The following is a 72089-nucleotide window of genomic DNA, read 5'->3' as shown; positions in this document are numbered from 1 at the left end:
CACACACACACACACACACACACACACACACACACACACACACACACACACACAGAAATCAAAGCACACACACTTGCACACGCACCCACACACACACAATCATGCAGACATGCATAGGTATTCTTTCATGCATATAAGTGTTCATGTACACACACACACACACACACACACACACACACACACACACACACACACACACGCACGCACACACACTTGTAAAAAATTGTAATTGTAATGAAATTGTACTGTCACACTTTCCTTCTCATCAGAAAGGAATCGTTAGTCAGATAGGCTATAAAGCTACAGACCTTGTCATTTAATCTACACACAATTCAGAGCTTTTATTTTGCTGTCACACAGTCCCTGTCTGCTCTTTTGACACCGCATACACCACAATATTTTCTTCTCGACTGTCAGTGCCCTTTTCTTTTTTCTCACCCCGGGACCTGTCTTCGCCTGTTTCTGTCTCATTCATTTTCTCTCACACTTTCTGAATCATCCCTCCCTATTCACCAGAAGGCAGCAGCCAGTGTGTGTGTGTGTGTGTGTGTGTGTGTGTGTGTGTGTGTTCTTTTTAGCACGTTTTGGTGTGATTTAAAGACCCAGACGACATAAAACACAGACGCAGATAAACGCACACACACAGGCCTATAATAATATATTTAATAGTAATTAATGTTATAATATATAATAGGTCTACAATAATATATTACACAGTGTATGTATGTATATATACGTATATCGTAATATTGCCAGTTACCGTTCCTCGTTTTTTTCAATGATATGTGTTCATTATTTTTGACTGACACATCTCCTCCTGATAAATCTGAACAAATGAGTGATAACATATTGAACTGTGCATGACATGACCTTCAGGGGGCCAGGGGAAATGGAAAAGGCATGCATGCACCCCCACATATAATTAGAATTTTTCCCATTTGATGAAAGATGTTTATAATTGCGTTCAACTATAATTGATAATAATAATAATAATAATAATAATAATAATAATAATATGCTAAGTAGCTACAATGCATTAATTCAGCCAGAAAATAACATCAGAAAATGAGAATTTTGTTGATGTTTATTTTGTTAGCTCACTATCGACTGATTAAATGATATTACAATATGATAAATGATTGATCAATTGATTATTATATACAGTATACAGTATAATTCATTTTCATTTCATTTTCATTTCATTTGTCCACCAGAGGAGAGTCTTCATTAAATTATCAGTAGATCATTACTTATATCATTACTTTCCATTCTTTTTTGTTTGTATCGTCTCCCCGGACGTGCAGAGTTCAAAGCAAAGCTGCTGACATCAAACAGGTGCACTAATTGCATCTAGTAGACATGGCACGTCCACCAACACAGTCCAGTCTGGGGAAAAAAAATATTAATGCCAACCAATAGGATAATATAACAGTGTACAATTGCAATCCCCTCCACCCCCACAGTACATGTGGACAATTCTTATTTCACTACATGTTTTACTTTCTAATATGCATCTGACAAAGAAAAGTCCATGTATCATGTCCATGTGTCCTTGTACTAGTAGAAATTAGCATTCCATTTCCGCCCTGAATAAAGCACAAATATGCCACTGCTTGTCTATATTATGTGCAAATACCAATAAAATCAGTTCAATTTAGCATGTTGTTATGCTACATGGATAAACAACAAAGATAATGAGACACGGGATTGCATGGTATCTATGCTAGGGAGTCATCTGGACAATTGCCGGTTTGGCTGTCTTGGGGATCCCACAGGGTAGCATGCATCCTTTTGTCCTTGTGCTTCGTGTTTAAAAATTGTGCAAATGATTTTTGTCAACAGGGGTGGTGTACCTGGCAGCACCACAACCAACCAGATTGTTCTGTAAGGAACCTTGCGTCCATGCAGGAAAGAACATGATCCAGTACAAGCACATACCCTCCCTCTCACCGCTAACCCTTCATGGACAATCAGTTTTGCCCCTGAAGGGGTTACAGCTGCTCAAAGTACTAAGCTCCATTTTGCAGAGGGATCAATTGGACTTAGCGTGGGACTGGAGACCAGCAGGATATTAGCAGATGATGGCAGGTGTTTCCTCCTGCCATTGCCAACACACTACACCTGATACGGGCCTGTCACAGTCAGGCACACAAACTAGGCAATTGCTTTGGGCACCCAGCTGAAAGAGGGCCCCTGGTAATAGCTGGTATTTATATTCAAACAACAATGACAGTGACCTCCGTAAATTCAATGGCTGAAAAGTGCAAGGATATTGCAACCAAAATCTCTGTTGAGGGGGCGCCCTCCCCGATAGAATGAAGAGAAGAAAAGGGCCCCAAGTCCCTCTTTTGCCTGGGGCCCCCAAATACCTGGAGACGGCCCTGACCTGACATGGTGCATGGTCCACTTTTTGGGCCTACATCATTGAGCTCACTGTACCCTGAGAGGACTCCATGGATGAGACAAATGAGAGAAAACACCTGTGCTATGATAAGTTACTGTGGCCAGAGACGGTTTGGGCAGTGGTGTAAGCGTCCATAGAAATTAACAGTGAAGATTCGTGGCGCAAATATGGCGTCTACCCGCACATCTCCTGCCTTTCTGGCAACAAGAGCCAATTGACTACTGACCTGCGCTGTCATTGATCCAATCATCTGGCTGCATCGGCACACACGGATTATTGTGGCTTAAAAAGCTTTATTTTGACTCACATGTCACAACTAAGCATTCTAGATTGATCAACTTTTCACGGTTTCAACCATATGGTTTTCACAACCGTTAGGAGCCCTCAGTTTCCCCATTCATTTTTCCCATTGACTCTCAGATCTGGTCTTACTAATTGCGAGATAGCACTCCGAAGGCGTAGCCAATATGGCGGCCGTGTGTCCTAACTTAATAGAATAGAATAACTTTGCTATGGCACTATTCATGATGTGTCCTAAATTCAACTCCACTCACCAAATCTTCTCTCATCAAATGTTGCTGATTGGATGAGGAAAAATGCCCCTGGCAACCAACACCCAACAACCAGGACCTAGAACCTAAATTCAATTTACCACCCTTTATTCACCACGTTTATTGTGTGTTTATGTATTCAGGAAATGGAAACCCTGATGTATAGTAAATGATCTTAGGGTATGTGTATGCTTTTCGTAGCCTCTTAAGTTACTGCAGCAGGGGTCACCGGCGACCCTATTCACTTGCTGAAAATGCTTAACTATATCAGAACAACATTGCTATGACATTACAGAGCCATAGTGCTGCGCTAAGGGGTTAAAAGGATATGAAATTAGAGGAGAGAACCACAAAGCCCCATGATAATACTAGCCTATTTTACACACACGCAAGGTGATGAGGTTTTCTTGACACAAACCTGTCTCTTTTTTAGGATATTGTTAAGTGTTTTGTAGGATTATGACATGAACCACAATCACTTCAATATATTACAAATTATACTACATTACTTTGTTACCACTGAACCTGACTCATGCAATACCTTTCCAGTTCATCCTTTACTGAATACAGATACCTGATGGTGTTGTGGGATAAGGCCATTCTTAAAGGGACACTGTGTGAGATTTTTAGTTGTTTATTTCCAGAATTAATTCTGCCCATTCACTAATGTTACCTTTTTCATGAATACTTACCACCACCATCAAATTCTAAGTATTCATTATGACTGGAAAAAGTGCACTTTTCATACATGAAAAGGGGGATCTTCTCCATTGTCCGCCATTTTGAATTTCCCAAAATAGCCATTTGACCATTTCCTGCACAGTGTCCCTTTAAGACTGACAGGTCTTTCACATAGTGAGTGGCATATAACGCACACAGTGAGTGACAATGAGTTAATAATAACAAAAAAAGTTTCCTCAGGTCTTGAGTTCTTGAATACTTTGATTATGTTCAGCAGCCAAGCCTGACTTGTCAGAGTTAATCCTTTTGCCAGGCAGTTTTGAAAGTAGCTGTGACATTGGTTTTTGAAGTATGACGCTTGGCAGGATGGATTGGTCCTAAGCCCACTGCATTTGGACATGTGTCTGTCTAATTTAGACTTTGAAGGGAAGCCTGTGGGAGTGAGTGGACTGAGCTTTCTTATGAGCTGTGAGCCGTGGAAGAACTCATTTGCTCGCTCAGTGACCAGTTAAATCTACTCCCAATATTCCTTACCCAGACCCCATGCTTGTGCAGCCTGACCAATCCACTGTAGTAGGCCTACTACCTGTATACATTTTAAACATTATATGGACTAGATGGCATTGGCTATTTCAAAGGCAGATTCATTTATTGTCCTTTTTCCAAATTCACAACACAGTTTCGTCAATCTTGCTGAGATTGTGACACAAGAGGGACACATATTTGGGAGAATTGTCACCAACCTGGCTGCAAACATGATTCCAACTTATCCCATAAAGTACTGGATTTTGTATGCCCGCAATTGCTTCTGACAACTGCAAAGAGTGTGCGCTGTGTGGTTGATGTAGGTCCTAAGTCTGCAGCATTTGAACATGTTTATCATCAGAATTGGAATTAAATGGATTGAGCTGTCTGAAGGCTGTGAGCGGTGACAATTTATTTGCTTTCCTAGAGCAGTAGTTTTCAAAATGGGGGCCGGGGACCACTTGGGGCTCGCGGCAGGTTGGCAGGAAAAGCATAGCAAAAAAATTTTTTTTTGAATGAATTAAATAAATAATGTGCACCAAAATAAACAGACAGTCAGCTTAACAATTCCCATCACATTCCCCTGCATTATAATAAAGTAATATATTGTATCTAAACATTACTACTACAGTATTATGATTATTTTATGGACTATGGTTGTGAAAGGGGATACACCAAAAAGTAGTGTGGCGCGATCAATGTTAGGGGTGCCTTGGCTGGAATTTATGGGTGTATGGGGGCGCCTTGCCATCGTGAAGTTTGTCCTAGAGCAACCAGCCAAATAACTCTACCCTAATATACCGGACCCCATGGCTGTGTAGCGTAACCGTCAGTTTGTTTTGATAAACGAGGACTGCACTTGGTGTTCTCATGGCAAAGCTGTAGGGGTGTTGAAGAGGCTTTGAGGAGTCATATGAAACAATAGCATACACAGTCCTATGAAATAATCTGCTGACTTAAAAATGTCTGAGATTTTAAAATAGCACTGAATTCAACATAATATTCAAATAGTCCCATTCTGCTATAGCCCTTGCAGCTATTATCTGTCTATATGGCACAACCTGACATTTTATCTTGAGCGGCACACCACCCTGAAGAAGCAGATTGTATTGTCTTCTTGACATCTTCTTGAGCTGAAGGAGTTAACACAAAGGTCTAACTTTGACGCTCTGGGTAATGATAGGCCTACAGTTCTGGTGGTGGAATAGCGGTAATTCAGACTTGCCTTTTTATTGTTTTCTTGTAGTCCTTTTCCCTAAAGGTGCACTGTGTACTATTTCTAGTAGTTTATTTTCAGAATGAATGCTGCCCATTCACAAATGTGACCTTTTCCATGAGTACTTACCACCACCTTCAAATTCTAAGTATTCATTATGTCGGGGAATATTGTACTTTTCATACATTGAAAGGGGGGGGACCTTCTACATTTGTCCGCCATTTTGAATTTCACATGTGCAGCCAGGCCCGTCACTAGGTTTGAGAGACAGGGGGGGCTTAGCCCCAGAGGAAGAAAATGCGCGCGCACAGCGCGCGCCGAAAAAATTTCAGCTCACCTGCTAAGGTTTTGTCTATGAATTCATTATTTTAAGAGCAAAGATATCCCGCACACTGTCCATTCCACCAACAAAATTCAATACATTGTTTCGGTCATCCGACCTTCTTCATGTTGTATTAAAGTTTGTTGGTGGAATGGACAGTATGCAGGATTTCTTTACACTTGAATGACAACCCCACTGGGATAATATCCTACGCACCTGCCCACCTACAGAGGTGTGCAAAAGCGTATTCTTCAACAATTATTTTAAGAGCACCATACCGATTTTTAAACACTAGTTACAGTGATTTTTTTTTAATTCACATTTTAATGAACATTCCTTATATGTAAGCTAAACAAAACATTTCAAAATGTTTCAACTGATGAATATTATGTACGGAAGTTGAAATGATTAGATAAAAATGCAGAGAGCATAATTTACACAAGGACTAGGAACTTTAAGGAGTTACTAACTGCGTATCTCCAGGAGAAGCAGTGGTCAGGAAGCGATTCATTCAAACAGGTTCCTGACTTGGAAAACTATGCATCCCCGGCAGATATTTGGTCATTTTTACTCCATTAGTAGCTATTTTAATCAGTTCATGTGTGTTTTCAAACTGCTAAGACAAATAGTAGCCCCTTAATGCGCGCCGTACCTCCAGTGGCACGCTGTAATAGACATTGAAATGTAACTACCATAGCACTACAATACTATGACACAACACAGGCCCTTTAGCAATGCACCACGACTTGGTCATTACCATACTGGTAACAACAAATGTATAAAGCCGCGTCTTAAGGGGTTAAAGCTCAACTGTAATTTCAAGACAATGTCAAATGGATTTATTACAAGGGAATTGTGAGTAAAAATTGGTACTTTGGGTCTGAACATTTCATCCGTGTAAGTAATTACACTTTTCCTGAGGTGTTTTTAGTCATAAAGCACAATCCTTTACCTGTTTCCCCCCCGCATAACACATTGCTGTGCACCCTGCTTTTATTGCTGTGCAGTAGGATATAAGTGGCATTAAACAGTAAGCAACCATGAACTTGTATTCAGATTAACTTGCCTTCTTTATGGTTCGTATTCAGTGCTTTACTTCATTTGTTTTTTGGAAAAATGTAAAAAAAAAAATATATATATATATATATATATTTTTTTTTTGCAAAATCGTTTCAGAGGGGGCTCATACAAATGTAGGGGGGGCTAAAGCCCCCCTAAAATAGGCCTAACGACGGCCTTGTGCAGCACCAGTATCCAAATGGCATAGATTTTCAATGGGGTGGGCTACTTTATTAGGTGATGACTGCCATTCTCTGAGGTCTATCTGATCAAAACATAAAGGGATGTGTATCACATCCCAACTAGAATTTGCTCCACCAGATGGTACGGATACCTAGTCTAGCCCGTGGACTATTGGGGACAACTGGAAAAGATGGCATGGATCACAGTGATCGGAGAGCGCTTGTTTGTGGCCTATGTCCAAAGTAGGCCCCTAGCGTAAGTAAAGTAATGGAATTCAACTTCTGAATCAAGGTTGCCCATTACTGATAAATAATTGAACGTTGGCATGAATGTCTGCATTACCATGACACACCATTGAAAGCAGCATGGGTGGACTTGCATAACTTGTATGTGTTCCTGTCTGAAGCTTGACGCATAAGTTGGGCAAAGATAATTATTTTCCAAGCAGAGAATGCTACACGCAGTACACACAAAACGTGGCAGCCCATTGAATTTTTCCATATGGTGAATTACTGAATAATTCAACCTATTTGCTGTTGCACTTTACTGTAGGTCTATTACAAAGACCATTGACAGTACTCCTCTAATTAAGTGTTATACCACCAACCAGCAATCATCACTGGCCTTGACTAAAAAGCATACTTGTTTTCTTTGTCACATGTCAAGTTTGCATTCAACAGGAGGGGCTCTGTACAGTATGAGCTGCCATACATTGTCAACCTAATAGGCTACCCTGGGATTGTATGTGTGAGAATGCTTTTAAAATAAAGGGGATAAAATACCAGCCTGTGTTCCAGTGACGTCCATGAATTTCCTAAGCAGTGTGGCATGGGTTCCCAAAGACATTTTTGGTAAGAGAAACATATGATCAGAAGTGTTAAACTGGTCAAAGTCAATACATAATAATAATAATAATAATAATAATAATAATAATAATAATACTAATAAAAAACAAGGAAAAAACATGGTGTCAGAATTTCTGTGTAAGCTGTGGATCCAGATAGAGTAAGCCTATTTATAATGTGGAGAATAAAATGACTCTACAGTTAAGGCAAAAGTTAGTGTAAAATTGTACAAGTGGCCAGAGTAATTTCTACTCTTCAGCTTAATGTTTACACAATATTGAGTAAAATTCACTCTGAAAATGTTACACTGACCAAAGAGTAGCTGTTAACACTATTCTTTGAGTGGGACCAAATGTTATCTGTACAGTGTTGATTTCAACTCTGTAAGAGTAACATGTTTTTTTAATTATTTTTTTTATAAATTTTTTTACTGTGTGGGCCTATACAACAATGAAAAGGAAGAAATATTTGTCAATCGAGCAGATACTCTACTGTTGTTGAAGGTCCATTGAAAAACAAGTTTAACACATTGTGACAAAATAAATTGCCAATTCCTGTCGTGAAACCTGAGAAGAAAAACAAGTAGCCCTGTGGTGGGGACAACAAGAGGAGCGGTGGTGAGTGTTGCCAGATTGGGCACTTTCCCGCCCAATTAGGCTGCCTAGGATGGCCGTTTGGGGATAGAATTTGGTAAAATGGGCATTTGGGCTGGTATTCCTGCAACTTTGTAGCCATAGAAATCAGTTGAATTCAGTTTGAATTGGGTGGGATTTAGTGGTTCCAGGTGGGTTTTGAGCATTCTTTGGGCTGGAAATCATCCTCATCTGGCAACCTTGGCGGTGGTGATTTCGTTTCATGGGCACAGCTGCCGGTAATGAAGTGTTTACAGGAAAGCCACGGCCCATTGCGGAGTGACAAGACGCAGAAGAAATGCCTCATAACCCATAATGCATAACACAAACAGACACAAATACAGACACAGACACACCACTACCAGACTACCAGACTCCTCACGTCCCTGCCTGTGCGCCTGAAGTCATTATTATGCAGTATTTATTCGAATCAAATGAATATAGTTGTTTGTCGAGATATCCTTTTTTTTCCTCTGCACCCTTCAAATCTGTCTGTTATCTTCTCCAATAATATCCATGGAGAAGTAATTTAATACAAGATTTCACATGGTGAGTGGGAGAATAGAGCTGGGGGCAGGGCCGGATTAATGCACAGGCTAGATATGGCTGCAGCCTAGGGGCCCCCACCTGCAATGGGGCCCCGGATTTGTCAAAAGTGAAAATTTTCAGAATGATGACAAGATGCAATATTGGAAAATGTATCTGTCATGTTGAGTACAGTTGGTAGACGTGTTGTACTTAATTCCTGGCATGTAATTATGACACTGTCCATATAAATTTGTCACAAAATGTGCTTTCCGAGGGGCCCGACATCAACTTGTAGCCTATGGCCCATGGCCATCTTAATCTGTCCCCGGAGGGAGTGTAGTAATAAGGCGTACAGATTGAGTAAAACAAAAAAGGATCAGAGTCTTTCGTATGATGAAAGGAAAGAAAAGCGGACACATACAGCAGTAACAGCAACAACCACAACAAGACTTCCCAGTGAGCTGTGTCTAACAAGCATGTACACAGTCATGAGATGCTTGATCAATACAGCTTTGAGTCAACAGGTCTGGAATAGCAATAAAGGCCTTGGCAGACGAAGAGTTTCCACCTCTATCGCACACCGTGTTTATTTTGCAATGCTGTCTAAGAGTATTGACCAGTAAATGGTGTCAACCTAAGCCTGCCAGAATGATAAACATAGGCAAGTAATTGGAGCGTACCGTGCCATATTCTTTCCACATGAGACACATCCCCAAATGCTTTGGTGAGCAAATAACGTAACCCTTACTATGTGTCACTGCAAAACAGTAACAAGAAACATTGGTGCAGTAACACTTTCTTTGAGGGAGTCTCATGTAACAGTCAAAGGAACGTTAATAGCAAATTATTGATGCCTAAATGTTAATTTGACATTCCAAAAAATGAATATCGCATAATGCCAAAAGCAGGGCTGGACTGGGGGAGAAATAGGGCCCGGGCACTTTTGGCTTAAAGGAGCCCCTCATAATTAGCGCCGCAGAACTGACTCACCGGTGGGCCCCGGACCCTCATGTTTTTTGTTGTTGTTTTTTTTACATTTCTGAAAATAGTGGCCCACGAGGGTGCGGGGAAAAGGTAAAAAAAATATATATATATACTGTATATAATTAAAAAAAAACATTTCTGAGAATAGGGGCCCACGAGGGTGCAGGGCCCACCGAGAAATATGCCAGATGGCCAGTCCAGCCCTCGCCAATAGTCATAAACAACATTAAATAGCATTTTCTTACATGTGTCATTGCTGTGCTAGTGACTTGACATCTTTAGAGAGCTTGACACCTCAGAGAGGCCTTCAAATAAAATGTAACTGAAACCTTGAATATCTGTGTCAAATGAGTTCAGCTGAAAACATTTAACTTAATTTAAAAAAGAGCCTTTACCTAAATGAGTGTGGCATGTCTGTACCTTCATGAGTTAATTTTCCAAATTTGGATATCAATATATGGAATCTTTTGGCACAGGCAATATCCTGACTGATGTGAGGTCCATTGTGTCACTATGTCATTATATGCTATTAGTGTCAATGTTAAGAGGTACAGGTTCTTTGAAGCACTCTGAATTCAACTTCTGTTGCCTTTAAAAGGTGTTATATAAATACATCTCTGTATGTGCTTGGTGGCTTGACTTGAGTGGTGCAACAAAGCTACAGTGATATAATCGCCCACCTTTCATGAAGAGGACAGACAGTTTATACGAAGATGGAAAAATGACCTCTTTACGGCCACACTTGTAGATGAGGGACCGCACTCCAATGCCAACAGAAAACAACCTCTTGCGCTGATTGTCATGGAGACTGCATCAATCCGAACTTGCCTGTTCAGATAAGCACACTCTTGGCTAAAGTCAACAGACTGCAATGCATGAAAAATATGGTTTGTTTGAATTGAGCGGCTTTATAGTGGCATGAGTTTGGGCACTGTAGACTATCTGATTTTCAAAGGTGCAATGAGCATGACAAGAAGCACCAATTTTGTGCTGCTTGACCCTTGACAGAGACAATGTATTAGGGGATTGTATTCGGCGTGGTGTCATTCTTGTCATCAGAGAAGAGTGATTACAAAGTGTATAGTCTGTGTGGATCCAGGAAATGTCACTTTTATATCTCTAAGGGCAATCAGTAGATGGCATTGCCTGAAAAATATGAGAAATGATGAGCTAACCTCTCTAAGCATCATTGGTATAGTTCTCTTAGTAACTATGTTTTTTTAGCCTTATAGCTGTCATAATCCATTACAAAACCTCACAAATTGCCACCATTGTATGTCGGTGAAGAGCTGGAATGTCTATTATATTAAATTACATTATATGAATTAATATTAGCAGAATAGAACAAGCACCCAGAACAAGTTCAGAACAATTACCCGCATGGCGTGAGTGAGCATAATGATTATTACAAAATGCTAGAAACGGTATAGATTAGCTCATTGTATTTGACAAGTACAGCTTGAGAACAAAATTTCTCCACAAATACAAAATCATATTTTATTCACAAGTTTCAAAACAGATTGACAAAGGGAATGAAATATGCCATTTACAGTAACAAGCAATAAACACAATTCATCAGTACACCTGAAAAAGTAAACCTTACACAAGAAAGGGCCTCATATACCCAATTTCATTTCTGAAAGGGATTGGGATAGATATAAGGGAAGATTGGGGACCAGCATGTAATCCACCACAGGTCTCTTAACACGATTTAAAAGAAGAAAGAAAAATCTGCACACTGTTCCTGCTCACCGATTTATTGAACACAACGCTTCGACCTCAGACGGTCTTCGTCAGGTGCATAGGTAAGACCGCCTGAGGTCCAAACGTTGTGTCCAATAAATCGGTGAGCAGCAACAGTGTGCAGATTTTTCTTTCTTCTTTTACGCACGTTTGTTTGATCCAGCACCTGTTTTACACTACGTTTGCTCTCTACATCATTTCCCATCCAGTTGTAAACCATGTTTGCAGTTTTCACTTGCTTGGGGTAAAACAAACACTTCACAGTACAAAGATACATACTGACATGTTTTGATCAAAATGAAATGCACTACAAATATTCAGAGATATAATATTAAACATATAGCTGTAATTAAATACATTGCACATAAACATAACCACATAGCCTGCCATCAAAGTTTTGTGCTATCAAAGAAATCTGAAACCCTTGCATTTGTAAAATAAAGTAGTAGTGACTGAAGAATCATATGGATCACCGTCCATCACGTCATTACTCTGGTGAGACTACAGTACAGAACAATCTCTCTTTTTCCCTCCCTCTATGTTTTTAAATTGTAACGTGTTTACAATGTATCTTTAGTAGATATCCTTAACAACCTACAATGATCATAGGCTCAAGCCACTGAAATACATCAACACAAATCACAAGCAAATTCCACAGCCCTACACAATATTTTGTCTCAGTGTTGCAACAAAACCCCCCCAAAATCACATTGTCATGTATAGACTGCAAGTCTGAACAGTAAACATTAGCTTAGTTTTGGTTGGGGCAATTTACAAACCATTGATCATTAATTACACATAACGAAGGCATTAAAACTGTAGTCCAGAATGCTAATATCCTATTTCTTTTGTTTCATGTTACAATATGGGTCCACATATCTGTTTACCACTCTTACAACAAATTAAACAACAAACAAGCGGAACCAAGCAATAACATGTACAGGCTATACTTAACTGACATGTAGCTCACCTCACATTTTATTCATCCAAAACTTCATTTTGGACTAGACGTTTAAAGTCACGCTTGGCGTTCATTAGCTGTATTGACATCATATTGACATCACTGTTTTTTTTTTGTTTTTACTGCAAGTACTACTGAAGGTACAAACACTATATCCAACAGGAACAAATAGTCATTAAATAATGAACATAATGATGTATCCACCGTATGGGTCATTAGCCACACATTAAAAGATGAACAGATGGCAATGCACCAATGGCAACTGTTTAAACACCACTCTTTCACTTTGACACAAGCCTTGAAATAAGCAAGAGGAATAACACTGTAAGTGAAAACACTGGACAACACTGGAGCAATGCGATGAGGTGAAACATTATTGGTTCCCATTGTCTAGTTTCCAAAGTCACTTGATGCTGTTCTGATTTAAAAGTAATATTAAGAAAAGTACACAAAAGCTGTATGTTAATATTTGTCTGGCAATTTCTGGCAATGTCGCTCAAAAATGCCCTGCAGCATTGTCTTAAAGGTAGTAAAGGGTATGGAATTGTAGTCATAGATTTTCTAAATGTATGCTTCCCATGCACAATTTTGATGTTTCAATGATATTTACTAAGTAGTTATCTTACTATTTACCATACCGGTCTGACCAAAGTACAGCAAGTTTCATAGCCAAAGATGTCTATGATTGGTACTTACGTATGACAATAGAGGAGGTCCATCTATTCATGGAAAGGGAACATTTCCAAGTCATAATGAATAATTAGAAATTTATGGTGGTGGTAATTACATGACAAATATAATGTCTGTGAATGGGTGGCATACATTCTGGAAATAAACTAGACCTACTAAAAAATGACATTCTCTACACAGTAAAAAGTGCAGTGTTAATTCAACAGAGTAGTCTCAGTCTCAGAGTACACTCTAAGTGTTGAATTAACACATTACGTTTTTTACAGTGTACACTTAAAACAATGCATAATTAAAGCGAAAAGGTCACTATTGCATTGCACAATGTACATTACATACATACGTAAGTACTCTCATTTTCTGTTAATTTTGAAATCACAATTTGCATTGTCCTTGTTTACAACTCCTATGACTGAGCACTTTTGCTATGAATGACAAAACATTCATTCATGAGCTTTAGGGAATTGCAAAGGCAGACTGGTGTCATGATCCAGATTGTCTTAGTAATTGGGGATACACTGTGCATGCTGGATAATCACAGGGCTGTGTAATACATCTCTGAAATGCAGATATGATATTACATTAAGATTATTCAATCTCATTTTCTGTCTCTCTCTTACACACACACACACACGCACACACACACACACACACACACACACACACACACACACACACACACACACACACACACACACACACACACACACACACACACACACACACACACACACACACACACACACACACACACACACACACACACACGCATGGACGCACGCACACAGTTTATTTTTCTTTGTCTGTCTCTATCTTTTCCTCCCGCTCTCACAGACACGACACACAGACACACGCGCGCGTGCACGCATAAACACACACACTCGCACGCACACATACACACACACACACACACACACACACACACACACACACACACACACACACACACACACACACACACACACACACACACACACACACACTTTCATAAAAGAGAGGGCATCAAACAGACACTTCCTCTCACACCCCTATCAGACACCTGTAGCGGGGAGGTGACAAGACAGCTGAGAGGGGGGAGGGTGCTGAGTTGCAATTAGTCTATCTTATGAGGAGGAGGAGGCGTTTGTTTAAAAAAAAAAAGGCTGAGAACCACTGACCAGCAGCAATCTTCAGGTGCAACCTTCGTGCGGAGCATGGTTGCCATTGACGATGCTGAAGCTAGCCCGCGAGTGGTTGGTGCTCTTGAGTGACGTCATGCGCGTGTTGTTACGGCCCGCACTCTGCAAGCGAGGGAGCAGCAGCCCTCTGGGGAGGAAGAGTGAGAGAGCAGACAAGATTAGAGTACAGTGGAGCAGGCCTGTACTGGCATATTCAAGACTCAAGATTTGTATCTGTCACGTTATTTCTTTTATTTTTCTCCAAGATTTTTTTTGGTCTTTTTCGACTTTATTTGATACGCAAGTTTTTGACCCGTTTCCGGTTTACTTAGTCTGAGAGGTGGACAGGAAGCGAATTGGGATAGAGACGGGGAGGGGTTGGTAAAGGACTCGGGCCGGGAATTGAACCCGGGTCAGCTGCATGGGCATGGCAGGCAAGTGTCCTATAGGTTGGCCATGGCAGGGCCTGTCACGTGATCTCTTGTGCCGACACAATTGGCAGTGAAATGAAGGTTGCAACTGCTCTTTGTAGTGTAGTTCAAGAGAAAAATAATGATCATAATAGAAAAGGAAGGGGGGAGAAATAATACTAATGAAAAGAAAAAGAGATGACCTATACATTTAAAAAGCAGATGGCTTGAGGGAAGAAAGTCTTGCACAACATCTCAGTCCTGCATTGTATAGACCTTAGCTGTTCCCCTGAAGGCAGCCTTTGAAACATGGAATGGCTAGGATGAAAGGTGTTTTCATCATCCTTTTACCCCGTGTCTACATCTCTTGTAGCCTAGGAAGGATGATGCCTGGGATTTTTTTTCTGCAAAGTGCACTACTCTTCGCATGGCTACCTTATCCTGAGCAGTCAGTGCAGTTGCCATACCGGGTCGATATGTTTCCAGGGATCACTGATTCGATTGTGGCAGTGTAGAAGGACCTCTGCATCTCCAAAGGATTCTTTCTTAGCCTCCTGAGGTGGTGCAGACGCTGTCTAGACTTTTTCACTATGGATGAGGTGTGAGGTGACCAAGATAGAATGCTCAGGGGAAAAAAATAAAAAAGAATGCTCAGGGAAAAAGGAAAAAAGAAAAAACAGAAGCACTGTGAGGATCCAAACTTTTCAACACAGGTGCTCTAACAGTCTTGGCTAGTAATATATAGTAATAAACTAATAATAATAGTAATAATGACTAAGCACATCCCTTGCAGCCTTCAAGAAACAACTAAAGACATTCCTCTTTCGAGAGAATCTACTAGACTAATGCTTGAACTGGCCTTGCCCCAGGGCAGACTCCTGACATGATGTTTAGTTTAGTTTAGTTTGTGACTGTGTGTTTGTGTGTGTGTGTGTACTTGTTATTTCCTCTTGATTAAAAAAAAAAAACTAACCCCTCTTTGCAATTACACTTGTTGTTCTGTATATCTCCTGTGCACTTTGTATCTGCTTGTGATGTTGGCTGATTATGTCCTCTTTTGAAAGTCGATGTGGTTATGAAGCGTCTGCCAAATGCAATATAATGTAATGCAATGCAATGTAATGTAATGTAATAGACATCATAATAAAGAGGAGGAAACTGCGGCTCTCCGTTTTCATTATTTTTTTCTTTTTACTTTTCTTCAAGGCAACAATGACGAGGCGTTTCGACCTACACCGTCTTTGTCAGGGTGCAGTCAATCAGTCACAATATATCACAGCTGTCAATTAGTCATTGGTGGTGGGCGTAGTCCATCCACTTAACCAAAATGAAAAGGTAAGTATGAAACCTGGATGCACAAAGCATGAACAAAATTCAAGTTGCACAAAGTGACCAAGATTCAGTAGATCGTCAGAGATATTTGGTACGTTTACATGAGGCATTTAAATCCGATTTAACTCACTTTAAATCTCATTAAAACTTAATTCCACTTTAAAAACATCATGTAAACACTTACCGAACAGGATTTAAGTTTATTCCGATTTAAACTTAAGTCCGATTAAAGTGGGTGGTTTATTCCTCTTTTAAATCCGATTAAACACGTTCCTCTGTCATGTAACCTTTTAATCAGAATTACAATAAATCCGGTCGTTCCACGCATGCTCGTTGACCACACGATGGCGCCAAGAGCCCGTGCTCTTTGTCAGTGAGAAAAAAGATGGCGGCACTTCCTGTTGATTTTCACATGAAAGTTTTGCTTAATTTAAAGTCCCTAAGCGACTATAAATGTTGTGGCTTCCATATATTGATGTAAAAGTGCCCCACGAAGTAATTAAGCACAACAAAGTTACTCCACATCACCCTTTCACCAGTTCGTTTTTCTAAGCTAGGAGGGTGCTAACTAGCATTTGAAAGAACCAGACCCAAAGGGGATTTTACCAGCCTTGAGTCCACTGAGGGAATTCATTTTCTAGTCGAGTGCAGTTATGGAAAAACACCACCCAACCCTAAAAAAATTCTAACAAAAGGTTTCTGAGCTGTTTTGTGTAGTATTAGGTGTCCTTAATAACATACTAAAAGTCTACTCAAGTCTGACTTCAGGAAAGGCCTCATTTTCAAGATGGCCGCCACCGGGCCCTTCAAATTACTGTAAGATGACTGTGTGACATAAGATTACTCTGAAATTATCAGGAAAAGTGTTTTTATACATGTTTTGACCATGTAATATTCTAATTACAATATTATCTTGATAGATAAGTGGTTCTACGTACAATTGGATGGTTTTTGTAGGATTTGTTACAGAAACATTACAACTGCAGGCTCTTAAAATAAGAGTGTGTATGGCAAAACACCCTACTCCGAAACAGTATTTGAAACAAAAGCTTTCTATTAGCTGTTTTGTGTACTATAGGGTGCCCTTCAGTGTTAATTTTGTCAGCTTTTTTTATTTAGTCGTAGTCTTAGTCACAATGACGAAAATCAATTTTAGTCTTAGTCATATTTTAGTCATTGCCTTCCCAATTTAGTCTTAGTCTCAGTCTAACTGATGAAAATCAATTTTAGTCTTAGTCAAATTTTAGTCAACACTGTACATAATAGAACTTCTCCACAAACTGCTTCTATTTTTAACATAGGCTATAATATATCACTGACTGTACAGAATAAACCTCCGCACACTGCTTCTTTTTTTTAACATATATCACACTGTACAGAATGTGACTTCTTCACACACTGGTTCTCTTTTTCTCTATTTTATTTAACACCAGCTTTTTAAAATTTAGTCTTAGTCTTAGTCACAATGACGAAAATCAATTTTAATCTTAGTCATATTTTAGTCATTGCCTTCCCAATTTAGTCTTAGTCTTAGTCTAAATGACGAAAATCAAAAAAGGGCTTTGACAAAATATTTTAGTCATAGTCATGGTTGATGAAATTAACACTGGTGCCCTTAATAGCATAGTAAAAGTCTACCAAAATCTGAATATTACAAAGGTGTAAATTTCAAGATGGTGTTTAAAATGGGCATGAAGCTCTGAAATTAGTTAATTGACTTGGCCACAGATTCTATGTGTTTCCTGTAGACCCTTAACGCACACTGTTCCACCAGTGCAACGCTGAAATAGTTACTGAAAACTTCACATCCATAGTACTGCTCCACTATGACAGTGCAAATGGCCTTTAGTAATACATTATGACTTGGGTCATTGCCATTCTGGTAACAGGTAATTCAACATCACACATTTTTGGTGTTATCAAACAGACAGCTTTTCACAAACTTGTCGATGGGGACTCTACCCTCAAGTCATGTGCCAATTTGTTTTTGATGACAAATCAAGACAGCACCACAATACAGGACCATGGGTCCAAGGCAATGGTAGTGCTGTTGGGTGGTAAGAGTATGGATTCACTTGCTTCTCTGCGTTACCATATCTTCAGCAGGAAGCTTGTTACCACTAAATCTGTTCTTACCCCAGAACGACTGCCCCTGACTGAATGTTCCACCAAATTCCACTCTCTCAGAACTTACTTTCAGGTCATGACTTGACTTGGAAAGGAAGGTGAGCTGAATCCAGTGAACTGGGGATGGAAATTTGTGGACAACCATTTCCTGCCAGCTATGACCAGCAAGCCTGCTGCCCCTAATAGTCTCATGAAGATAACCCACTGTAACTGCACAAACCCAACGTTGCAGTTGTAAGGAATATGGACTACTGCTTGTGGACCATGTCAAGTTGGCAATTGCAATAAGCCTCAGTGGGAGGAAGAATGTGATGACTAGCGCATCTTTTCAAGGTCATTGAAACAAAAAAAGAAATAATAGGAAATAGTTGCAGAATATATATGAAAATATTTATGTTCAACATTCAGGTCAAAATGTAAATGTTTTTTAAAAAACACAAAAAAACAAATGTCCAAAAAAAGAAAAATAAGAAAAAGCATTAAACAACAAAAATAAAAAAAAATGGAACAAACAACAACAGAAGAACACACAGACAAGGGTGTGAGCGTACACATGGTGGCCCTGTTTTGACCAATTGTACAGTACCACATAGTCCTAATTAATTTGTTTTATATTAAATTGTACTCCTAATCACATACTTATCAAGCAAATGTACTAATTACAATATTACATGGTCAAAACATGTTTGAAACACCACTATTCTTTGTCATTTCAAGTTAATTCTCATACCGCAGTCCTTTTAAGGGCCTGGCGGCAGCCATCTTGAAAATGAGGCCTTTCCTGAAGTTTGATTTTGGTAGACTTTGAGTATGTTTTTAAGTACATCTGATACAACTGGAAACCACTGAGAAACCTTTTGTTAGAATTTTTTTGGGGTCAACTCATATCTGCACTTGACTATTCGGGCTGAAGATAAGCTTGTGTCCCAGTAGTTCCCCGGAGGTTTGGCGACCACGCCCCCACGCCTTATTTGGCTCACTCAGCACGTGCGTCCTCAGTCCAATCGCAATGCTTTATTTTCCCCAGACGTTTAATCGCATTTAAGTGAAATTGCCATGTATACACGTCGCAAAATAACTCTTAATCCGATCTACTTAAATCCGATCTATTAGATCCGATTCAAAAACATCATGTACACGTAGCAATTGACTTATAGATATTTGAAGCAACTCTCTCTTTCCACAGGGGCACCATAGAATCCCATTTGGTAGTAATTTGGCTGTTCCCCTCTTCTGTAGTCTACTACTAATTCTTTGGTTTTGGTGGCATTGACCTCTAAGCTTGTTCTTCACGCACTATAGGATGACAACATCTCAATCTCATTTAGGTAGGCTGATTCATCATTTGTAATCTGGCACACAGTCCTCAGGAGCCAATGCCTTTTTTGTTTCATTTTTCCCTTCGAGACTGGCCCACAGTTTAGATGGGGCGGCCCATTGGTGGTGCATCCTCGATACAGTATATACCACGGACTGCGCTCATCATGATTTAAAGGAACAGTCCAGCTAATGCTAACGAATTTGGGCCATGATGCGCGTTGCTGACTGGGGATGCGTCCAAAGACAAGACAGGTCAGGAGGAGCTGATCTTAGGTCAGAAAAGAACACATTTTACTATTGAAACACGGTGGACTGTTCCTTTAAGTATAGCAGGGGACGGGCTGGTCTGTGTCCCAAATGCCGGAGCCATTTTTTGTCCCAGTCCAGCAGTGCAGAGGGGTGCTGTAGCACACTACACTGATGCACCCGTCCATGAATGGGGACGCAGGTGCCAGTCTGGCCTGTGTAATTTCCCAACCCTCTCTCAAATGCCTCTCTCTCTCTCTCTCGCTCTCTCGCTCTCTCTCTCTCTCTCTCTCTCTCTCTCTCTCTCTCTCTTCCATTTGTTGCTCGTCACTTCTTTGTCTAATAAAAACATGAAAAGCCCATACACCTGTAAAAAGATGAAAGTTCCCGAAAGGACCCTCAGTTTGCCACTGTGGAAGAAGCCCTAAGAGTTCTCTGATGAACCTAAAAATTCTCACTTTTTTGAGGAACCTTCTCTTGTCACTAAGGAAGAACCCCTAAATGTTCTCTACAGAATGTGTGGTTCTTCCCAGAACATATATATTTTTTCTAGAGATGCACCGGATCCTGATTTTTAAGATCCTGCCAGATACCGGATCCACTGCCTAAGATCCTGCCGGATCCGGAACCGGATACCGGATCCTACGAAAGGGTTGAAACACATAGCCTACTCACACACGTGGGCCCTTTTTATCACGTTGGCTCAAACTATTTTGACTGAAAAGCCTCTGCTACCGGATCCTGGATCCTGGAACCGGATCCGGATCCGGTGAAAAACCCTAATATCCTGCCGGAGCCAGAGCCGGATCTTGGATCCGGTACATCTCTAATTTTTTCAGATTTTTTTGTGTGTTCCTCAGAGAACCTCTAGGTTCCCCAACCATAATAATAGTTCCTGTCCAGGTACTGCAGATGAAAATTAGCCTTGTGGCTATAATCTGACCCAATTGTATGTTGTGCACTGTCCCGGTCAGATAAACATTAAGCTAAACTAAAATGTACTGTGCAGATTGAAGACCCAAGATCCTGAGGTCGTTTTACAGAGGCACCATTGAGAGCATTCTGACGGGGACCATTATTGCATGGTATGGGAACTGCTCTCAAGCCAACAGGAGAGCTCTTCAGAGGGTTGTGCGTACAGCTCAGTACATATGCGGCTGTGACTTACCCTCCATACTGGAACTGTTCGAGGGAAGGAGCATCAGGAAGGCAAAAAAGATCTTGGCTGATCCTAGTCACCCCAACCATGAACTGTTTACTATATTGCCATCTGGGAAACGGTACAGAAGCCTGAAGTCTCACACTACCAGACTCCAAAGTAGTTTCTTCCACCAAGCAGTTAGATTACTGAATTCATGCTGAAGACAACAAGGCACTTTCTTTGCACTTTTTTCCACCCCCTCCCTCTCTCTTTTTTATTTTTATTTTTTAAATCTTTTTGAGGACACAAGAAAAACACAACAATTTTTACTCTTTATAGGCTTCAAACCTATAATAAGACGTAATAAACTAATCTTGAATCTTGAATCTTGAATCTTGAATACCTGGCAGGGCAGCAGCAGCACAGCTGGCGGTTGAACTGCTTCTGGAAGCTCTTGCTGAGCAGGTAGAGGGCGAAGGGGTTGACGCAGGAGTTGGTGAAGGCCAGGATGCGGGCGCAGACGCTGGCCACGTAGTGTGCCATGGAGGTGTCCACCTCCGAGTAGTGGTAGCAGCGGTACAGGTAGATGACGTGGCTGGGCAGCCAGCAGACGGCAAACAGGCCCACGAACACCAGGACGGTCTTGGCCAGCCGCTTCCTTGACTCGATCTGCAACAACAACAACAACAGCAACAACGACAACAACAACAAAAAACAACAATCACGGCCAATCGTGGCATTAGCAGTAGGGCACTGGGTTACAGTGCCGGCGACCAGAGTTCGATTCTGGCCCTGGTCACTTGCCGATCCATCCCCGTCACTCTCTCTCCCCACTCATTTCCAGTCTCTCCACTGTCCTGTCAAAAATAAAGGCAAAAGAGCCCCAAAAAAAAATAAAAGAAAGAAAACAACAATCATCATCATCAGAAGAAGACGAAGAAGGGGACAGAGAAGAAGAACGACCCTCAGGCCAATTAATCAACAACGACAACAACAACAAGAGCAGTCTGAGACGGCAAACCTGGCACCCTGGCCAATGCATGGGATTTTATGTGTTTGTCACTTGCAGGTGACTCAAGATACTGCTGTATGGGTGGATACAAACAAACAGACAGACAAACGGACAAACAGACAGACAGACAGACAGACAGACAGACAGACAGACAGACAGACAGACAGACAGACAGACAGACAGACAGACAGACAGGGTCACTGCATTAGCTGACCAAACAGGGCCAGATAATAATCATCATCATCAGAAAAAAACCCGTAAAATCAACATTTTCAATCTCCAGCTCAGACTGAAATAACCCTGCATCTAACACCGCTTTAGCCTACCTTAAATTGAGTTGCCAGTCTTGAGGGCATAACCACAGTGTATGCCTCCTTGTCAGATACAGCAATATATGGCGCCCTAATGCTTACGTCATGAAAGCTTTCATCCATTTACTTGAGTGAGGTGCGAAAGATTGGATGCTGCATTGCCTACAGACTACAGACGTGTGTTTGTACATGACAGATATTCAGCCTTTACAATGTTGTCAATTTGTATGCTGTCTGCTGCTTGTTTGAAGCACTTTTATTTGTGATCTATCCGGTGTTCAGTGAGCACAGGAAAATTTCACACCTCCGTGAACAAATCGGATTTATTATTTTATTCCCTTCTATTGTGTATTAGTACAGGTTGTACGTATGAAGGTTTGTTGTTAGGATTGTAAATACCATACATGGCCATGAGGTGCACACTGTAGTTAGTATACACATATTTAATCAAGAAAAAAACTGTAGTGGCACGCTCAGGACTACAATAAAGAGTATATTTCCCGGTTGGTCTACAATGCCCAACAAGGAGCAAATCTGCTTACATGTGTCTGAAATGCACTTATCCATATTCCGCGACGTAAGGACTTGAATGTAATGTTACAATGCAATGAACCAGAGTGTAATGCTGCTTCTCTTTGCCCCTGCCACATTATCTTGAGAACCTGGGGACCTGAACCAGATGAAATATAGTCCTTTTTTCCCTTCCCTTCTCGTGTTAAATGTCAGGAGCAAGCAACATGGCGCACCAACCACCGCCAGGAAAGGTCAGGAGCAGTCAGTGGAAATGGGACCATTAGCAATGTGCAGGAAGGAAAAACGTAGGGAAAAAGGACACCATCGAACCACATTAATATCAACAATACTCTAAATGTTACGGCCATAGATTTGTTACTGGAATTCCGGAGCGCCAGTAGAAATGTTTCCGACAGAATCAAAATGGTCCTCTTTTATTTGTACACTGTACCATGGCCTTAAACAATAATTGCAAACAAATAGGCTACACAACGAGGACACATTGTTTACCAATTTCCTACAGACAGCAATTACCTACAATTACCAATTACCTACAGCCGATTCATTTTCTGTGAGTAACAGATCAGAAATAGCAAATTTAACAATGTTACACAAGCACACGTGGCTTCACAGTGTTATTCAACACTCTCAACCAGTTCAATTTAATGCTGAAATGGAATGGGATCACATTCTTTTACATACTGGTTATATATATATATATATATATATATATATATAGAGAGAGAGAGAGAGAGAGAGAGAGAGAGAGAGAGAGAGAGAGAGAGAGGAGAGAGAGAGACTGGGAAGTACTGGCAAATGACCCGGGCCGGAATCGAACCTGGGTCGCCGGCGCAGCAACCCAGTGCCCTACCATTAGGCCACGGCAGGGTCATGGGACTATATTCGTAATATAGTGTAGATTACAAGTAGCACTGTTACACTAAATTTCCTGCACGGCACTTCCTGTAATAGTTGTGTGCATAAAGGACACAGGGGGGTGCTCGCTCACTGAGGAGTCTAATGAAGAGCACCTTCAACGTGGTGAGGTGACTTTTTTTTAAACCCTGAGGTTTTCTTGAAGTTTCCTCAGAGAGCCCATGAATCCATAGATTGATTACCACTTGGAAAGAACCCCAGCCTAATGTCTCTCTAAGGAACCGTCAAGACACAAGTACGTTTTTTTTAACCTAAGGCCACACCAATTTAATTTGTTGGTTCTCGGATTTTTTCAGGAAAAAGTTGAAGCGAGAGGGCGAAAAAAAAAAAAAAAAATTGTTGTGTGGTAATGCCACGGATGTAATAAGGGGACTGTATACCACCTGTATATCAGCCTCACATGGACCTCCAAAGGAAGGTGCAAGACAGGCAAACACCTGGACACGGAGAAGGACAGTGTAGAAGGGAATTAAGGCAGCCAAATAGACCAGGCACAAAATTAGCTCATAGGGCAATTATTATATTAATCTGGTTTGAATAAACTGAGATGATTCAACAGTCTGAAACCGCAGTCTTCATTGAACAAGACAGCAAATACAGCATTGTGACCATATCAATGGAATTACAAGCTATACAAGTACAACTTTAGAATGTTAGACCACTTACAACAGTGACCAACAAGCACAAGTCCCAAAATCAATAAAATAAAAGACCAAAAATAATGTAATCTCACTCTTCTTTGAGTACAGAATGTGCACAAAATACTACTAGTAACAGAAAAAGTTACAGTAATTAAATTTTAACAAAACAAACAGTCCAATCTGATTCAGATTCTTGACTTTTTCTTGGCACTTCAGGGCTCCAGACTAACTTTTTGCACTGGTTGCACTGGTGCGCCTACATTTTTTTTTTAGGTGCACCAGCACAAAATGTATGTGCACCCAAATGTTTTCACCACCCCATACACACACGCACCTCAGCTTTAAAAAATAATAATTAAAATAATAACAATAGCAATAATAATAGCAACAACAACAATAATAATAATAATAATAATTATTATTATTATTATTACTATTATTATTATTATTATTATTATTATATTATTGTTGCTATATTTTAAAAGACCTGGAGCATTTCATGTGCTATAGACTAGTCTTCCAAATGTGCTCTTTATAAAAGACATGACAGTAGGCTACCTAACTAACACATCTTGACTACAAGCAGTTTGGCTGGTAGAAAAGACCAAATTAGTAGCCTTTTAGGCAGTATGTGTTTGACTAGTAAGATCAACATACCAGCCTTTTCTGCAATAAGTACAGAGTTACAATATGAAGATAGATGGATGGATGGATGGATGGATGGATGGATGGATTTTTTTTAACAAACCCTGCTAAAAATGTCATAATTTTTAAAATCATTAGGCACAAATAGCCTAGCCTATGTTTACAGTGGAATCTGAGGTGAATTGGGTTTTTGTCTATTTCCCCGTTTTTTGAGCGCTCTCCCTCTGCATAATGAGTGTGGTTTCTTAGCAAGCGCTACGAACAGACACGACAGCACTAGTGCGCTCGCTCGCTCAGTCTCTCTCTCTCTCCATCTCTCTCGCTCGTGCTGTCTCGAGGTGCATGAACGATGCCTTTGCCCTAGTCGCCTATCTAAAAACTCTCACAGAAGTCCCGACAGACTAGCGCGTCACCTGTTGTTTGGCCAGCTCTGCACCCGTCTGCGTTTTTGTGTGGCAATGTTTAATATCCGCTCAAGCCATTTAGGTTTCCCCGTGATTGTGACTCTCTCGTGTTTAAAATATCCTCAAGTCATTTTGCTGTTTTTACCGTGATAGTAACTCTCTCCTCCGTTGCAAAACTCGCCTGGTTGAGAACACAAAACTCGCTGGCACATGTGAACTCGGATAGTTGAGCGAAGTCGAACATTCTATTCTGAAACGTCGGGCTGCCTGTGAACGAGGAAGGGGGAGAAATTAAGCTACGGGTAACCAGGGGGGTTGCTTCCTCCAAGCGGGACCATAGTTGTTGTTTTACTTTTTTTAAACTGCTATCCCACTCCACTAATTCCACTAAGAGCCATACTGTGTTTCACCGCTGCTACTACCCACAGGGGCTTCAACTTGCCATTGCATGTTTGTCTGTAAAACCATTTGAATGTAACGCGTTTCCTGATTCGCTAGTCGTAATCGGCTTGTTGAAAGGAGTGGTTTTATTGGTTCTCTACGTCACATGACCTCCAACTACTAAAGAGACACCTCTCCGTTCATGAAAACATGCAGTCTTCGGGTTTTTTTTAAGCGATTTCATTTTTTGGGGTATTGAAACCGTTTTTTTTTTTTTTTTCATTTTGATACAAAATACAAGCGGCGAATCCGAGAACCAACAAATTAAATTGGTGTGGCCTAAAGGTATTATACTGTGATGGAGAAAAGTGGGGAAACCCAGTCATAATGAATATTTAGAATCTGGTGGTGATGGTAAGTATTTGTGAATAAGGTGACATATCTGAATGGGCAGTATGCATTCTGGGAAGAAAATGTTAAACATATTACACAGTGCACCTTTAAGAACCCCTTCAACATACAGTCCCAAGGAGAACAGGTAAAGACTTGACCTGTTTGATCATGGTCACGTTTCCCTCCACAGGCATGTTGGAGGCGCTCTTCATCAGGCTGCGGGCGATGAAGACGTAGTAGACGGAGATGACGAAGAGGGGGATGACGTAGAAGATGAGGAAGGAGGCCATGGAGTGGATCTTGGGGTGCAGGTCCCCCGCATGGGGGTAGGGGGCGCAAGTGACCAGGGTGTCGTTGGTGTCGGCGAGGGGGAAGGCGTGAAGGTCCGAGTAGACGGCCTCGGGGACGGCCAAGGCCATGGACAGCAGCCAGATAATGGCGGCGCGAAGGCAGATCTTGCCGTGGGACGTCTGTATGTCCATTGGCTTGACGATGGCCTTGTACCTGACGAGAACAACACGTTTGAAAGGTCATTCTGTGTGATGACCTTAAAGGATAACTTCAGCCAATTTCAACATGCAGTTGTAATGCACACACTACCCTGGACTTGTCAGTACCTGAGGTTTTTTTCTTTTTCAGCCTTTTTCCGAGGTCATTGCAATGGGGGGCAGGTGTTTGTTTACATTTCAAAAAACCATCTTGATTTATTATTAAGGTTATGCAACATCAGCAGACAACTAGCAAACAGTGATACTTTTTGGGAGAAATATTTGGAGTAGGTCTATGTTAAGAATTTTTTAAATGCTAACAAAAGCTGCCCCCATTACAATAGCTCAGATCTTGGAAAGGGCTGAGCCGAAAAGTGCAGCATCACCGGGTACTGGTCAAGGGTAGCGTGAGTAATACAACAGCATATTGAAATTGGCAGAAGTGGTGGTAACGCTTTATAATAAGGTTCTTCTAATAAGCGTTTATAGTCACTAGTAAGCAGGTAGTAATACCCTTACAAGTGTCCAATAACATAAGTATTAACTTTGTTAACAGGCTTATTAACGTTGTTAACATCCGAAGAGTAACTTTATTTGCATGAAAATCCGTACACATGGCAGCCATCTTGAAAATGTAGGGTTTTTTTGCGATGCCTCCATATCTAGTATTAGTCAGCATATCAAGATGGATATGTGTCCCGATGTAAATAATAAGACTAAAAAAATAAACCACTATAAACACATAATAAGCAGCTTATAAGATGTTAACAAAGTTAATAAGCACGTTATTGGGCACTTGTAAGGGTATTATTACCTGATTAAGTATAAACGCTTATTAGAAGAACCTTATTATAAAGCGCTACCGAAGTGGTCCTTTAACAAAAGCAATATACACGAACCACATCCATTGCTCCTAGTCCTTGGCAAAACTCAATTATAGTAGACAAGTCTATCTTGAATTATACTACAGAATTAGTGTATAAAAGAAACCGTATAAAAGAAGCCATTCTAATATTGCATAATTCTATGATTAGCGGGAAAACCCCATCTGAAAAACAAACAAAGTTTAGGGATTATAAAAACTGAGGCAGACAATGAAGATGAACCAGAATGACATAAGCCAGTGATTCCCTGAAGGACTGGAAGCAATGCATTTGTATCACTCTTTTTGAAAGTCAAATTTTAATAACAATTTGCAAGGTCTCAGACACCAGGCAACGGTGTTCGCCACAGTTATTAGAGCAAAAAAGATAATCAATGCAATACTAGTTTTTCTGTAGCAGTCTCCTATCCGAATCACCCTACATCCCCCCCCCCTCCTTTAGAAAAGGATCTCTGACTGTATTCTGTCATTTTGAAAAGAGAGCATGCTTGCAGATCATCATATTTACTATACAATGACAGCTAACAGTATTGCAATGAGAATGCAGCACCTCACGCTTTCTTGTAGGGACAGGACAACGTGAACGACTGGATTTGTGTCATCCAGGTGTTAAAATAGATTTCTCCAACAACTGGTTACCCACGTTACCAACATTACCACTTTAAATGACTTATAATCACTTTGGTTCTCTCATCAGGGTAAGCAGGGGTTGGGGTCAATAACCAGACATCTTTTCTCACAGGCACATTGTTTATGGTTGTAGTCCACTTCTTGAGTAACACGTAGAGTGACTTAAGTTTTTGTAATGGACTGAGTTATGTACTGAGTTGAGGTTGTTTTACTTTGACCTTAAAATCTTTTCTATCAAAGCAGAAGAAGTGCAGTGTACTAGAGTGGCAGCTGAAAGGCAGACCCCCATGAGAGATGTTGTGTTGCCACATGTGTCTGACCAAAATCCCGCCCAAAAGGTTCTCAAAAAACGCCGAAATGCGCTAAATTCCACCCAATGTCAACAAATTGCATTGACTTCTATGGGCCCAAAACAGCCGAAAAAAACGCCAAATGGCCAATTTTTCCCGTTTTCGCCCGCAGACGGCCATCCCAAGTAGCCCAATCGGGCGGGTAACCGCCCAATCTGGCAACACTGGAGAGATGTTGTTTGGGCACTTGAAACATGAAGCACAAAATGTTTATCTTTGTGCGTGTTTCTTCTGAATCTAATGGCACTACTCAATGAAATAACTTGATGAATGGGTTTAATCAACTCACATATTAAATAAATATCCAGGCCTTACATTTCCAATAAAGAGCATGATTGCTAAAAGGAAATAAAATATAAAAAAAGGACAACGTGTATTGTCTGAAAAGGGACTGTTCTTGGGAACCAAACCAAAAAGGCCAGAGGGAGAAGAAAAACAACAATTTTGGACAGAATGAAGCATCCCAAAATTCCAGTGGTGTAGTCTACGTAGAACGCGGGTATACGGAGTATACCCACTTCTAAATTTCAGGGATTTCAGTATACCCACTTAAAATTGATTTATCCATTATTTTGAATGGCACAAATATATACAGTATACCCACTTCAATAAATGCTCAAATATACAGTATACCCACCATAAAAAAAACTAGACTACACCACTGCAAAATTCTCAATCCGGAAGACAGGGGCGAAGACCTCAAATACACTCTGTAACACCACAATGACTAATGGGGCCAACAGTGTCTTCAAGAAATGTGTGTCACAAACAGGACAAAGAAGGCCCTGCTGGCAGAATAGTTAAGTAAAAACAATATTGGAGGAGACAGATGAGGAACATGCCTGAAACATACGGACAATGGAGAATTGGTAGTTAGTCTGGATAAAAGAATCCAGATGATAGAGTGCTGGTTGAGGGCATGGAGTTCAGAGTTGTGACACGTTAACCGGGGTACCAGGGTACCGGGGTACCGGGCAGTGTTCAAATTATCCACCGGCTTCGGGGGGGTCGGACTTTTTGCGGACCAAATGATGACGTCACACCCCCCCCCCCCCCCCCCAAAAAAAAAAGAAAACATAGGTGAGATAATACCTCTTTTCTTGGAGTGGTAATATACTGTACAAAATGTAATACAACTGCAGAACATTTATGTGACGTGATGTGCAAAAAAACAACAACAATATGCTATTTGCAAACTGCCTGCTAGAGCTCATCATATGAATCAAGTGACCACGGTTGCGGGAAGATCACATCAAAGCACCCGTCTCAGTAGCCTATACGGTGTTTCCAGATTGAGCTGTTTTGGATGAACATCTGCGAGTAAAAGTGGATATTGGACAGGGTTTTCATGTAGATTTGTGGGCCGGGGACATGTTTCATGTCGATTCAAATGCTTTCTGTTCGCTAGAGATACAGAACAGAACCACTACATACTGTAGCTAGCAAAGATGAAGTAGACAAATGAATTACATTTACCCTTACCGCACTTTCTGTGTTCTATGCCCATTGCCCACTTCCAGGAACTACGGTATAGTGGTTCCACAGTAGCCTACATCAATGCCAATCTATGTGTCAAAAGCTCCATGAGCTGCCAATGTTATGTAAAAAAAAATGGAACACTGGAGCTAATGGGATTAGCCTAACTCTTACTTAAATGGCTCTGGTTGAGGGGAGTAGAGAGGTACAGATGGGCGTGTATTGCCGAGAGTTCGTCATAGTTGGAGTATTACCGCAGAAATACACCAGCGGCGATGCGATTCAAGCGACAGAGTGTAGCAGCAAGCGATTGAGGAGACAAGAGTATGTCCGTACAGGCAGAAGGCAAAGCATTCAAGCATTCCCATTGGCTGTGGTCACTGACCTCTATACAGTCATTGGCTGTCGCAGCTTGTCGCCGAACCGCGTCATAGAAAGTTGAAAAGATTTCAACTTCAAATTGTCACGCTCGTCGCGCAAATCGCTCTAGTCTCCAGAATCGCTTTTGTCTCTCGACTCAATACAAAGTCAATTACTTCCGTCGCTCGACTCGCTCAGATCGCCGCTGGTGTATTTCTGCGGTTACACGTAGGCCTACTATGGTACAGAGACTTTGCATTAGACAAACCTAGGCAATTGCCTGGGGCCCCGACCAAGTCTGCCCTCCTGACGGGCCCCAAGAGTTACATAAACAAAAAGTATGCTTCATCTTAATTTGTCACTTGTGTAAAGTAATCAAAGATATAAATGAGACAAATGTGTAAATACCACCAAAATGATTGACTTTTTGAGGACCCCAAGTTTATATTTTGCCTAGGGCCCCAAAATGTCTAGATCCGTCCCTTTTGGCATTCAATTCAGATTCTGGAACAGGTGGAGTCAATAAAGCCGACAGGGTGGGGAACAAAATAGTCAATTGTCCCGGGCCCAGGGAGAGGGGGTGGGTGTAAAAATGGGGATTGGGTCCTCATTTCATTATCTTCATTGGGTGGAGGGGCCTTTTGGACTACTTTATCCGAGGACCAGAGGCACATTTTGTCATCAGGCTAGGCAGGCAACCGCTTGGGGCCCCCAAGCCCCAGATGGTGAATAACAGCTCACATTATATATTGGTGTTTTTGTTTCAAATGTTCATTTCTTTGAATTTTCACTTGCGACCCCATGCAGCAGACCCTAGAGTCGCCTCTGCCGAGGGCAAAAGCTGGACAAAGCTGTCAGCAGCCCTGGGTTGAGAAGTCAAAAGCGAGGGCATGAGGGATAGCCTAACAAATACTAAAGTTCAAAGTGCATTAAAACAACATGACTCACAACTGGGTTTTTTAAGTTAAGACCATGACCCTTCCCGTCAGAGTTGTGTCCACTGTGGATCCAAAAAAGACTTGCATGGCAGATGGGAACGAATCCCAAAAATCCAGACAGTGGTAGTCATGACAACGGACAATACAGGTTATCCATTTGGCTTGAAACTGTGAAGATAGCACTGACTGTGTCTCATATTTGTTTCGTTCACAGTGACAATTTCAAACCATTGCATGAACATGTTTTGCTGCCAGAGCATATCAATAGCCACCACTATTATGTACAAACTCAAGTCCTTCATGAAAACCATTTTGGCTGGATCCTGGCATGTAGTTATTTCTGCTTGTGTCAGTCCATCCAAGCAAACGTGTGTATGGGAGCCCATTTTACAGTTTTTCTCAATTGGTTTTGTACATTTCTCACAAGAATAATCATTCTCAAAACTTCTTGTTCAATTGTGACTTCCTGCCGTTACCTGTGCACATGGTGAAATACGTTTTTCATAGTTTTCAGCATTTAGCAAATGCTTTCGTCCACCATGCCATGGCTGTGTACAATTCTCAGTGATTTCGTACATTATCAATTGCTTTTGTCATATCACTCAAAAAGCTTTGTCACTGAATGCATGAAACTATCTCAATCTTATCTGATCAATGTAATATAAAACTGAATTTACAACATTTCCCATCCAATCTAAACAACATTTCGCTTCAGAAAAGATCCTCAAGAGTGTACTATTCAATTGACAACATGAGAAATTGATTTGACTAGCTTGTCCATACACTATGACACAATGACACACTCGCACAGACACACTCGCACACACACACACACACACACACACACACACACACACACACACACACACACACACACACACACACACACACACACACACACACACACACACACACACACACACACACACACACACACACACACACACACACACACACACACAGCTTTGAATATTTGGTTTGCTGCACTCCAAATGAAATGCCTGAATGCCCTTTCATAGAAATTGAGCCTGGCTGTCTGACTCATTGAGACTTCAAACAAAAGTGGAAAAGAACCATTTCAATCCATCTCAATTGCACACAACAGTCCTCCCTTCAGTTTAATCAGCATACCACCCAGCCTTCATCCTGAAATACAGGAAGAAAGAAAGAAAGAAAGAAAGAAAGAAAGAAAGAAAGAAAGAAAGAAAGAAAGAAAGAAAGAAAGAAAGAAAGAAAGAAAGAAAGAAAGAAAGAAAGAAAGAAAGAAAGAAAGAAAGATAGATAGATAGATAGATAGATAGATAGATAGATAGATAGATAGATAGATAGATAGATAGATAGATAGATAGATAGATGAAGGGAAATTCGTTTCAACACCATCATAACTTGTCACAGCCAACTTGAGGATATACATCAGGACAGGAATGGGGGCAACAACACAATACACGTATTCACAATGCACATAACCAGGGCTCTAAATTAACACCAGCCAACCAGCCAGATGCTGGTGAAATTTCAGTTTGGCTGGTAAAAAACACCAACTTACTAGCCAATTTAACCTATGACTGTAATGAGTGTGTGTTTGACTGCTAAGATTTACATCTACTAGCCATTTTGGCCGGTGGTGAAAAAAGTTACTTTAGGGCACTGCACATAACATACATGCACCATACCAAGGATGGATTACTGCAAGGGCCTACCGGGCCCAGGCCCAGGGGCCCAAGAGTCCAGAGGGCCCTGAAGCCCAATCCTCTAAATTTCCATTCTCATGTTGTGTAAAATCACACTTTTAACAACTCTATTTTCACATATTTTCAGGGGAAAAACACCTGAATGCCCAACAATATAGGGTCTCTAACATCTGGAGGGGGGGCCCTTTGTTGTTGTCTGGCCCAGGGGCCCATGGAGTCATGATCCGTCCCTGCACCATACATGTACCATCGCCTACATGCATGCTCAAAATAATTGCAGTTAAATAAATAATGCAGTTTACCCTATTTCCACATTTCAAATACACTTAGGCTACATCCAATAACAAAACAGCAAAAGCCATAAAAACTTAAAGTGAAGTGACTCATGCAAAGAAAATTGCATCTATTGAAAATGTGAAGGGAATTGCTTAAAGGACGTACCAGAGCAGAATTGCTCGGTATGTCATCATAAAAAGACCATTTTACACAGCATGACAACGTCTACTTGTATGTGCTGTGGTTAAGAGCGTCCACATACAACATGTCAATTAGCAGTATCCAGTATCCAATTAGCACAGTGTGTGTGTGTGTGTGTGTGTGTGTGTGTGTGTGTGTGTGTGTGTGTGTGAAATTACATTACCACTTACAGTAATCATATTTGTGACCTGTTTCACATCATGTTAAGGTGTGTGTGTGTGTGTGTGTGTGTGTGTGTGTGTGTGTATGTGTGTGTGTGTGTGTGTGTGTGTGTGTGTGTGTGTGTGTGTGTGTGAACAAAGAGTAAGTGGTGTGTGTGTGTGTGTGTGTGTGTGTGTGTGTGTGTGTGTGTGTGTGTGTGTGTGTATGTGTGTGTGTGTGTGTGTGTGTGCGTGTGCGTGTGTGTGTGTATTATTTACATCAATAGGTGGTAATCGTGTTAAGAAAATCAACTGTAGATTCAGACTATAGACTTACACCAGAACAGGCTCATGTTCAGACTGAGGAAAACAGATTAACACCATATACAGCCTAGCCTAGACCTGTCACCACATATCACGTTGATAACACATATGACATTCCACTCTCGTCTCTGCAGCAGCCGTTTAAAGGGACACTGTGCAGGAAATGGTCAAAAAAGGTACCGCAACTATGCTGTTCATTGAAACTGGGCTGCCAATTGCCGAATGTGATCTTTACATGAAAGTTTTCTAAGTAATAAACAAATATTTTTTAGAATGGTCCAAGTAGAGTCATTTTTGCAGCTAAAAATGGCAATTTTTGGAAATTCAAAATGGCGGACCATGGAGAAGATCCCCCTTTTCATGTATGAAAAGTGACATTTTTCCAGTCATAATGAATACTTAGAATTTGATGGTGGTGGTACGTATTCATGAAAAAGTTAACATTAGTGAATGGGCATCATGAATTCTGGAAATAAACAACTAAAAATCTCACACAGTGTCCCTTTAAATCCTTACTTCACTGGCTTCCGCTTGTTATGGACTAGTGTCTCTCAACAGGGGCTTGCTCTCCAGGGCGTTGGGGAGCCCTAAGTGGGTGTTGGGAAGGGTAAAACTGAGAGGGTGTGGGTGTTGGGGGGCAATTGAGGTGTTTTAGTTACAACTGATGGGCATTAGTCCGTTTTATTATTTTTTTATACAAAGGAGGGAATTGGCTTATGATAAGGTAAAGGGGGCAAGCTTGTTCAAAAATGGTTGAGAAGCACAGGCACACTCATGTATCTGAGTGCGTACTGACAGAAATGTCCAAGCTTTCTTTTACGCAGCACTCTGTCCATTTCAAATAGTATTCACAGCGGGTTGCTGACATGATTTGGGCTTTGCACTCTCTTGTCATTACCGACGGGTCGATGAGGTTGTGGATGGAAGCACTCTGGCTGATAGCCATTTTGTCAAGTTTATCGAAGTGAACAGGAGATTGGGACATAAATGGGAGCACTTAACTTAACAAGACGTCTTACTTTTGGCAGTCAGTGCGCAATGTTCTGTATTAAAGTGTAGCCTAGGCCTACTGCCGTACACACCATTACACCCAATTATAGTTTATCTTCTTTTCTAGTCCAATTACAACAGAAGTTGCCGCACAACTATAAATACACAAACACAATTGCCTGCTCTTTGCCACTGACACACCCCTGTACTAGCTGCTGCATAGTCCGCTTACCTGTCAGCAGACAGTGCAGTGAGGGTGAAGACGGACACCCCCACCGAAGTGAGTTGTATGAACGGGATGAGCTTGCAGCCCACCCTGCCGAAGAGCCATTCCTCCGCCAGGAACCTGGTCGCGTCCACCGGAGCGCAGGTCACCAGGAGGAGCAGGTCGCCCAATGCGAGGCTGGACAGGAGCAGGTTGGGGATGTTTCTCATGGATTTCACAGTGCAAAACGTCCGGATGAGTGTGATGTTCCCAACCAAGCCGACCAAAATAATAATAGCGTACACTATCGCCACGGCAATCCCAGTATAGAAGTGCCACACGGCGAAGTCAGGGAGCGCGGTGAGATTCCCATGCCCCAACGACACATTGTATGGCATTATGTCTTGACTTAGATTGCCGTTTTGTTCTGTTGTTGACATAGCTGTGTGACTGTCACGTTAACAGCTCAAAAAGTCGCCGATGTAGAAGTACCGATTTTCCGCATAGTGGAAGAAAAGTTACTCACTCTGAGGGACATTTCAGTTGACACAGGAACAAAGTCAGAATACGAAATCGGAATCAATCAAACCATACCGCACAAAACAGACAATATTCATATTCCAGTCTGCACTAAACTTGGATGTGTCTTCTGACATAAATGCGCGCGTTGCTTCACCTCTGCGGCTTGCGTTACAACTGCGCATCCTTGCGGTGCCGCGCGGTGGGGTTTGGTGTGGAGAGGGAGTAAAAAGGCGCGCGCTCGGCTCGTGCATTATTAAAACCGGGATGGTTGAAGGTGTGACAAAGCCTCTTAACCCTGAGGAAACAGGATGAAAATTATACATTATTTAATGGTTCTCAAATAGGATTATATATGTACTGTATCTTACACTCATTATCAATTACTGACCATTCTTAAAACCTGGAATAATTGATTGTGCAGAATTTCATAGCCCACCTTTCTGATAAGGTACAATCTATATTCTGATTCATCCTGATCATGGTAGTCAAAAGAGCTGTTGCAACTTGTAACATGGCTTCTTTTTGGATCTTGGAGGCAGACATTTAACATTTTACTGCATTCGAAATATCCACCCCATTCGGAAAAAACATCTGAACAGAAAGTACCTTCCAAAAGGTAAAGGATAAAATGTCTCAGCGTTCCTAGCAAGTGTAGTTTTTGTCCATGACCTGTACAAATGAAAATTGTTATAGACAATTATAGAAACTGTTTTATACATCCCATCCAACATACAATAGGCTATTGAAAATACAGTGTGATAGCCTACTGGCCCAGTAGCTCATTTGGGTTGTTAACACTTGATGTGCAGTGGCCTTTAATTCAAAAGCACACTGTGGTTAGAAGGTATTTGATTGATCATTTTTTTGTTTGAACATCTGTGTAGTTTCTGGTGGAATTTCAGGCTTAGATGTGGACATTAAACTTACATGAAATGGAAATTTGTCTTTGGCATAAGGACACACAAAGACACACACACATCCCACTCAACATAATAATATCTGGTTATTTACCTAATACAGTAATTTCAAGTAGATCTTCCCTCCAATAATTTTTAGGGAACCACTCTGTAAAGTCTTGTAGCCTATACTCTGTAAAACCATTTTACATGTTTATCTGAACAATGTCTCTCCCACACTCCCATACCATATAATAACCTGTAGGATTTGTGAATTTCCAAGAAGACAGTCCCATTCCAGGGGAAGATTGTGAACAGTCATGCAGTTTAAGTTTGAAGTAGGCCTAACATTTGTGTGAAGATTTGAAGTTTGCCGCACGCACACATCCAATTAAACATTCTTATCTGTTCCAAGCAGTAGAGGCTACCGATAGCCGCCCGGATCAAGCACAAGGCATTGACCCTTGCCTAAAACCATCACAGGAACGGCCCCAGCTTATCTGAAGGACCTACTAACGCCTTATGTTACTGGAAGAGAACTGCGCTCATCCAGCACAAGCCGTCTGGCTCTGCCATCCAGTCGCTCTAGGTACTCCCAGTCAAGATTGTTCTCCGTTGTGGTACCTAAGTGGTGGAACGGTTTCCCAGAGGCAGCAAGACTAAGCACATCTCTTGCAGCTTTCAAGAAACAACTAAAGACCTTCCTCTTTCGAGAGAATCAACTAGACCAATGCTTAAGCTGGCCTTGCCCCAAGGCAGACTCTTGACATGATGTTTAGTTTAGTTTAGTTTGTGTGTGTGTGTGTGTACTCGTTATTTACTCTTTATATATATATATATATAATAATAATAATAACCCCTCTCTCACAACTGCACTTGTTGTTCTGTATATCTCCTGTGCACTTTGTATTTGCTTGTGATGTTGGCTTGATTATGTCCTCTTTTGAAAGTCGCTTTGGTTATAAAGCGTCTGCCAAATGCAATATAATAAAGAGGCAAGGCTGCTGACAGTTTTGTCAGGGCCCAGGACAAATGCACATGAAAGACACCAACCTTGGGGCCACCCTGGGCCCGGGAACACTGTCCCCCTTTGTCTCCCTGTCAGTCTCCCTGAGAATAGAAGGACATCAAGAACTTACCCTGCCTGAATCCTGCGATGTGTTTCATTCTTCTGATAACCATTGATGCTGATTTAAATGCGATAACAAACAGAGTGATGGTTTGGTGTGCCACACATAAAGCACAATAAAGCGGCATTGGGCGAAAGGTTGAGCCATGCCTGATCCGGTAAGCATTATTTATTTCTCAAAAGACTGTGTGGCCAAGCAAGCACGTTCCCCGCTGGGGAGCTGGGGCTGCCAACTCACAATGAAGGTATATAGCTGCGTGTTGTGGACCCCCTACCTCCTGTTGCTCAGAGAGAGAGAGAGAGAAAGAGAAAGAGAGAGAGAGAGAGGATTAAATAAAACAGAATGGATAAGAATCGCACACAGTATGGAGGCCTGTCTGAGCTGCTCTAGCTGTGAAAGGAAACTCATCTCCATCGCATGTTTGAATACCTCCCTCTATCTCAGTGTTGAAAAGCCCTTTTTGCACCTATTTCTATTCATCACATCAAGGTTTTGATGATGTTGAATTGTCACTATTAAATGCTAAACCACCTGTTATTGTAGACTAAGCAAAAGTACGATGTGTTACATGTGCCACTACAAACCTGAAATGGACAATACAGCCTGGGTGTTAACCATAACCCCATAGGCATAAGGCACAGATAGGGATGAGGTGGTGCTAAAGCACCTGCCCCTTTGTCTATACTGGACAAAAATGCCTTTTTTGAAAAGTTATTTTTAAGTTTTTTTGTCACAATGTATTATGGTTCATGGACATTATCATCTACAAATGCTTATGAATCAAAAGTGTGACAATAATGCTCCGATATAATATTTACCCTCTATTTTATTATATATTACATCAGTGGTTCCCAACCTTTTTCTTCAGGGACCCATGTTTTTTTTAAGCTGTGGTGACCCACCCGTGCCAGCGCCCACACAAGAGGGAGTCACATGATACTCTGTTTCCGGCGAAAACTCATTAGTTATCATTTTATTCCACAATTTGTCTAAAGTCAAATATAGAATAAATGTTTAATGTATCACATTTTGTTGCTTCTATGCATATATTAGTTTAAATGCTTTGTCACTTATTCAACATGGGCTATATATGGTATTAAAATTAAACCCCTTAAAATCAAGAGGGCTTCGCGACCCACTGTGGATCTTTGGCGACCCATAGTTTGGGTCCCGACCCATAGGTTGGGAACCACTGTATTACATATTATTGAAAGGCAGTTGGAAGTTCCACATGCCCCCGCTCACCCTTGAGCACCTGACCCCCAACATGTCTGTGCACGCCACTGCCCTGGTGTGCGAAAATGTTCCTTTCTAAATTGGGCACATCTTTGTAGCACGTTTGTGGAGACTAGAGATGTACAGGATCCAAGATCCGGTTCCGGATCCGGCAGGATAATAGGGTTTTTCAGACTATCCGGATCCGGTTCCAGGATCCAGGATCCGGTAGCCGAGGCTTTTCAGTCAAAATAGTTTGAGCCAACCTGATAAAAAGGGCCCACGTGTGTGAGTAGGCTATGTGTTTCAACCCTTTCGTAGGATCCGGTATCCGGTTCCGGATCCGGCAGGATCTTAGGCAGTGGATCCGGTATCCGGCAGGATCCTAAAAATCAGGATCCGGTGCATCTCTAGTGGAGACATCCCTGAATGGCGATAGATACGTTTTTTTTTTTTCAGAACTGACAAGAGCCCCCGGAGAGATTTGTCTAGACCTACCTTTGGAGAGCATTTGCCAATTGTCCAGACATCATTAACTACGCTAATAGACAATATTCGTCGAGAGACATCACAGACTCTGAATGAAATCCAATTTTTGTCGCAGCGTTGGGTAGGCAAACGGTAATGAATTTCTTTCAAGTATGCCTACATGTGGCCCTTGAAGAAGGATATAAAGAGAAGAGTTGTGCCACCTTTTTTGCCACCCAGACATAATCCAGGGCTTTATTCTGTATGAATACCACTTCCACAGATGTAAAGTCAAGGTGAGAATGAATACTCATAATGAAAAAATAGAAGTGCATTTTGATTTTCAACAGTTTTTAAAAGCTCAGAGTTTTGTTCCCTTAATAGTTTCTATGTAAAGCAAGGCTGAGCTCTAGGGGGGCCCTTGAGTACTCATTTTTTTAAGTACTAATTTTTCTAAATGTCTGGAAAGATTTCTTGACTTGTGCCTTTTTTCAAACTGGGATGAAGGGCTAGACCCGAAACGTTTGTCCCCTGTCTGTCGGTTTTATTTACATTTTTTCGGCTTTGTTTAATACATTTTTTGACTTTGCATCCAGCTCCAGTGTGTGACTCCTTTCTTCCCTTTATTGACTTGTGCCTCAACATTGTAATATATACAGTATATGACTATTTTTTCCTCTTTTGAGGGTGAAGTTTGTGCATATCCCAGGAAAAGGTGCAGGACAAAGGGTGACAGTAGTTTCAGAGTGAGGAGTCCACACTTACCACCACCATCAAATTCTAAGTATTCATTATGACTGGAAAAAATGCACTTTTCATACATGAAAAGGGGGATCTTCTCCATAGTCCGCCATTTTGAATTTTCAGAAATAGTCATTTTTAGCTGCAAAAAAGACTGTACTTGGACCATACTAGAAAATATGTGTTTATTACTTGGTAAACTTTCATGTAAAGATCAAATTTGGCAATAGGCAGCCCAGTTTCAATGAGCAGCATAGTTGCAGTACCTTTTTTGACCATTTCCTGCACAGTGTCCCTTTAAAATCCCATTTGTTGTTCTTTTATTGCTTCATGGCTGGATTATGTTTCAACTCAACGGTCTTCATCAGATTCTCTACAAACACAGTCTAAGTGGCCTGGCCTGGCCTGGCCTGCCTGGCCTAATAAAAGAACAACAAAAGGGATTTTAAGTGTGCAGACTCCTCACTCTGAAAACTATTTTCCCCTCACCTCTCCCTTGGAGCTGCAGAAACATCCTAGGTCATTTTTCTTTTGTACTTTGAATGACATTTTATATTTGACTTACGCGGCTTTATACATTTGTTGTTACCAGTATGGTAATGACCAAGTCATGGTGCATTACTAAAGAGCCTGTGCCGTGTCATAGTATTGTAGTGCTATGGTAGGTACATTTCAATGACTATTACAGCGTGCCACTGGAGGTACGGCGCGCATTAAGGGGCTACGTCTTTGAATGACGTTCACAGCTCATCCCAATGTGCTTTTTCACTTTTGAATGATGAGAGGAGTCTCGTGTTCAGGTGAGATGGATGTCCATGAAAGGTTTTGAAACGTGCATTTTGTGAAACACATTGCACTGCACTTTGAGGTGCTGTTTCCACGTAGCAGGATATTTTTTTAGCAGGGTATTTTTTTCTCCTGTTTAGGTGTAAACGCAACATGTGGATAAAAATAAATCCTCCATTGTAACAAATGCGTTTCAGCCCCCTAAATAGGATATTTTTTTCTCCTGCTTTTTATACCTGGATTTTAAATATCTGCTATGTGGAAACGGAAGGCCAAAACCAATGCAAAACCAATGCAACCAGGAGAAAAAAATATCCACATATAAAAATATCCAGCTACGTGGAAACAGCACCTGAGACGTAATGGCCAAGGCTGTGTCATGTCGGCATAAAACGTTATGATGTGTTGAAACATACATTGAATGAAACACATCAAAATACTCATTAGAATGGCTTTGCAGAGGCTTTGCGGAGGTCACATTGCTCTGAAGAACTGTGTTTTTTCTTGGAATATTGGTATAAGAGGTGATCTAAGTGGATGTGTGGAAAAAGGGTTACAAGATGAGAAGAGAACCAATAGCGACAATATGCTATGTACACTGTGCAGGAGCACTAGGCTACTGTATTTTGCAAGTTAAGACATGGCGTCTAAAAGAAAAATCTTTGACAGGTCTTCTAAAAAGGTTTTTTTTTCTGTTTAATTGAATGAGGTTTTCTCCACCCCATCTTTACCCAGCCTGAAAAGAATGGCGTATTCACTATGTTTGGAAGCGTCTATCTCAGAGATGTATTGTCCACATTTTTCCACTTCAACATGTCTGCTGCTGACCATTTGAAAGGTAAAACTGTAGATCATTTCCATGATTCTCTTCTAGTTCATAAAGGTTGGAGCAGGCTTCACCCAACATTTTTTAATTTTCTTTTAACCCTATCCAGACCGGGCTTTTTTGGCATTCCTGGGGCCGGGGGGGTGGGGGGGTCTTTTGACCCCCACCTCATAAGTTAGGAACCGAATGGTGTATGACAACCAAACTTGGAGGATATGATCATCATCCATGACCCTACGCTTGACATCAGTTTGGTGTCATTATTGGGTATTATGACGTCTTTATGACATCATTTCCTGATTTTATTGCCCAAAAAGTCGCCGTAATGTATTTTCCATCTAACTTGGGTAATGCACATCAATTTAAGTTAATATGTGCATCAAACCACTTCAAATGTTCACAGGGGTTTTTGATGCTGATAAAAATGTAAAAAAAATGGAAAATTACGTCACAAAATCACGTCGTAGATATGGCAAAGTGGCTTCAGTTTCTTACAACATTGCCGCAAGAAGTCAGCCCTCAACAACAGGATACATTATTACCAAATTTGTAGGGCATGATCTAAATAAGACACACAAGCAATGAGAAATAAAAAGAAGAAATGCAATTGAAGTGAAATGTGCATTGGTACAGATAAAAGTAGCTATTTAATTTTACATGCGATGATGTCATCAAATTAGCATAAATTAATGATAATTAATTAAGCTAATATTATATTTGGTAAAGTTATGCTAATGTAATGAAATAACTGTACCATAAGTAGTATGCAATAAGGTGGGTACACTGATGAGACTTAGATTAGTGATTTTTGGTCAGACGTACCAGTCAGAAAACCGTTGCCATGGCAACAACAAAAATGATAAACCTTATATTTTGGTATCACATTTTAGCCAACTTAATTTTAGGAAAAGTCACCAAGTTTCGTAGTCATAGTCATTCAGGAGTTATACATGGTGCGGGCACTTTTAGCCCCCCCCCCCCGGTCTCGATAGGGTTAAGGGTGCTGACCAAAATATTGTTAGCTGAAAAATGAGAAAAAAACTGAGGAACTGAGGAAGGCAGAAGTTTCATGATTCTCTTCTAGCACCGCATGAAGTGCCACAGCAGTCTTCTGGATAGTAGGCCAAGGCTATTCAGATTCAGTAAATGTCACGCTTGTTGAATGCCATCAGCAGCGGTGTTATCACACGCTCCCCTTTATCCATGACTGCTGACAGGATTTACGGAAATGACACATTGTTACCATTTGGCCGTTTGTAATCTGTTTGTAATTGTCTGCCCCACAGTCTAACATTTACCATCCGTTTATGTGTTCTGATTAAATGTCACATCATTGTCCTTCAATTAATTGTTATTGTCTTTTCCTTTAGTGCGTATACAGTGTCTCTTCTAAGGATGACAGGTAGGCCTACTAGAGAACATCCTTAGTAGTACACTTGAGTCATGTGCATGAGTCACACAAGACACACAAGACACACTGTGTCAGCGCTGACTGAGATTTGGCCGATATACCAGTCTGGCTGTCGCAAAAGGGATGAGAAGGGGGGGGTATGCAAGAACTAAACATTCAATAATCATTTGTTGTGTACAAACATATAAAACCAAAAAAACAACAGTCCACAAGTCATTTGTGGGTTTCAAAAAATCGTACGGGGGAAGGCCTTGCTGAAACCCTGACTGCTGTTCGATTGGGCCTATGGGGACAATGGGGACAACACCATGTTCTGCCTTTGTTATTCCATGCTTTTCATATTCTAAGCAAGCCACTCAGGATACCTTAACCTTAAACTTTTGCCTTCTTCTTCCCAATTTGGCAGTGGCCCTAAGTGGCCCTAAGAGTATTCCTCCTCTAAAAAAGAAGGTAAGAAAGACAAACACAACACTACTGTTCACCAACCAAAGCTGGCATGAAATATACACCCCCACACATTTCTAGTATAGTAATAGGTATTTAATAGCCTTCTTATATTAGAGACAGTAGGCCCTACTGTATTAGAGACAAAAACTTACATTATAGGCCTATATCACAGTATCTTCTATGTAGGTTATCACATATAATTCAAAAACCCATGCTCTCCGGAACACAATCAGCCATGACATCAAAATGCTCTGCTTGCACCAAGATTTGCTTTCATTAGACAGCATTCATTGTTGAATATTCAAGATTACAAACGCTCTCTCTCACACACACACACACTGTGATATCAGTTTCAATTGCACTTCAGAGACATTAACTTCAAGTTACACGATTTTCTGCCATCACCATGTCTGAATATTCTGATGGGAGGTTGAGAAGCTGTCTTTGCTAACTAGAACTACGGTACAAGTAGTTGTGATTTATGGCTAACTTGCGAGCTTTATAATTCTGACTGATTGTATAATTTTTACCGTGAGTGGGGGAGGGGTGGCACCTTGTAACTTGGTGCATCAGAACAGCTCGCCATTCTCCGAACCCGATAGAAATGTCATGCCCCTGTGCAATTTTGTTCAGAGAGGGGGGTGCATGTAGGCCTAGGCTAAATATGCCAGGGCCATTTGCGTCTGCACCTGTGATGCCTGAAAATGCTGCCTTCATGACAGGCAGTGAATTTTGCTAATCTAAAACAGCGTGTGTGATTAAATTCTTCCTTTTCAGTGACTCTTCATTGAAGGCGTCTGCATGCAGGCTACCTGGGTCTGCAGCACCATGAACAGCTAGTGGGCACAGAACAACTGCTTGAGTACCGCCGCCAGCACTGTTGCGATGGGATTTGCAACATATGCCTACTCATCCCCCGTTGGATACGCCAACATTCGCTGGTATTTACAATGGTGGGGCCCCCCAACAATGGGTAAATTTGGTGGGGGCCTAGCCTAGGCAACTGCCTAGTCTGTTTATTGGTTAAGCTGGATCTGTGTCGTTGCACAGAGTAGATGGAGACTGAGTTGTATGGTACCAATGGCTGGGGGCGAGACAGTGTTTGTGTCAATATTTTGTAAGATAAATGTTATCTAATGCTATCTTAATCTAATGCTAATCTTAAATGTTAATTAAAGAAATAAAAAACATTTTAGGATATGACTCATATTCGGGAAATCAATGCAGGCAGACTGAGTCTTTCAGTTTGTTGAGCACTGTTTGTGACAATGCCATTTTGGCACTCCTTTTTTATCCAATATGTTTTATGACAAAATGGTTTTGCCCTTTAGAAAATTCATTATACAAACTGTTTTTTTACTTTTCTAAAACTGGAAGGAGTGTAGGCCCTACTCAAAAGATTATAAAGAAAAACACATTCTTAGCATTTGAATGGAAGCACCAATGCATCACGAAATACTCAGAAACGTCCTTAAATATATGTATAGCGTTCATTATGTCTAGCTGTTTAACTAAACACTTAAGATTTTATTTTGCCTTAAGACATGTGAAAGTTTTATCTTTTACCTGACATGTTTCGACGGTATTACTTCCATCGACACATGTCAGGTAAAAGATAAAACTTTCACATGTCTTAAGGCAAAATAAAATCTTAAGTGTTGAGCTTCCTTGAATGTTCTCAGCTGCTTAGCCATCAGCCTTACCGTCATAGTCTATTCATCAGTTTGCCATCATTCCACTCAATTCTCTCCTTGCATGTTATGAGCATTTGATAGCTAAGACCAGGCCAATTGAGCTGGTTCTTTGGATGAAACCAGCAATGGACGGAAAGGTGGCTGTTTTGGTAATGTGCTTGACAATATCGCAACACAAACATTTTCCTGACTTTTGCTCTGCAGTCCAGACAATGATTCTGTTCCCCTACACCATGTTCTCAACCTTTTGGAACAAACGTACCCTCGCTTATCATAAGCCTGTCAACGACCCCCTTACTATTAAAAATAAAATAGACTAATTGCCCCTTAGTATTAAAAATAAAACAAACTAATTGCCCTTTAGTATTGAAAATAAAATAGACTAATTGCCCCTTAGTATTGAAAATAAAATTGACTAATTGCCCCTTAGTATTGAAAATAAAATAGACTAATTGCCCCTTAGTATTGAAAATAAAATAGACTAATTGCCCCCATTTGCATCTGAGCGCACCACTCTCAGCTGTATTCTTCTCAACACCCCCTCGAGTGCCCCTATCACCCTCTGGGGGCTGTAGGGTCCCCACTGAGAAACACTACCCTCCACGCTCATTTCTCTTTACTGTCAGATAAGCTGAGCGTACGTAGGCCTATGTCACTACGTAGATACACATAGCAAGTCAGTTAAAACGGAGATTATCAATATCAGACTCGGTTATCATGTGCTTTGGAAAAATGAATGTGTTCCCCACCTATTTGTTTCTGAAATATGAAATAATAATATTATTTACAGTACTATTTACTGCAATATTAATTCAATAGGCCTGTATACTGAATGAAACATGCATTCATGCTTATCAAATCTGCAAACCCATCGATTACCAATTTAGAGCTTGGACTAAAGTACTGTTTGAATTTAATTATTACTGCAAGTTCATGAGTTACGTGGGGGGCTGCCCCCTTGCACGGGTGAGGCATAAATGCAATTTCGTTGCAGTGTTCACTTGTGTGCTGTGTGACAATGACAATGGGAGTTGCAGTTTCCCAGTTGGGCTTCCACTTCACTTTATTTCAGATATGCAGTAGAACACAATACAACAACCTTTAAGTCGACAACAACAAATAAATCATAGAGAGGAAAAACACACACTAATCACATCTGAAAAGGAGTGGGAAGAAGCAGAGTGTATTGAGTATTCAGTATTCAGTATTGAGTATTATATAACATATTATACACCCTTTGTATTTCAATACTATTCATGTTTCAAAACATTGGGTGAAGAAGACAGGCAATACAATAGCCTACATGTGCAAGTGCATGGGAGCTGAAGGATGGGTTCAGGGCCAGAGTATAGGCTCATTTGGACAGTTGTGTTGAATGGAAAGGGGTGCTTATGAGGGATAACGGATGTTTCTTGTGTGAGAAGACTGCATTATGTATCTTGAGTTTGTGGGAATAGCCACTTTCCCAGGTGATGAATCTATACACAAAGACACGAAACGTGGATGTAAAATATTGAAAAGCAATTCTGTCATGCACCCTGAAGAAGGCCATATGGGCCGAAACGTGTTGTTATGGTAGCCAAATAATATATTTTTTAAAAGTGCAACCTTGAGTGCCTCGGATTTCTTCTACCCTGAACAAGTTTGCACTCAAGGTTGCATTTAAAAAAAAAAATTATTTGGCAAACTGTTTGAGAGCCCCATGGATGAGCAAGGAAAAGAGGTGACGAGCCTGAAGCACTCCAATTTCCTATTTGTTTTTTTTTTTTAATCCAGTCTTGAGTCCAGTTTCTCAATCAGTCTATATTGTTTTCCCCCACACATACAGTGTCTCAGTTTAGCAAAAAAAAAAACATGGACGCACGTGTTAGGTTGTGTTTGAATTGACATTCCACTCTCCTCCTCGCTCCATCCAATATGAGACGTAGAATCGAGAAGCCAAGAGTGGAGAAAGCAGCCTCAGAATGACAAATCCTTGCCATGTGCTATCACAACTGTAGGGAAGATAGCAGGTGGTTGGACTGTATATTAAACTAAGAGGTTGCGCCGTTCTGTATTTCCATTACACACAATCAAGGAGTGCCGGCCAGAGCACCACTTAAGGCCAGAAGGATGTTGAATGGGGGTTAGGGAGGAAAAGGATGACGCGAGGCAGGTTGGTTAAAGTTGACTTTCTTCTATTCAGCTTCAAGGATGTACATTACAGGGATTTGGATCTGTGTTTACACACGTGTGAGTGTGTGATCCTAAACGAAGGAAATAAAATACAGCGAATCAGATGTTGCCAGTGGAGTTACGGTTACATTCACACCACACTAATCACCATAATAATCATTAATATACATAACTGATGTAAATAAACTGGAATTACATCAATTGCATAGGCAACATGTGAACTAGACATGTTTGAAACAATCTACCAAATAACGACAGGATTGCGCACAAATATACCGAAATATACATTGATACTGACAAAACATCATCTAAACAACAATATAAGGTGACTTACTGCGGTCATTTATGCACACAAACACAGGATTGCTGAAGATAAATTAGGAAACTTTCCGGAGTTAGGTGTGACTGAATCATGGCATCTGAACTAAAACAAAGATGGAGGAAGGCGTGATGTCACTTCCGGAAACTAGCGATGTCAAAATAAGAGTCCTATCGTTAAACTAAGGAAGTGCATGAAAATAACAGTGAAAACTACTGAGTGTCCATAGCCTTTTCTACAGCCGCCCCCAAATGTACCTGGTACATTTGAAAAAAAAAGAAAAGGCTACTCAAGTTGGATGAGTCTCTACACCGACTGGAAGGGCTGGCAGGATCACCAGCCGGGCGACAGGTCGGGTGTAGGTGCGGTCTCTGACCTTCACATCCGCGGACCGGACGTGACCATCAAGGCTGGGGTGGACCTTGACGATGCGCCCAATAGGCCACATGGCCCTCGGGAGCTGGGGGTCCACGATCATTGCCACAGAGCCTTCTGTGACGTCGGCCGAGGAGGACTGCCACTTCTGTCTGAGCTGAAGCCCAGGTAAGTACAGTCTGATGAAGCGAGCCCAGAAGTGGTCTGTCATCACCTGAGTGTGCTTCCACCTCCGCTGGCTTAGGAGCTCATCTCTGGGGTAGACGACTTGTGGGAGGGACCCGTCGGGCCGCCCCATCAGCAGGCAGTTGGGAGTGACCGGGTCTGGGTCACTGACGTCGGAGGGAACGTACCCCAACGGTTTGGAGTTCAGGATCGCCTCCACTTCGACGAGGACGGTGCGGAGGACCTCCTCCTGAAGGGGTTGACCACCTACAGTGGTGTACAAGGCACTCTTCACTGAGCGAATCTCTCGCTCCCACACTCCTCCAAAGTGTGGCGCAGCGGGAGGGTTGAAGTGGAAGTTGATTCTGTAGGGTGCCAGGAGGGACTGGAGATCAGGTGACATGGCTGCGAACGCCTCTCGTAGCTCTCGGTCACCGGCTTTGAAGTTGGTCCCCTGGTCTGAATAGATCTCAGCAGGGGTCCCTCTACGGGCGATAAACCTTCTTAGGGCCATGAGAAAGGAGTCGGCATCGATGGAGGTAAGTAGATCAAGGTGAACCGCTCTGACGGTTAGGCATTTGAATATGATCCCCCACCTCTTCTCCAGACGCCTTCCCACCTTGACTTCAAACGGACCGAAGCAGTCGATGCCTGTAGAGTAGAAGGCAGGTTTAAACAGGCGTAGGCGGGCTAAGGGCAGATCAGCCATTTGAGGGACAGCAGGCTTCGCCTTCCAGCGGCGGCAGTCTCCACACGTTTTCTGGAAGCGACGTACTGCCTCTCGGCCTCGCAGAATCCAGTAGGAGCGCCGGATCTCTGCAAAGACGCGCTCGGGCCCGGGGTGTTTCAAGCGACTATCGAAGTCCTGAATAAGCAGGAGGGTCACTGGATGTGAGGGGTCTAACACCACTGGGTGTAGACTGGAGTGGTCCAGGTCCTCTGACCGGCGGAGTCGACCACCAACTCTGATGAGGTCGCTGCTTTCGTCGAGTTCCGGAGAGAGGTCGCAGAGACGGCTGCTCCGTAGGACTGGTTTCTTTGCTTTAAGGAGACGAAGCTCATTGGGGAAGCAGTCTCGCTGGACCTGTCGAAGAAGGTAAGTCTCTGCATCACGGTAATCCTCTGCACTAGCACATCCATCCTCAGCAGCCGCCCCATGAATCTCCAGGGCTGTGGCCTGCAGCAGCTCCCTCCAGGTGCTGTACTTGTCCAGCTCTGAGTCGGCTTGACTCACAGCTGTGGAGGTGGCACCACAGAAGGTCTCTTTGCGAAACTCTGAAGGATCTGGAGAATCTCCCAGGGCGCTTGGAGGGTCTGCTGGCCACTGGTCACAAGGTAGGAGGAGAAACGGAGGGCCTTGGCTCCATCTGTTGGGTTGGGCTAGGTCCTGTAGTCTCTTGCCACGAGTAATATCGTCAGCAGGATTCTGGGCAGAGTCGACATACCGCCAGGTATGTTGCTGAGTGAGATCTTGAATTTCAGCGACACGGGTGCCGACAAAGACTTTGAATCGGCAGGATTCCGATCTCAGCCACGCCAGCACGGTTGTGGAGTCTGTCCACATCACGGTTCGCTTGATGTCCAGGGTAAGCTCATCGCTCAGGAGCTTGGAGAGCTGAGCTCCGGTGAGGGCACCACACAGCTCCAACCTCGGCATGGACTGTAGACGTCTGGGGGCCACTCTGGAACGAGCCATGACGAAGGCCAGGTGTGGTGCGCCGTTGCTGTCGACCATCCTGAGGTACGCCACTGCTCCGTAGGCCAGCTCCGATGCATCGCAGAAGATGTGAAGCTCTCTCTCGCTTACGGCAGCAGCTGTGCCCTTAGGTAGGTATGGACGACTGAAGCGGACTTGAGGGAGAAACTGCAACTCGCCTTCCCAGTCTCTCCACTGCTTGAGGAGATGTGGGGGTAACTGGGGGTCATCCCAGCCTCTCTGCTTGTCCCAAAGGCATCTCACTAGCATCTTGGCTCTGGTGGTATAGGGCAGGATGAAGCCCAAGGGGTCATACTGACTGGCGAGCACCTTGTAGATGTTGCGCATTGTGGGCTCATCGTACTGGATAGGGCGACATTTGTATCCCAGGATGTCAGTGGAGAACTGCCAGCTGAGACCCAATGTCGACTCGGGACTGTCCGTCTTCTCGTGTGCCAACCAGAGGTCAGCGCTGGTGGATCTGAGGTCCTCGGGTAGGTGGCTGATCACTTCGGGTACGTTGCTGGCCCACTGACGAAGTACAAAGCCAGCAGAGGACAGGAGGGCGCTCAACTTGTCCACAAGGTCTCTGGCGACAGCGGTGGTAGGGAGGGACTGCAGACAATTGTCCACATAGAAGCATCGTTCTACTGAAGTCCTCACCTCATCTCCAGGCTGGGTGTTCTCTCTTGTGTGGTGCTGCAGGGCGAACACAGCGCAACACGGGCTGCAAGTAGTGCCGAATGGCAGCACCTGCCACTCGTACACTGCAGGGGGTTCGTCTTGCTGTAGGTTGCGCCACACAAAGCGCAGGAGAGGCCGGTCTTCGGGTAGCAGGCGCACTTGGTGGAACATGCTCTTTATGTCTCCACTCACAGCAACTTCATGCTCCCGAAATCGGAGGAGGACTCCCAGCAGCGATGCTCCGAGAGTAGGCCCAGGTAGGAGGTGTTCGTTGAGGCTCTGACCTCGGTACCGGAACGAGCAGTTGAATACAAGGCGGTGTTTGCCATTGTGGCTAACTAGGTGGTGGGGAATGTACCATGCTTCCTCTCCTCCAGTTACTTCTGATGGGTCAAGCTTCACAACAGACCCTGCCTGTATCAACTTGTCGATCTCAGCGCCATACACAGTGGCCTTCTCAGGATCTCTCTGGAGTCGTCTCTCGACTCCTCTGAGGCTGGGCAGGACTGCATCGGGGGTGGCTTGAAGGCGTGGCATGTCCTTGTGCCGCAGCAGGGGGGTGGCGAGACGAGAGATGCCCTCAACGTCGACACGAGTCGTCCTTCCTTCAAGCAGGCTAATTGCAAGATTGTCTTGCTTGGAGCGGGTCACCACTTTGCTGCCCCTTAGTGGTATGAGGTCAGCTTGCCACAGCTTCTCAACGTTCTTCATTAACTCAGTCACTTGAGGGGGAACTGAAGTGAAGAAGCAGTGCTGTGGGCTGGAGTGCTGGCTTATAACACTGGAGGGGCCCTGCAAGGCCCAGCCCAACCTGGTGTGGACTGCTGCTGGAGCACCAGGGGGACCCAGTCGTACTGGCTGGGTAGGAGTCACCAGGTGGGGGTGGTCACTGCCTACGAGCAGGAGTGGTTTGACCCTCTTGAAGGGCTGAAGCGACAGTCCTGCGAGGTGCTTGTACTTCCTCTGCAACTGCTCCAGAGGGTAAGTATGGTCGGCGAGATCGATGCGGGCAGAGGTGAAGGCATTGGTGATCTTGTACTTGGTCTCGGGTCTTGCCTGGGAGGCGATGGTGAAGGATACGCTGGCTCCGTATAAGGTTTCGACATCCTGTCTGATCGTACGTAAAGGTAAGGACTCAGGAGTTCCATGAAGACCCAATGCCTCATTGGCAGCTGGCAGCAGCATCGTTCTCTCTGATCCGTCGTCCAATACAGCATAGGTGTCCAGAGCGCGGCCACCATGGTACAGGAACACTGGAACCACTTTCAGCAGCACCCTGCTGCCTTCAGCTGGCCGATCGAGGTACAACACCTCGGTGGAGGTTGTGCCGCCACCTTGAGGTGGCGCTGTTGCTTGGGTGGGGCCTCTCTGGGTTGCTGTATTGACTTCGTGTAGGGCCTGTAGGTGGCGACCTTGGCACAGGTTGCAGGTCTTCTTTAAGGTGCACTGAGCCGCCTGGTGTGAGCGCGCACAGCGCCAACATCTCTTGTTGGTCTTGATCCACTCAGTTAGCTGTTCTTTGCTTAGCTTACTGATGGCCGTGCACTGACTCAGGTGATGTTCTCGGTTGTCGCAGAATGCACAGTAAGGTGCTGGCTTGACCTTGGCTTGACTGTCACTTGTAGGTTTGACCTCCCTAGGTGTACTGTCTGTTCCGTGCAGCACAGTGACGGAGGGCTTCTTCGGGTTGGTGCTAGGCTTAGCACTGGGCTTGGCTTTCACCCCTCTGGAAGACAGTTGGCCATCAAAGTCGTGACACCAGGCTTCGTGCTTCAGCCACTGAGCTAGGTCGTAGAGAGTGTAACTCCTCTTAGACTGGCTGAACATGCATCTGCGGAAATCAGCTCGCTGTTCTGGTGGCAGCTTGCTGAGCAGCCTTGCAACGTGGGTACCGCATAGGAGCTCCACCTCACCATCAGGGCCGAGAGTCTTCAACATTCCCACCAGCGACTGTATCTGAAGGGAGAACTGGTCGAAGGCCACTGCATCGCCCCGTCGTATGTCAGGTGTGTCCATCACCTCAGCGATCCGCTTAATGGTCAGCTGATGGGGCTGTCCAAACTTCTCATTGAGGGCCATCATTGTGTCAGTAAAAGGTGTCTGGGAGTGGATGTAGGCATCAGCTATCAGTTTGGCCTCCTCTAGCTTCAGGTGATCAACTAAGACTTGATACTTAAACATTTCGGTGCTATGAGCAGGTAGCAGGTTCTCGAGGGCAATCTTGAGATGAGTAAACTCACCAGGGTCTCGATGAGAGAAGTTGGGGATGGTAGCACGGGGGCCACGATAGGCTGATTCTACGATGGAGGTGTGGTATGATGGCGTGGAGTAGGTTGGCGCCTGCCTGGATGCATATGGCAGACCCTGAGGAGGTGGTGGACGCTGCGTAGGCGGAGGGCGGAGTGCAGTGGGGTTAAGAGGCACGCCGTATGGTGTGGAGGTGAGCTGCGGTGGAGGTGGGGGCAAGCTAGACCATGCAGGGCGCTGCCGCTGGGTAACTGTAGGGCCATGGCTATTGCTTGGGTAGGTGGGCCCGAAAGGTTGGCTAGGTGGTGGTGCTGACAGCGGCTGGGCTACTGGCGCCACATCCTGCTTGGCTGCTTGTGTCTCATTTCTTAATAGCTGCAGTTCACTCATTAATCGGTCGAGGCGGTCGACCATGGGCTGTTCACTCACGGGTGGCACATCTACAGTGTTGCTTACCCACGGTGGTGGTGGTGGCCATTCTCCATCATCATCCACTGTGGCTGAGTGATAGCCATGTACCTCTTGTGGTTGTTGTAGGCTGCGTGCAGTATTTACCAGCTGTAGCATGTCTGCACGGACTGCTTTCAGTTCTGCCAGGCCTGCTGACATGCACTGCTGGGACTGCAGTGACTGCTCCAACATGTGTTCTAACACGCGCCTCTCCTGCTGGATGTCTTCTAGCTCTGCGTCATAGGCTGTGCTCCTAGCAGGTGAGTGACTTAGGAGATGATGAGGAGTACTGTGACTACGTACATTTTCCTCTTCATGCCAATGAGCACCAAGCCCTTTGTAGTCTACTTCATAATCTTCATAACGGAGAGGAGGGCGTGTCTGGCGTCGGGGGCGCACAACAGGGAATTCAACATCTTTCATATCCATCTTGATTGAGTACAATGTACATCCGGCTCGAAAGGACCATTAATGTAGGGAAGATAGCAGGTGGTTGGACTGTATATTAAACTAAGAGGTTGCGCCGTTCTGTATTTCCATTACACACAATCAAGGAGTGCCGGCCAGAGCACCACTTAAGGCCAGAAGGATGTTGAATGGGGGTTAGGGAGGAAAAGGATGACGCGAGGCAGGTTGGTTAAAGTTGACTTTCTTCTATTCAGCTTCAAGGATGTACATTACAGGGATTTGGATCTGTGTTTACACACGTGTGAGTGTGTGATCCTAAACGAAGGAAATAAAATACAGCGAATCAGATGTTGCCAGTGGAGTTACGGTTACATTCACACCACACTAATCACCATAATAATCATTAATACACATAACTGATGTAAATAAACCGGAATTACATCAATTGCATAGGCAACATGTGATCTAGACATGTTCAACACAATCTACCAAATAACGACAGAATTGCGCACAAATATACCGAAATATACATTGATACTGACAAAACATCATCTAAACAACAATATAAGGTGACTTACTGCGGTCATTTATGCACACAAACACAGGATTGCTGAAGATAAATTAGGAAACTTTCCGGAGTTAGGTGTGACTGAATCATGGCATCTGAACTAAAACAAAGATGGAGGAAGGCGTGATGTCACTTCCGGAAACTAGCGATGTCAAAATAAGAGTCCTATCGTTAAACTAAGGAAGTGCATGAAAAATAACAGTGAAAACTACTGAATGTCCATAGCCTTTTCTACAACAACAACTGCCCTTCTTCGATATATACTCAGCACAGCTGAGGAGCTTTTACTGATCATCTGTTCCACGGCACATTTGATGTCTTGTGCACCCGTGTAGACAATGCTATTTGAAAACGGCTGACAAAGTTTGCTGGGTTCTTTACCTCTGAGGGGGGACATTTTTTTCCCAATTAGCTAAAACCATTATTTTGATTCAGCTGTTTTTCACACTTCATAGGTTTGCTATTTTCCTGGCGAGCCAACGGAGTTGAAATAAAAGATCATGAGAAAAAGAAATTACATTAATGACTTGGAGACTGATTTTAGGCCTATAGCCACTGGAGCTAAAATAGCTAAAAAGATCACAAGAAACAAGAAATTACATGAATGACTAAGATTGGCTGATTGACTGTACTGTACGAGTCAGCAAATTGAATGTAAGATGTCTAACAAACCATTGACAACCGCAAAGGGAAGGAGGAGCGTGGCTGTGTTAATCTAAGAGCCCAGTAGTCATTGACATTGAAGAGTGGACTGATTGTACCAAGTATAGTGCCTATGATATGGAAAGTTCTTGCACTGCACAATAAAGACGTGACCATGAGACATTCTCAAATAATTTTGAAATTTTGAGAAAGCAGAAATGTACAAAATAAAATGCATTCATCATAGCATAAGAATGACATCTTTTATGCTGTTGACTCAGAAAGGCACAAGTCGTAAAATTTGTACGTAAAAGAAATTGGCTATCCTTTATGCAGAGCCTGCCTGCCTTGACAACAGGATATTAAAAACCAACAGGCAAACAATTAAGGCAATTGCCTAGGGCCCCACCAAATCTTCCCTCTGTGGGGCCTCGCCCCAGCAGTAAGTAAGAATAATTCAGGAGGGCCCCATGTCTCTATATTCGCCTAAGGCCCCCAAATGGGTATAGAACCACTGCTGCACCGAGGACATTGGGCCACCACAACACAATGCATGTACGTAGCTTTGGCCGTGGCAATGTGATGATAAATGAGGGTCTTGGACAATGACAAGCAAATTGAAGCTTCCCAAAGCCCCCCATGTAGACCTGTTGCAGCTGGTATCCATCATGGCGTATCAGCTGGGTGGCCAATCGACCAATCATCGTGGGTGAACATTGGCGTGCATTGACGCCACATTCAACACCCGCAGCCTTGAGGGGTTTCAAAGCCTGCAAGGCTGTCGTTTGACACTGAAAGAGAGGTCGCCTCATGGGGATCTGGATCTGACAATGGCCTGACAATTTGATTCAGGCAATTGCCATGAGAGGAGCTTCACAGGATGCGAAGTTAATGAGTGTTCATTTGTCCACCCAGGACGTCCACATGAGGGTGAACAGTTGCCTTTTATCCATTATGAGTAAGAATAATTAACGGCCGAGCTCCCTTTCTTGCCAAAGGCAAACATACTAGCGTCATATTTATTAGAATCAATATAAAATTAAAAGAGAGGTCATATACCCCACGGCCAAAGGTGTTTCGCATTCTACGTCTTCTATTCTCTCTGATCGTGAACAGTTCAATATTTCTTTTAAGCTACCTGAAGTTGCTAAGCAACACTCTGTAATGGCATAGGCTACAACTAGCATACAATAGTCATTGGATGTTCACAGTGGTCTCTCCCTCCTCTGAAATATTCCCTTCTTTCTGCGGCCCCCGACGGGCCCAGCCCCCTAGTTTGAGAAGTAGCCTAATGAGCCTATGGCTGCCCAAATATAGCCTACACTACACCCACTACAAAAAAGTAGACTAAGCCACTGAACGCGCCATGACTCATGACCTGTTTTTGTGTGAATTCTGGGTACAGTCTCAATATGCAATGATTGACATTGTATACCAGTATACCCAGCCGCAATCAACCAGACCATTGATGCTGATGATGCATGCAAATCGATTTGCATGGGTTGCAGATATTTCCCAGCCAGGGACAGAGATTTGAGAGGTTGGCCAAACCGACCCGAATAAGAAATTCAATAGGAATCGGCTCAGCCAAGGGGTTTTTACTGAAAGCTAGGGCTGTAACGATACACTCAACCCACGATTCGGTTCGTATCGCGATTTTGACCTACAGTTCGATACACCTCACGATTTCTGAAATGTATCTCCATTGAAGTTTGGAAACACTATCACATCAAATCATGAGGCTGTTTTCGGGACAAATGGGTAATAAAACTTTGACAGGGTGTATCACGATACTGCCTCCTTGTATCACGATACAGTATCGTGACTCTGTGTATCACGATTTCTCGGTTCGATACAATATCGTTACAGCCCTACTGAAAGCATATCAGAACTGCATATGTCATGTCTCCTATAGCATAAGCTGCAAAACATGGACATGCATAACAAATAATCTGTCACTACTAAACCCTGTATCCTCAATGAATCATTAAGTGTTTATGAAACAAGGCCGACAGGCGGACAACAGATGCGTCCCTCTATGCCAGTTCCAACTATGCCACCCCCCACCCCCCCCCCCCCACCCCCCCCAAACGCCCCCCTGGCCTCCTCCTAGCCTGTCAACCCCCCCCCCCCCATGAGGATGTACTTTTTGTTTATTGGTCATCATGGACACTCCAAATATTGTGGCAGGCAGCAAGGCAGCAAAATGGCAAGACATGGCTTTATTTTTTGCAGTTTAGGGTATACTAAGCTTATCATCATTGTTGGATTTGGAAAAGAACCATAGGCTATGATTTGAAATTTCACATAGCCTAGATGAAGTGAACATTACAAATTACCAGACATTTATTAGGCCTAACAACCTTTAGTATCACGCCATTTCAGCAGTATGTGCATGTGGGAAAGAATCTAAACATCGACAAATAATAAATAAATAAAACCGTTTGGGTGAATCATGCGCTTATGGACTTTTTTTCAATACCAGCTTCACCGTCAAGGCACAAAGCAGTGAAACTCAATTACCCAGAATGCTGCACGTGAGCTCTGTACCCGGGTGATTCCGGAAAACAAACATGGCGGCAACTCGCTTTACCAAAGATTCTCTGTACCTTAATAATGTGTTAATCCGACCCTAGATTTCTTAACTGATGAAAATCGAAGGCAGAAATCAACATTGTAGTGTCTAAATATGAGGTCGATTGGTATATTTGTGGCGTACATCACGATCGGCTGAGTTGTTGGCCTCACGTTTGTCAGTTAGCCTGTGGCTAGGCTACTTTTCGCCAACGTTAGCATCCGGTTAGAAAGGCTATGCTTGCACGCATTCGCTCCGGTCCAAAATGGCAAGTCTGCCGCCTTGTGGCCACATGAAGGAACAATTGAAGGAATGCGTTTCAGACACAATTGAACGAATGCGTTTCAGACGGACGGACGGACGGACGGACGGACGGACAGACAGACCCTCTTATAGAGATGCTGGGACGCATCTAAAAACATGCAGCCACACAGACACACACAGAGCTACATCCACAGAGACAGAGACAGAGAGAGAGAGAGAGAGAGAGAGAGAGAGAGAGACAGACAGACAGACAGACAGACAGACAGACAGACAGACAGACAGACAGATTGACTTCCGTACTGACTGACTGACTGACAGACCCACAGTCAGACACACATAAACAGACTTCATTTATTTCCCATCACAGCCACCATCTGATAGTATTCTCCTCAGAGGACAGAGTGATGACAGACAGAAAAAACTCTGCAAGGCCAGGGCCAAGCCTCCGATGCCTTGACAAATGTCACATCTCTAGGGAACGAATTCTGTGCTCGTTGTTGGTTTGTTTCTGCTGCTGCTGCGTACATATATCTCTCCATCATGTTCTTATCTTCCATTCTACACGCACTGAAGGTTTTGGCGGGGCCCAGGTAAAAGTCATATCTAAAGGGCTCCCCCAATACATAAAATATAATAATGAGGACCCAATTCTCGATCCCCTTTTCCTTGGGTGCGGGACAACTGACCCCCCGTTGGCTCCCCTGCTTGCTATGTACACACACATCACATCCTTATCCTCCTTTCTACGGGCAGCTCATACAGCAGATGTTCCTATGGGCCCAGAGATCTCGCCATCAGGGGCAGAGACATGTATTCATCTTATTCTTATCTTATTTGTTTTATTTATTCATATTTATTTATTTATTCTTTGGAGAGGGGATGATGTTTCGACCTTGCAGTCTTCCTCAGAGTCATTATCAAACACAGACATGACACATTGTCTCTACGCCACCTGTAGATAATGTGGGTGTTCTTTGGAGCCGTATGGGGGGGGGGCAGTAAATGTCTTGCCCTTGGGCCCTGTGTGCAATTGTTCTGACACTACTCGCCATTCACCTCCTCAATATATCCAGCGTCTCTAATCCCTCAGCCAGTGTCCACCGTCAATATCAGCTATCAGTGTCTGAAGCAGCAGGGCCAGGGACATGAGTGGCATGTTGTTGTGCCAATAGTAGGGCGGCTACAGGGAAAATCGTGCAAATTATGATACAAGCGTGAAATTCGGCAGGTATGTGCTCAAGACCCATTCGATCAAATCTACCTGATTGGCCACTTGAAATGGCGGCCATTTTCCAAGATGGCCGCCAAAAAAGGCCCCAGAAATTGATTTATTGCATAGAATTGACCTAGAAAATTATGATACAAGCGTGAAATTCGGCAGGTATGTGCTCAACACCCATTCGATCAAATCTACCTGATTGGCCACTTGAAATGGCGGCCATTTTCCAAGATGGCCGCCAAATAAGGCCCCAGAAATTCATTTATTGCATAGAATTGACCTAGAAAATTATGATGCAAGCCTGAAATTCAACATGTATGTGCTAAAGACCAATGTGATCAAATCCACCTGATTGGCCACTTGAAATGGCGGCCATTTTCCAAGATGGCCACCAAAAAAGACCCCAGAAATTGATTTATTGCATAGAATTGACCTAGAAAATGATGATACAAGCATGAAATTCAACATGTATGTGCTTAAGACCAATACGATCAAATCTACCTGATTGGCCACTTGAAATGGTGGCCATTTTCCAAGATGGCTGCCAAAAAAGACCTCAGAAATTGATTTGTTGCACAGAATTGAGAAAGGAAATTATGATACAACCAAGAAATTTGACCATTATGTGCTTAAGACCAACACAATACATTCTAAGGATTTCTCAGTTTAAATGACTGCCATTTTCCAAGATGGCTGACAAAAATACCATAGAAATGGATTTGTTGCACAGGATTGATCGAGCAAGTTATTATACAAGCATCAATTTAGGCATGAATGTGCAAAAAAACAACAACAATACAATCAAATTGAACTGACAAACACTTGAAATGGAAGCCATTTTACAATATGGCTGCTAGAACACTGAATTTAGCCCTGAAGTGAGCAAGAAAATGATGATACAAGTATGTAAATTTGTGTGTTTGTGCTCAAGAGCAATATAATCAAACCCCCCTCATTTGCAACTTGAAAATGTTACATGGCAGCCATTTTTAAAGACGGCCATCAAAGGAGACACTAGAACTTCATTAATTGCAATTAATCTACCAGATGTGGCCCAAATAAACAATCACTATGTTTGATTTTCCAATGAATTCATCATAGATGGAAACATAATCAAGCAGAAAGGCACATAACTATAGGTTACCAAGGGTAACCCCGGTTCTCTGAGGGATATGAACGAGACATCTCACTATGGGTAATGCCCTTTGAGTGGCCATTTGCCAAAACTTGCTTTCAATCATGCCGTCAGACCAATGAGCAGCGCAGATGGGGATCCCGCCCCCTCGGGGACAAAGCCCAGGTGTGCCGGGCTCTGATCTTCAATCTGAGACGACTAACCTTTGAGCTTGTGGGTGAGTGTGGCAATCTGGTGAGATGTCTCGTTCATCTCCCTCAGAGAACCAGGGTTGCCCTCTGTGAACTATAGTTCTCTTTCGGTTGAATCACTCGACATCTTACTATGGGTATTGAAAAACTCCTGATTGCGTTGCCAGTTACCTAGAATGCGCAAGCAAAAGCCTGGCCGCAGCACAGACCCTTCCTACCGATGCCCAGAGCTGTTGAAGGTGGAGAGGTAGCGTCCATCAACAGTGATCAGCGACACGGCTTGCCCAACAGCCGCCCCAGGGGCCAGGGGCAAGAGCTGCACCCGAAGGGTGCACTTGGAAGAGCAGGGGAGGCAAGCCCCTAATCCCTCCAGACAGACACCAACCATGGGGCAAATTGATACCAGTACCAAACTAGGGGTTAGGCAGGCACTTGACACCATCATTAGAGCAGGCACACCGCCTACCGGTGTCAATAAAGTGTTAAGAGGTCAGATACCGGCAACGCTAGCGGGGGAACAAGAAAGAGGCCCAGTCTTCGTTCCGAACCCGGAGGGGGAAGAGGGGTTAAGCACGGGGCGCACAAAGGCAGCGTCCAGACATCCAATACCATGGAAAGCACACAGTGGAGGGAACCCAGGGCACGGAAACCACCCGTCTGAGTGTAACCGATGTGCAAGTGGAGCCCACAGAGGTATAGCGAGGCCCCCAGTATCAAGAGGTATTCCCCAATGGAAAACCAGGCCTTGGCACAAGGGGGAATATCCAGCATGTTCAGTACACAACACCTGGCTGCAGGTGCAACTGAGAGGCACCATGCCCAAGACCGCCAGGCAAGCTTGAGCTGCAATGCGATCGTGCTGGCAGAAAAAAAACAGTCATTCTCCAGCAGTGCCGCAGGTCCAAGTTGCGGGCGGAGAACCGAGTAGCAACCACCACCACAGCGAGCCAGCCAAGAAAAGTCCCGATAGACACCTGTTTGAGGGCACACACTCTGGTTCCCAGGGGGACATCAAAGACACACTTCCCCTCGATCAGGCAGCCTGGTCGAGCAGGGGCCTGAGATACTTCATTGGAGAAGTATGGTCTAACTAACCACGGACGCCCTACCCAGGGACAGTGCTCCAGGCAGCACAACTGATACTCGCGCTCCTGCTGAGCACATGAGACACGCACAGTAAGGGGTGACCGACCCAAGGGAGACACGGGTAATGCGTCCTATTAGGATAGGCGAGGATTCAGGTGGCCTTGCCACGATCAGTCTTGTGTTCCACATAACTTGTGCCCGAACGTCAACTACCATTAGCGGAGGTCGGGTGCGCAAAGGGGACAGCACAGTGGCTGGAGAGGGCAGCCAGGGGAGGATGTTCATATCTTCGAATGTCCCAGGCTGACAAGCCAGAGCAGTTATGTGATTAGCTAAATTAGACATGTTTAATGTCAAGTCCAGAGCGAATAACGCAAATTCATGACAAAGCTTGTTTCTGGTGTTCACGCACCTTCTGTTTAACAGCAATATCGAGAGAACCATGAATTGCTGTTATTAGCATATTATTACCACATTGTCATCGTATTATTAGCATGTCATAACCTTGGGGTCCATTGACATTAAGTTAAGAACTGGCATTATTAGCATGTCATCACCAGGCCATTTGTGTCATAAGTGGCTTATGTGTCATTGCTGAACATTTTAATATCTGTATCACTTCATCATCTATGGAAACATATTTGAGGAGAGTGAACAGTTATTTCCACCAAAGTTGCAATTTGCAAATTTCTAGGGTCTTTTTGGACACATCGTCATCACATTTTAAGTAGTAAATCAAGTATATTTGATTGTAGGCCTATTGGTCTTAATCACTCACATGCATGCCGAATTTCATGTGTCCATCATAAATTGCTTGAATAATTCTGTGCAATAAATCATTGTCTAGGTTCTTTTTTGGCAGCCATTTCAAGTGACCAATTGGGTGAATTTGATTGCACTGGTCTTAAGGGCATAAATGTTTAATTTCATGCTTTTATCATAATTTGGTAGGTCAATTCTATAAATCTATTTCTGGGGTCATTTTGGCGGCCATCTTGGAAAATAGCCACCATTTCAAGTGCCTAATCAGGTAGATCTGATCGTATTGGTCTTAAGCACATAAATGTTGAATTTCATGCTTGTATCATAATTTTCTAGGTTAATTCTATGCAATAAATCAATTTCTGGGGCCTTTTTTGGCGGCCATCTTGGAAAATGGCCACCATTTCAAGTGGCAAATCAGGTAGATTTGATCGTATTGGTCTTAAGCACATTCATGTTGAATTTCATGCTTGTATCATAATTTTCTAGGTCAATTCTATGCAATAAATCAATTTCTGGGGTCTTTTTTGGCGGCCATCTTGGAAAATGGCCACCATTTCAAGTGGCCAATCAGGTAGATTTGATCGTATTGGTCTTAAGCACATACATGTTGAATTTCATGCTTGTATCATAATTTTCAAGGTCAATTATATGCAATAAATCAATTTCTGGAGCCTTTTTTGGCGGCCATCTTGGAAAATGGCCGCCATTTCAAGTGGCCAATCAGGCAGATTTGATTGTACTGGTCTTAAGCACATACCTGCCAAGTTTCATGCTTGTATCATAATTTGCACGATTCAAGCCAAATTGGCCTTGTAGCCGCTCTACTACAAGATATGGAGTACGTTACAATATGCGACCTTGCCTCCTCCACTTGTGCTTGTGACCTCGCCCCGTCTCCTGGCCCCTCCTCCGTGGAGAAAACGATAAAGTTTCCCAGCTGTCAGCCTAGCCACAACAACTTTTGAGGGACTGTTTTTCATTCACCATCCCAATTGCAAATGAGAAAAATACTTTACAATTGAGCTTTTGCAAGATATTGAAATATAATGCTGTTGTCAGTGATGTCATCATGACATATTACTTCCTGGTACGAGGAAACAAGCACAAGTGGAGGAGGCAAGGTCGCATATTGTAACGCACTCATTGTGCGCAAGAAAATGTTTTCTTCCCGCCTTCTCGGTGATGGTGAGGAGATGCGATATGTGGACAATATAAGGAAATCAAATCAAGATTACGAGATGTAGGCTACCTGGGTGGTGGTGATTCTCTCCAGGAGAGAATCCTGGAGAGGATAAGGAAATAAAATCAGTATTATTATAACTAAAATACCTTTTAGCAATAGAGCGCACAATGTTGACTAATTGAAATGAATAGCCCTACATATTATGGGGAGGATACATAATACTATATTGATGCTTGATCTATGCTTCACCTCATGCTTTATACATTACAATAGGCCTACTGTTTGATGTTCCCTTCACATAATCATATCCTTGTGAATGTGCTTCGATAATATTCCAAGAAGACAGAATGTACCTCAGTAGGCTACTACAGCTTCTGGACCAAACAGACAAAACAAAAAAGAAATGCCAAAGCTCCACAACACTGCTCCCAAATCAATAATATTCCACACAGCAATGCTTTCAGATTTACAAACCAGAAATTTACAAAGACATGGGATTCTCCACAAACTGCTGCAGTCTGCTACAGCATATACTAGGCCTATATAATAAGAGCCAGGAAGGAAATGGTATTTCCCCATGGGTGCATTCCAATATGCGACCTTGCGTCCTCCACTTGTGCTTGTGGCCTCGTACAAGGAAGTAATATGTCATGATGACATTACTGACAACAGCATTATATTTCAATATCTCGCAAAAGCTGAATTGTAAAGTCATGTTCTCATTTGCAAACTGGATGGTGAATGAGGATTAGTCCCCCAAAAATTGTTGTGGCTAGGCTGACAGCTGGGAAACGTTGTTTTCTCCACGGAGGAGGAGCCAGGAGGCGGGGCGAGGCCACAAGCACAAGTGGAGGACGCAAGGTCGCATATTGGAATACACCCCATGTCTTATCTGCCTTTGCCAACAGGATGTTACATGCTTTATCTTTGTCATGTACATTCAGCCCACTGGGAGCTGCTGTCTGCATTCTTATCACATGCTGGCAAAATCAATTTGGATATGAACCACACTCCTCCTGCATATCAACTTGAAAGGCAGTGTTATTCACTATTTCTTTTTATTCATCAGTGCATCGTTTTCACAGGCACATAGGTTCATAGACACCGTAGCACACAGAGTAGGGAAGACATGTGATCTCAAATTATAAACTTCACTTTCGTATGGGCAACAGCAACTACCATTCATAAAGTGAACAACACAATAGGAAAAAAAACATCAGATAGGCCTATTCAGCTGGCATGTTGTTTGGAATTGTTTTGGAAAATTACAACTTTCCCACCATGAATGACAAGAACAATTCATGCATGGGTTGAAATGATAGGCCTGTTTGTCTCTGATTAATTCAGCTAAAATAAAATAAAAGTGTGTTGGCTTGTGCTTTAGTCATGTGTTCTACACTGCCCTCTACTGGGTGATTGAATAATTGCCAGCCTCAAGAAGAAGAAGAAGAAGAAGAAGAAGAAGAAGAAGAAGAAGAAGAAGAAGAAGAAGAAGAAGAAGAAGAAGAAGAAGAAGAAGAAGAAGAAGAAGAAGAAGACAGCATGTCTAGAAGATGCGGAAGATGCCGTCGTGGGTGAAAAGCCCACAGAGAAATGCCACATTGACAACATAAACAAACATTGACAATAAACCTTTCATATTCTTTTCCTGCCCCCCTTAGGTCCGTGTCCAAATTCAAAACTCTTTTCCAAATTTGTTTAATGGGCTGTCACAGCCCTCCGATACCGATACTTGCAGTGCCCTCGTAGCTTATTGTTTTCAGTGTAGGCCTACTAAAAATCTCAAAATAATTATTCACCCCAATTACGCACAGTACAATACGCACGGAGGAACAAGAGCGCCAGTAGGTCAATGCAACACTCAAGCCACTGCGCCATCTAGAGGTGAGCTCAATACAACTCCAACAACACCACTGCCCTCCTCCTCTCCGAGACAGTCCCAGTCCCAATGCATACGGTGCCGCGGTCCAGCACACCGCCTCCGACTTGCTCGCCGACGAGATTGGGAGAACGAAGAAGGAGACAAAGATGGCTGAGTGAGAATGAGACTGCCTGCCTCGGTGCTTGTTTCGGTCTCTCTTTTCACAGCTGAGACGACGGCTGCGTTGTACCTGAGCTCCACGTACCGCTCTGCAGGAGACAAGATTTGGCAAGGCTTTACGCTGCTCTTCACGCTCCTACCCTCGGTGCTCGTGCAGCTCACCCTCATATTCATCCACCGGGACCTCAGCAGGGATAGACCTCTCGTGCTCCTGCTCCATATTCTACAGCTGGGACCGATTATCCGGTAGGGTGTTGCCTCAAAAGCGAGCAAATGTAACCATTTACCAAAACACACGAAATATTGTAACGGAGGATGATGCTGTTGTCAAGAACGACAGATTCGACAAAGGAAAATAACCCAGACACGGGCTCCTTTGATCATTAATCTGTGCCCTCTTTATTTAATTTGGAAATGGCGTTTGCAACGAAGTTTACGCATTTTGCCATGCGCATAACCAACTAGAGCTACACAATGCGCGCGGCCTGTTTGTTTGTTTACCATGCTTCATTGCATTGATCAACAGTTCTGCTGCTGAGCGTGAGTGAGTGGGAGAGCTACGCATCATCATAACTCATTCCTTCAGTCACCCTGTATGTTATTACCCACCCCATTCGATAGCTCTGACACGTGATTGCCATTCAACATGATTATCGTTTACAAGGCATTCGTAATCATGATAAGGCCGTAAATACAACCCCCCCCCCCGGTCAGTCGGCTGTTTTAATCCATGACACAAGTCATGTCGGCTGCGGGGGAATTTTCTCGGCCATTAGCTGACCGTTGGCATGTCTAGTCTATCACAGCGGAAATTGTGACGACCCGTGCAACTTTCAGCGTTTTGACCCCGAATAACTGTCACCCATTGACTCTTCATGTATTTTCTGTCTCGTCCATATACTAGGCTATAGGCCTAACGATTTTTCTAAAAGCCTGCTCAGCTGCCTGTTTCCTCCCAGTGCACCATTTGCCAACAATAGCAACACGGTTTTGACACGGTTTGACAGGTTGTTTGGGTGATCCTTTTAGTGCAGGGTTTTCCACTGTTGCTATTTACAGGTACAGAAGCAGCTGGCAGTTTGACAATTCGTCACAGTAAAATATGTGGCTGCCATAATCAGACCAGCAGTTAGAAGCTTAAGTACTTAAGTAGGCCTACAGCAAACTCCACTTTCAGTTAAGTGTTAAGTATTTGAGGGTGATGACATTCAATCTGCTTATCTCTCTAATTATACTGAAGAAAAATAATCTTAGACCACTTTAAGGTACGTTGTGTGCAAGGAGTGCATTTCAGGCTTTGATAAGTCAAGTTTCTTCATAACATTTCAAAGTCACAGTGACCCCCTCTACCTTGGAACACCTTGAGAATGAAAACGTATCTAAAAAAATTAAATAAAATGCCAGCGCAGCCAAGTGTTTATCTGGCAGCAGGCGCCGGGCGTGCTGCCCTCTGCATATCAGGCCAATGGTATGGGCAGAGTGCCCTGTCCGGGGAGCCTTCTCAATCTGCTGAGGTGGAGGTGGTGAGAGACACGCACTGCCGCTGCAGGCGTCTCCGTTTGGCGGCTCAGATTTAGGTTTGGCCATCTCCGCTTTCCTGGTGTAAACACTGCGGCTGCCTGGTCGGTCAGCCAGAGCTCACAGAGTCAGATTAGATCCCGAGATAGCTCGGCTGATTTTCAGAGATCCTTTATGTGTGTGCCTGCCTGCCTGGGCATCTGACTTCCATTGCAGTGTCTGCATCAAGAGTGAAGGCGTTGGTCTCAAGTGTCAGGTGTTGTAGAAATGGACTAAATATAGATCTGACTGCCAGTGAATCCTGCACCGGTTTCCTCGTGAGTGTCCCCTTGACCCTAGACACTTTGACACTCAATGACGCTTCATACTCCACGGTATTCAGTGTCTCGCATAGCCTAGTAAACCTCTAGTCAAGTCAAGTCAAGTCAAGTCAAGTTTATTGTCAATTTCTTTACATGCACTGGTCATACAAAGAATTTGAAATTGCGTTTCTTGCTCTCCCATGCAGACATAGACTAATCTAGGTAAGGACATAGACAGTATAGACATAGACAGTACTCATACATGGACATAGACAGTATGGACGTAGACATTGCTCATACAGACATTTAAAGTGCAAGACTGGACAACAGAAGACTTGTAGAGAACATACATTAAGAGGAGGTATTTTGTTGTTCTTTTTTCTAAAAGTCCTTTATAGCGTTCTGACATAGTAATAGTAGCATTTGAAGAAATAAATAATTAAAAAAAAGGTTTTTATTAAATACACCAGCAGCAGTATGTGTGTGTGTGTGTTTGTATGTGTTTTGTGTGTGTGTGTGTGTGTGTGTGTGTGTGTGTGTGTGTGTGTGTGTGTGTGTGTGTGTGTGTGTGTGTTTAGTGCAGGTAGAAAGTGCGGTGTGCGTCTGTGTGTGTGTACCTGTGTATGTGTGTGTGTGTGTGTGTGTGTATGTGTGTGAGTATGAGTTGTGTGTCAGTGTGTGTATGTTTGGGTTTAGTGCAGAAAGTGCATATATATCTATATGAACTCTAGAGGCGGAAAATATCATGCTGCTACTTGATGTAAACGGTTTCACTTGAGTTGAAGTATTCTACACATCTTGTGTGGTGCATGTATATTATACAACCCAGTTGAGCTCCTTCTCCGTGTATACGTTGTGCTGGTATGTGTACATTGCTGTGTTGGTGGTGGGTTGCGGTGTTTATATGATCATGATGGATATGTAAACTGTGGGCCTAGGCCGGACTGCAATGTTCAAACCCTCTGTATGACCTGTACATGCTTTCAGAAAAGGAAAAGGAAAAAAATGTACGCTTTCCATTCTACATGGCTTTAGGTAATAGCCTACAACATTTTCGTCATACCAGTATGACACTTTTGAATGCAAACCTTGCCCTGGGCAAATCCAATGCACTAGTCCAAACATAGGTGTGCAAAAGCACTCGCTCTGACTTGACTTCTGTCACAGGTGCTTGAATTCCTCCTGAAGTTTCATGCAGGTTTGCCAGATGAGGCTGATGATTTCCAGCCCAAAAAATGCTCAAAACCCGCCTGGGTTGCTGGTTTTCCTAGCCTGGAAAACCAGCGCCAACTGCTGGACGGCAAAATGTTTTAGGCTGGTTTATCAGGCTATGGTTTTCCTGCAAAATGCCATTTTTACCTGCAGATGGTACTCCAAAGCAGCCCAATTGGGCGGGAAATAGCCCAATCTGGCAACACTGTTTTCATGAGGGTGATAGGGGAGGTACGAGAGAATAGCTGACCAAGGAATTTAACAATATCTTCATCATTATTGCCCATCTGTGTTTTCCTGATGGGGACTGCCCCTGTTTCACATAGGGCTGCACAGTATATCGAAAATTGCGATATCAAGATTGGCGATATGCATATCGCGAAAATGACCTCATTATCGTGAACAAGTAAAACATTTCTGTGCAGTCCAATCACTTGCTGAATGTCAACAAATGCACAAGAAGCCCGTCATGGCCAAAGCCATGCCCTCCACACAGACCGACAAATTAGTGACAAGAAAAACCCTTGGCTATATTTCTAAATATCGTTTAAATGTTGTTATCGAGGTATTGCATGCTGTTATCGAGTATCAGATTTTTTTCTGATATCGTGCAGCCCGAGTTTCATGTTTTGTTTCCACAGGTGTCTGGATGCCTTATGCATACACTACAGCACTGGTTCAAGGAACCAGAACAGTTCACCAGCCAGTGAATCCACTTACACCATACACAGTTTTCCTCATGGTGATTTTTCCCTTTCATCTCGTCCGCACAGGTGCCTGGATGCCTTCTGTATCTACGGCAGTGCGGGCAAGTTCGAGGAGCCCTATGTCACCATCACCCGGAAGAAGCAGGTGCCGCGGGGCAAGGGCGGGCTGTCGGAGGAGGTGGAGCAAGAGGTGGGCCAGGCGGAGGGCAAGCTGATCACCCACCGCGCCGCCTTCGCCCGCACCTCCGTCATCCAGGCCTTCCTGGGATCCGCACCCCAGCTCACGCTCCAGCTGTATATATGTGTCCTGCAACAAGGGGTATCCATAGGAAGAGGTGGGTGCTTTTTGTTGGCACTACTTTCTTTGGGCTTTAGGGCCATCCATAGTTTTCAGAGTGAGGAGTCCGCACACTTAGAATCCTTTTTGTTGTGTTTTATTTTTTCATGGCAGGATAACGTTTTGAGCTCAACATTATTCTTCAGATATCTCTACCCATTCTCTGCCATGAAAAAATAAAACGCAACAAAAAACATTCTAAGTGTGCGGACTCCTCACTCTGAAAACTACAGTTGACCTTCATCCTGCACCTTTCCCTGGGATGTGCACAATCCTCTCCTTCAACTTTAGGGCCATCCAGCCAAGGGCGCCGGAACATTTTTTTTCTTCATTCTTTATTTTCCTCAACAAAGAGTGCATTACAATATGCGACCTTGCCTCCTCCACTTGTGCTTGTTTCCTCGTACCAGGAAGTGATAAGTCATGATGACATCACTGACAACAGCATTATATTTCAATATCTTGCAAAAGCTCAATTGTAAAGTCTTTTTCTCATTTGCAATTGGGATGGTGAATGAAAAACAGTCCCTCAAAAGTTGTTGTGACTAGGCTGACAGCTGGGAAACTTTATCGTTTTCTCCACGGAGGATGGGCCAGGAGGCGGGGCGAGGCCTCAAGCACAAGTGGAGGAGGCAAGGTCGCATGTTGTAACGCACTCAATGTTACTGCTGCTGGACTCCACTCATTTGTCTGCAGTAAAAAATGTGAAAGCCTCATTTAGGGAGCCCAAAAGTGTGAATGCACCACTGCATCCCCCTTTCCGGCACCTATGCATCCAGCATCTCATAGGGTGCCGTATGGGCATGTGTCCGATGTCCATTAGTTGATTACCAACCCGACATGCTGAGGTAGACATGCTAGCTGACCTTGGGCTAGCAAAAGTGAAGCACTGAAGCAAAGTGGGGATAAGTTCTTCGTCTTCAGCACAGGTTTTCATCGTTAGGGGTAGGCCACAGGACTAAACCCAAAGGTGTAATAGTGCGTTCCCTAGTGGTAGGAGCTTCCCAATATGCAACCAGGAGGCAGCTACCTCCCACTTGAAAGCGTTCTAACCAACACAAGTCAAAGTTAAACTATTTCTATCACTGTGCACTGTCATTGCTGTGTTGACGTCACGATTTCGAAGTCGGGGTACTTCAATTTGCCCCCAGCTCGCGACTTGAACATTCCGCTTCAACAGGCGTTCCAATGCATTTCAGCATGTAGGAGGTCAGATATATCCCATCTCCCATCCTCGGGGAATGCACCATAAGATGCTGCAATATTCCATCCAGGCCCTTCTGGGCTTGCTGCCCCAGCTCATTCTGCAGCTGTACACCTGCTTCCTGCAGCAAGGGGTGTGCATCGGGAGAGGTAATGCATGTAGGCTTACCAAAACAAAGATGGTTAGGTGCTGTAGTGAGGGTTGTCATCTCTGTCTGACAAAAAAAAAACCCTGGATATTTTAAACTCAATCGACCCTTCTAGCTTGTACGCAATGGCATGTTTCATTTAGTGTCTACCAGGAAAGTATATATTTCTTTCCAGGACAAACCCTTAAAAAAGCGGGAAAATCAGAAAGGAATAGGACAGGTGGCAACACTAACTGTAGTTCATGTCTCGGGTTTGTAAGTTTATGTATATTGTTTGAGTTTTAGTCTTCAGCATGTTGGAATAGTCAGATACGCATGTTGGAATAGTCAGACAAACAAATAAACAAGTCTATCCAGTTCACCCTGCTGTTTTACATTGGTGTCCTTCATCAGGGGAAGTCCAGTGGGAGCGTTTGGTGGCTGTGACTAAAACCACCTAAATACCCGGGGGCGGATTAAGAAATTAAGAGCCCCTGGGCCAGACATTGTCTTGGTCCCCCCACCCCTGCTGATTGGACCTTCCAATGATAGCAGTATTTAACATAAATAAATAAATAAATAGATCAAAATAAATGTACTAGTTACATTACTAGCAGATTCAGAGCACACACATGTTTGTGCAGATTAAGGTACATTAAGAAAGGTTTCTGTCAGATAAATACATCAGAATAAGAGAAGATGCTAAAATACTATTACGAAGCAGCAAACGGGTGAAAAAGGTAACATTTGAAGCTGCTATATCTCTTGAGTCCCACAAACATGTAGCTACGCAGCTATGCATAAACCATCTATTCAGCCATCTTTAACCAATTCTCACAAGCAGAAACGACTCCAGTGGGCCTAGAAACAGTACAGTACATCCAGACCAGGGCTTAATGTTAACTTTTTTGCTCACCGGCCACTGTGGCTAGTGGTTTTCCCGAGTCACTAGCCATTTAGCCTTTCTGCTAGGAAGAATTTTATTGTACATTTTTTCTTTAGAATATTCTTGCATTCAAATACAAACAATTGATGCAACTACTGTAATTTCTCACACCAAAGAATAAGTTACCAGTCAAAGTGGCTAGTGAGACTGAAATTGTTACTAGCCACAGC

At 43.0% G+C, this 72089-nt stretch overlaps 2 protein-coding genes across 2 annotated transcripts in view; one reads left to right on the top strand and one right to left on the bottom strand.

Annotated features, from left to right (window-relative positions):
* Positions 1-14490: 14490 nt before the first annotated feature.
* On the bottom strand, positions 14491-35640 carry grpr (gastrin-releasing peptide receptor). The gene is made up of 4 exons (XM_063211902.1): positions 35270-35640; positions 26449-26794; positions 21458-21723; positions 14491-14626 (listed from the first exon to the last, which is right to left on the bottom strand). The coding sequence occupies exons 1-4, from the start codon at positions 35638-35640 to the stop codon at positions 14491-14493; spliced, it is 1119 nt and encodes a 372-aa protein (XP_063067972.1).
* A 29636-nt stretch (positions 35641-65276) lies between these two features.
* xk (X-linked Kx blood group (McLeod syndrome)) overlaps positions 65277-72089 on the top strand; it is a 17216-nt gene continuing 10403 nt past the window's right edge. The window contains exons 1-2 of the mRNA XM_063212173.1: positions 65277-65812; positions 69372-69640. Coding sequence (XP_063068243.1) covers positions 65568-65812; positions 69372-69640 — 514 coding nt within the window. The 5' untranslated portion in view covers positions 65277-65567. The remainder of the gene's footprint in view (positions 65813-69371; positions 69641-72089) is intronic.

The sequence above is a fragment of the Engraulis encrasicolus genome, chromosome 12, assembly GCF_034702125.1.
Source record: "Engraulis encrasicolus isolate BLACKSEA-1 chromosome 12, IST_EnEncr_1.0, whole genome shotgun sequence".
Classification (NCBI taxonomy): Eukaryota; Metazoa; Chordata; class Actinopteri; order Clupeiformes; family Engraulidae; genus Engraulis; species Engraulis encrasicolus.
Note: the sequence above shows the minus strand (reverse complement) of the source record. Positions and strands in the feature narration are given on the sequence as shown.

Bases quoted from the DNA above. Each gene is read 5' to 3' on its own strand.
- grpr (XM_063211902.1), bottom strand. From the start codon at position 35,640: ATGCCATACAATGTGTCGTTGGGGCATGGGAATCTCACCGCGCTCCCT. The intron at 21,724-26,448 runs GTCAAGTCTTTA...TTGTTGTTGCAG, and splicing joins ACGTGACCATGATCAAACAG to ATCGAGTCAAGGAAGCGGCT. The intron at 14,627-21,457 runs GTATTCAAGATT...CTTCCTCCCCAG, and splicing joins TGCTGCTGCTGCCCTGCCAG to AGGGCTGCTGCTCCCTCGCT.